General features: G+C 41.4%; 1 protein-coding gene across 1 annotated transcript; it reads left to right on the top strand.

Moving 5' to 3' along the window:
• The first annotated feature begins 17,860 nt into the window (after positions 1-17,860).
• asns (asparagine synthetase) lies at positions 17,861-55,963 on the top strand. The gene is made up of 12 exons (XM_084080594.1): positions 17,861-17,980; positions 30,038-30,288; positions 32,856-33,093; positions 34,281-34,466; positions 35,302-35,403; positions 37,541-37,668; positions 41,128-41,254; positions 43,624-43,730; positions 44,631-44,731; positions 47,492-47,573; positions 50,502-50,657; positions 55,566-55,963. The coding sequence occupies exons 2-12, from the start codon at positions 30,040-30,042 to the stop codon at positions 55,776-55,778; spliced, it is 1,689 nt and encodes a 562-aa protein (XP_083936720.1). The 5' UTR covers positions 17,861-17,980; positions 30,038-30,039; the 3' UTR covers positions 55,779-55,963.
• The last annotated feature ends 13,897 nt before the right edge of the window (positions 55,964-69,860 follow it).

The raw sequence follows: 69,860 nt of genomic DNA on the forward strand, positions 1-69,860 counted from the left end.
ACACAATGAATAACTACAGGTGTAAGTCGTCAATACATCCAGTGTTCAATGGATTCATACTAAATAGTCATATTAAAAACAAGATGACGGAATATCATGGCTCTAGTTTCTACAATATAATGCATTGACCCCCCTCCCCTTTTTTTTTTTTTTTTTTTAATCTCTAGGACCCTAATCTACATTTTAAAATCCTGAACTCTGAAACAGTATAGGCCTACTCTCCATTTGGTTCCATTTTACACTAATGTAATATAATTATCCTCATTAATATTGTATTAAAATAAACAAGCATTAATCGGTCTGTAATATTAAAGGTGGTGTAAGCATATATATTTTATTTTGAGGTGGGTTGCCAAGTTCATAACCATTTATCAGCTTAGAGCTTAGATTGTATTAGTGTTCCATCCAGTTCAAATGTTTTCTGCTCATTTCTTTCATCACTTCCAATCTCATTCACACATCCTGTGTCCTGCAGGGTTCCCACACCTTTTTAACAATGAATTTTCAAAACTTTTCCAAAGTATTTTGCCTCATTTCCAGGACTATATAAATCATAGTTTAATAATGAGACTCTTAAACCAGTGTGCCATCAATGCCCCGAGACAGACACGAGCGAAGGTGTCACGTGACAAAAAGAACAGATCTACAAGCTAGTCCTGGAAATGAGGTAACATACTTTGGGAAAGTTATGGAAAAGTTTTGAAAATTCATTGTTAAAAATGTGTGGGAAGTAACCTGCAGGACACAGGATGTGTAAATGAGATTGGAAGTGATGAAAGAAATGAGTAGAAAACATTTGAACTGGAACACTAATACAAAAGCTAAGCTGATAAATGGTTATGAACTTGGCAACCCACCTCAAAATAAAATATATATGCTTACACCACCTTTAATATTATAGACCGATTAATGCTTGTTTATTTTAATACAATATTAATGAGGATAATTATATTACATTAGTGTCAAATGGAACCAAATGGAGAGTAGGCCTATACTGTTTCAGAGTTCAGGATTTTAAAATGTAGATTAGGGTCCTAGAGATTAAAAATGCATTATATTGTAGAAACTAGAGCCATCATATTGCGTCATCTCGTTTTTAATATTGTATGAACTGAGTGAACACAGTATTCATTGACGACTTACACCTGTAGTTATTCATTGTGTCCACACGAGGGCGACACAGCCTAGTTGAATACAAACAGATCAACAGTCAGGTCTTTGCAAAGTGTTGTAAACATGAACATCATTTATTTATCTCACCATTAGTTCAATGAATGGATTCAGATCAATGTTGTGTTTTTGCTCCATGTTGTTAGTGAGTTACTTACTTACTTTTGCACACAACACTCTCTAGCATTGGTTCTCAACCCCCCAAAAGAATCATATCTGAACTGAGGACCCCCCAAAATAATCATATCTGAACTGGGGACCCCCCAAAATAATCATATCTGAACTGGGGACCCCCCACCCTGACAAGCACTTGGAAATGTAGGAGGTGAGGCATTACATTTAGTTTGACTCTGTTCCACAGATAAATATTGTGAAAATAGCAGATCTACAAGCTTGTAGAACCGGCTATTTTCATAATTTTTGTCTCTTTCTTATATTATTTGACAATTTGGCCAATATTTGACCAGTTATTTTTTCTTGGTATTAAAAAGGTCTAAAAGTCCTTAAATTGTCACTTTACTGTCATCTGGGGACCCCTGACCCACAGGTTGAGAACCTAGTGTAGCTGATGATGATGCAACCATCAGTGTGGTTGTGTGATCTAGAGGCTCCATCCGCAGAGAGGCCACCTGGTCTGTGTCATCACATCAGATCTGGATCCCATAGCCCGGGATGCAACCGCTATCATTGGCTGCCTGTCATTGGTTGGTTGGTTGTCAGGCAACCGCTGACCGTGTTACGCCCAGCCAGGCAGGTCTATTCATAAGAAGAATGTAGAATTTAAATGATGAACATGATTGTAAACAATATGGAAGAAGAACACTTTGATCTTATCAACTATGTGTTAATATAATATATTTAGAGATGGTAGCATTAATTTGTCCCAATTAGTAATGGACAGTCAGCAACTATAACCATTTTGTTTAGTCAAGTGATGTTTATTTATAAAGCACGTTTAAAAACAACAGCAGTTGAACCAAAGTGCTTTCCAAAAAGTCATATAGAGCACAGTAGACCAGGGGGTCCCAACCTGTTTAGGCCGTGACCCCCCAAATAATCATATTTGAACTGAGGACCCCCCCAAATTATCATATTTGAACTGAGGACCCCCCAAATAATCATATTTGAACTGAGGACCCCCCCAAATTATCATATTTGAACTGAGGACCCCCCAAATTATCATATTTGAACTGAGGACCCCCCCAAATTATCATATTTGAACTGTGGATCCCCCACCCTGACAAGCACTTGGAATTGTAGGCATCACATTTTGTTCGACTCGGTTCCACAGATGAATATTGTGAAAATAGCCGATCTACAAGCTTGTAGATCGTCTATTTATTTATTTTTTTGCCTCTTTCTTATGTAATATTTGACAATTTGGCCAATGTTTGACAATTCTTATAGTATAGTTGGTTACTTTTACATAGTAATGGTGTTATTATTCGTTTATTTATTCTTTTCATTTTAGAGGTATAGAAAATTCCTTACATTGTCACTTTATAAATGCGCAGATACCCTGTATACACTTACTGTATACTGTATGTTGGTTTGTTTACTGTTGAGTGAACAATGTTGCACATTAAGCTAAATATCTGGGGACACCCTGGGTCCCGACCCCCAGTTTGGGAACCACTGCAGTAGAATGTAGTCTGGCAAAAAAAAGGAAATAATAAAGCATATAACGTAAACAGAAAAACTCAGAAAACAACAACAGGCTACAACTCCTGACCCTAAGAAACTGCTGTATAAAAAACACATTTCTTTTTTTCAATTCAATTTTCTTGTCAAAGGGATAACATTGTTATCTAATCAAAATAGAAAGTGTCCCCCCTCCAATATAATCCATATAGTCAGCAGGTCTGCCTAAAGTTTCATCCCTGTCCAAATGTGTTCCCCCTCAATACAATGCATGATAGATAGATAGATAGATAGATAGATAGATAGATAGATAGATAGATAATCAGTAAAAAACACAACAGTGCTTTTGAATAATGTGTTTATTGACAGAATGCATATAGGAGCATTATGCGACCCAATAAACACTCATCTCTTTAATGTAATGTACCAGTAGCAGTGTTACATATAGAAGAATGTAATGGCACCAGTGTTACATAGCATAATGTAATGGTACTAGTAGCAGTGTTACATATAGCAGACTGTAATGGTACCAGTAGCAGTGTTTACATAGGATAAAGCAGAAAACCACTGAACACGTTCTGGTTGTTTGAGTTATCCCAGAGCACGTGCCCACTAGGTAAACGCATGTAAACTACGTCTCCCACCTCCAGCTCTACCATCATTCCATTAGATAAGTATTCCCGACCCGCACTATTGTATGCATTGTTATGAAGGACTTGCTGTTCATTTTTAAACATCTTGATTTGCACAGCCGCTGATGATGTAATGTGAGATGCAGTAAATCTGAAGTGATAGACCCCTTTCGCCGGTGCTGTGAAGATACCTGCGAGAGCACACACACACGCACACGCACACGCACACGCACGCGCACACAACTGTGTGAGAAAAAACATACTACCATATCATAGAAAAGACAGTCAACCAAAATGTCACGTTTCGATCATAGCACTTTTTAAATGTTAATTAAAACCATGACATTAGCCACTATAGACCTGAGTTGGCTCTGTACTTGGACCTATGTTATCCGTCTACAACACCAAATATCTTTGCTGTTATAGATCTGTTATTTTGGGATAATGTTCCCCCCAGAATATGGATGCTTGGGTTAGTGGTTAAAGTTCATCCCATCCTGCCTATACTGATTTAAAGACGGGGTGCCGTGATTTTCAGTGATCCCCCCGCCCCCCCCCCCAAAACATAACTATCAGGTATTATGGTTATACTAGGAGGAAGATTTTTTTCAAATAACTGTACAGAAATTGTTAAAATTATGTTTTTATGTGGACACGCCTCCAGTTCATTAAGTATACCTGGTTCTCACCTTAGCACCTCCTCCACCACCTTAGCACCACCCACCTGTCCTAGTCCCTCCTCCTCCTCATGCCCACACCTGTTGTGTTATGCTAATGAGGGGGAGGGTATGTTTTTACTATGTCACTAAAGCACTGTTTCTCTATTGGCACATTTGACCCTCAAGGTTTCAGCCTCTAGGTAGAAACTCAAAATAGTCAGAGAAGACATAAAACACCATAAAACACCACCAGGGGTCTTAATGAAGTTCTATCAACCTCATAGACACATGAAAAACAGAAAAAGTGCAAAACCATGGCACCACCTCTTTAAATGGGAACCACAGTTGAAGATGTATTTAGATGTATTTCAAATTCTGATATCCTGTAGATTATGTAATTGATTCTATAAAGTCGCTGACATGCAACTTAATCACCACCTACCTGTGATTGGATTGTATGTGTTGCCGATGTTGGTGAGGACTCTCTTGTAAACCAGAGTGGTGTCAACATTAAATGGTCCGACATCCTGACTTGAGTCACTCAAACCAGCAGAGAAGGCCACCTTCGGTTTGTCTGTCAACACAGCAGCATTTAGATGACCCATTCTTTCCGGGAACGCATCTGTGTCATTTTAAGATTTCTTTGGCTATTCAAGAATAGCAGATCTACAAGCTTGTAGATCTGCTATTTTTGAAAAATCGTGAAAATGTGTGCAAATCTTTGAATATATAGCCTACAAAATACATTCAAATCTTTGCTTCTAGGGGTCCCTGGAACAACATATTTTGAGATGAGGGGGTCTGTGGACCATTTGGGGGTCCTTGACATTTCTCAACAGTTTGAGAACCACTGATATTATAGCAACATACGTTTTTTTCTTATTATTTTTAGGTTAGGATTTAGAAGACTAGAAGCAAAGATTTGAGTTAAAAATGTTCGCTTAAAAAAAACCTACATTCAAAGATTAAATTTTTTTTATGATATATAAAAAAATATCTAGATCTAAAAGCTTGTACGAGTGTGCAGATCTGTTATTTTTGAATAGCCCAAGTATAAGGTAATGGTTAAAGTGGTTAAAATCTAAAATGAGAGATGCTTTCGCGGTCTTAATGGGTTAAAGGGATAGTGCACCCAAAATATTACTTATTTTCAATCAATTACACACCCCATGAAGCATTGAATTCATGGAGATTTTTTTTGTTTTTATCGCATTCCTAAACCAATAATTCGATGACCGGCGGTCTCTCCAGTAGGTGACTCAATGAGTCTCCTTGTGTCTCCTACCGGATACATTAGCATCTTTATTATTATTATCATCAAATTATTGGCTTAGGAATGCAACAAAAACAAAAGAAATCTCCATGAATTCAATGCTTCATGGGGTGTGTAATTGATAGGAGACTAGAAAAAGTGCTCCTCGGAGCACAGGTCTCCGCCAGGTCAGGTACGTTATTGTAGCCTCCTGGTGGCGCTATAATAAGTCAATGTGTAAAGGGTGCCATTTATTCTTTGGTCTTTCACGGCAATCAGACACTGCATTCATGATTTGAGGCATTTTGTTCCAAAAATGTGTTTTGCTAAATTAGACCTGCTGGTGGCGCTATAACATGTTGGATAATGTTTGGATAAAATCTGTAGGAGTAATGTCAATTTGTCAATTTTGCACAAATGGGCCTCCCGGTGGCGCTATAACAGGCCCATGTGAAACATTTGGGGCAGAGGTTCTGAATTGGCATCCTGGGAGTGTGTGTGCACAGTTTCGCAGCGACCGGGCCAACGGTGCCGGAGATTAGCTGCTAAGTAACGGACAGATGGTCACACACACGGACGGACGGACAGGGGGTAAAACATACTCTCTCGCCATGCCTTTCGGCCTGGCGGAGACAATACGTTTTTTGGGGGTGAACTACTCTTAAAATGAGCCATTTTTCAACACTGTCTTCTCCTCCTCAAATTACCTTCACTTTCTTGCACCTTGTTCTCAACGACACCCAGTCTGGTCTGAAGGACCTCCGTCTTGCTTTCAATGCCGTTCAATTTGGCTGCCATTTCTGAAAGATATCACAGAGAAACGTATTATGTTAAACTATGACACATTGAAACAACTACCTACAACTTCAAGCTCCATTTTTAGATCTCGTTTGATGCTCAAAAAGCATGGAGACGCTTGACCAGTGGTGTAAAGTACATGTACTTAAGTACAATTTTGAGGTATTTTTTACTTAACTGGAGCATTTCCAATTTTCAGTACTTTTATTTTTACTCCACTACATCTCATAGGCAAATATTGTACTTTTACTCCACTACAATTATTTGAAAACTTACTAACTAGTTACTTTGTAGGTTTTGATTATTATTACAAAACATGCATCAAACACTTCAGCCCTATGTACATGTCGGCCATTTGAAAATAGCCGATCTACAAGCTCATCGCGACGCATTGTGAGCTTGTAGATCTGCTATTTTCACATGATTTCTATTTGAAAACTTGTGAAATGGGACATTCTGCATAATGAGTACTTTCTACATTTGATACTTTAAGTACATCTTGATACCAACACTTTTGTACTTTTACTCAAGTAAACTTTGAATTCCTGACTTATACAGTACTTGTAACAGACTACTTCTACATTGCAGTATTGATACTTTTACTTAAGTAAAACATGCAAGTACTTTTTTCCCCCCACCACCGGAGAGACGCGTGATCCATCCTAACCTGCATTTTCTTTTGCCATTCCCTCCACGGCACTCTTGGTGGCACTCAGCTCGGCCTGAAGGTGGGTCACGGTGGCCTCCAGGAGAAGCACCTTGTCTCTCTGCTCCTTGGCCTCCCCCTCGCTGGCTGTCACCCTGGATTCCATGCAGCTCATCTTCTCTCTGGTCTCCGCTCTCATCTCTACCATCGTGTCCCTCAGAGTGTTCAGCTCAACGTAGATGTCAGGTCGTAAGAGAGCACCTGGAGAGTGGTGGAAAACATTTTTTTTTAAATCTAAGTAAAAGTATCAATACCACAATATAAAAGTTCTCTGTTACAAGTAAAAGGCCTGTGTTCAAAATGTTACTTGAGTAAAAGTACCAAAGTATTGGCATCAAAATATAATTAAAGTACCAAAAGTAAAAGTTCAAAAAATGTTTGAAAATAGCAGATCTACAAGCTCACGACGCGTTGTGAGCTTGTAGATCGGCTATTTTCAAATAGCCTATGTATAGAATAGGGCTAAAGTGTTTAATGTATGTTTTATAATATAATGGATATAATGATTTATCTGCAAAGTAACTAGTAACTAAAGTTTTCAAATAGTTGTAGTGGAGTAAAAGTACAATATTTGCCTCTGAGATGTAGTGGAGATGTAGTAGAATACAAGTATTGAAAATGGGAAATACTCCAATAAATAAAGTCAAAATTCCTCAAAAGTGTACTTAAGTACAGTACTTGAGTAAATGTACTTAGTTACTTTAGCCTACCTGGTTCCAGACGGCTCTCTCTCTCCTCGACCCGACCATCACTCTCCCCGGCCTGAGCCTCAGACAGGCAGAACAGCAGAACCAGCACAGCCCAGCCCCAGCAGCCCTTCATTCTGAAACAGAGTGACTGTGAGATATTGTGCAAATTCACGTCCTTTATGTACTCACAAACCTGACTAAACAAACGGCGGACACGTCATTGTGCCCAGTGGAAAGTTAATGTGCAAGCTGGACACTAAATAAAGTCTGAGAGTTCCAACACGTGGTGGTGTGATAAGATATTGGTTCTGAAAACAGTATATTTCATGTAATATCAGCTGCTTTTTTTTTTGGTGTGGTGTTTGGTGGTGGGCCAAAACGTCCGTCATATGAGCTGCTGCTGATGATGAAAGACTATAATAAACAAGATCCTAAATCAGTGGTTCTCAGCCAGTGGTCCTTGAGGAGGTTCCAGGGGGTCCCCAGCCAAATTAATAGTTTGTAACTAAATTGACCCTTATGTGTCTGTAACTCTGAGAGTGTACAAATGGGTCCATTTGGTTCCATTTGTACACTCTCAGAGTTAAATTAACACTGTGATTATGATACTACAGTGTAGATTAGGACGCCCAAGAAATCTAAATGTTTGAATCCCTGGCATATCTTTTCAAATGGGGGTCCGTGGGCTAATATGTGTCAATTTGGGGGTCCTTTGACGCGAAAAGGGTTGAAAACCACTGTCCAAAATGGATGAAAGTGAGTGCTGGTATTCCTTTCTAAGAAACTTTTTCTGCCTGAACCGTGCACCTGATACACACGTACTGTGAACTACTCGTCTGGTGAGTACTTGCCTCTCTCTGTCACAGTCTCAGACTGTGCCTGTCTAGGTGTTGTATTTCTATGCTGTGTTCTAGTTGCTCTGGTTCTATGTTGTCTTCTCCAGCTGTATCTCATGTGTAATCAGCCCTCGTGTGTATATTAGTCTTGTTCCCCAGACGGTGCTTGTTGGCTCATTGTTTGTGTCACCTGTATGTTTGACTGTAATAAAATCCCAATCTTGGGTTTCTGCATTTGGGTCCTCACCACACCACCAGACCGTGACACTCTCTCTTTCAAGCATAATTAAGAGAACAATAGCAATTAAATAGCGACAGATATAGAAACATATTATCCCTTGTGCATAATATGTGACACTAGTCAACTAGATAGGCCAAATTGTCAAATCATATAAGAAAGAGGCAAAAAATTGTGGAAATATCTGATCTACAAGCTCACAACGCCTCACAACGCGAGACGTTGTGAGCTTGTAGATCGGCTAGTTTCACAATATTTATCTGTTAGTCCATGGGCCCAGGCCAGAATTTTCACTAATCAGGGACACTCAAGGTGGCAAATTCTAGTTTGGTATTTTGAAAAGGTCTATATCCCTAGATAACATTTCAACATGATAGCCCTTCCCAAGTAGTAGCTTAGTCCCAGTTATCAGCCTTCAATGACACCAACCATAGATACAAAGAATGAAAAAATCGTCTAACCTATTTTGAATAGAACATGTCATACAGAGGGGGAAAAAACATCATTCAATCTCTTTCTTTCACTTATTTAACCACATGAACCCTAGCATGCCTATTCTGGAGAAAATGTTGTGTATCGGGCCACGTGCTATAGAATATGGACTAAAATTACTTTATTAATCCATTATAAACCCTGTTAAAGTGTTTCATGACATCAGGAGACCAAAATACACTAAAAAAAGTTGCTATTTGGGGGATTTCAGCTGTGGTTGTCTGTTTTATCCGATCTTTGTGAATAAAATGATAGAGACAGCTTTGGTAACATTTCTAAGTATCCTGTCTATTGTTATAGGTGTGAATCTAAAACACCACACCGGCCGAGCTCTTTGTTCCCACAGAATATTATGCAAGAGTGCCTGTTGACATTAAGACAGCTGCTCTCTCAACCAGCAGACTGACAAGAATTAAGTTAATACATACAGGATTCATTATAAAATGTTTACTAGTCTTTTCTAAATTCACAGATAGATATAAGCTTTAGTAAAATATAGTTGAAGACCTTTAGTGGGATAATAGGATCATTCTGTGTTTAAGTCCGTGATTAATGGCAATATTATTGAGAAAAGGGTTTCTGACGTTCCCTCCAGAGGGGAGGGAGGGGCTGAGTTCTCCAAGACAGGGGAACGGTGGGGGAACCCAGGAGGAGAGTGCGTTTCTTTTAAATAACCTTAATCATGTAGATCATTCATACAACGTCGGACATGTTAATGTTCAGCCTTATGATAGTCTTTCCCAAGTGGTAGCTTAGTCACAGTTATCAGTGAAGAAAGCTTGCCACTTTTTTTGAACAGAACAGGTTCTTGGGAGCTCAGTTCCCCTAGGCCGGAGCGTAACACTGGCGGAGACAATAACCTTTTCAATGCAAACCGATCCATGTGAATCCAACAATAGAAAAGGAAATGTTATCCGATCTTTGTGAATAAAATGATAGAGACAGCTTTGGTAACATTGTGGGAATAATATGTTGACCTAATAAGTTTTACAAGCTGACATTGTTCTTCCTCTTGTTTATGACCAAAGCTTTCTGGGACACAGCCTATTCTAGTTTCGTATTTTGAATAGGTCTATGTGACGAGGTCGAAACGGAGGGTTTCTTAATTTTTCCAATTTCTTTTATTGATGCTTAATGTATGAATATTTCCCACTTAACCCCCATCATCTTAACTATTTTCTGTACAATGTTTTGCACTGCATGTTATATGTTCAATGATTGTCTTGTGTTTTGACCTGAATCACATCCCACTGCCCCTGATGAATGAACAATTGCAGCCGCGTAATGACCGAGCCCGAAGAGCAACCAGTGAGAGCGGAGCTGGGCGGAGCCTCCGTGCTATAAGAGTGAGCGCGGGCTCATTTGGGGAGAGACAGGGGAAGAGAGAACACACACAGAGGAGGTGTGCAGGGGCCAGGTGTGAATGAACCACCGGAGCCAGTCGTGTATGAGCCAGTCAGGTGAAGGAAGGAGCCACCGGAGCTAGAGTGTGTATACTGTAGGAACAGCAGAAGGCTTGTGCGAGCCAATTGTGACGGATCCACTGGAGCAGCACAGCTGAGAGACGCCCCTACCCCCCCCCCTCTCTCCTTCTCCTTTTGTACATATTTCTCACTCTTCATACCAGTAACCTGTAAACTGATTGTATGACATTCTATAGTAGTTGTGTATATCTGTCTGTCTCTTATGTCATCATGATTTGTGTGCATGGGGAACTCATTTGAAACAAGCTCAGTGCTTTTATGAGTCTTCCAGTTTAGTAGACCTTGTATTGTGAATTTGTACTTCCATGTACTGTTGTTCTCATGTCTTACTAAATAAAGTACATCAATCAATCAATCAGAGCCCAAGAGAGAGCAGAGTGACACTAGGGAGAAGGACAGCAGCAGGAGAGGTTGGGTACAGAGACACGGAGCAGAGTGAATGAATACGTGAGCGTAGACACACCAGCCACCTGGGAGTTTGGAAGTCGAGGTGTGCCTACCTACGAGGAAAAGGAGTGAGGAAGCAATCGGACCGAAGGGGAGAAAGAGAGCGAGACTAGACCATAAAAGAGATGACCATATGAGACGAGTGAGACCAGACCATAAAAGGAGCGCTGAGACGGAAAAGTGGCGATAAACGTTGCAGGCGCAACTAACTCAGCGCCAGGTGTCAAAACCTGGCTGGCGAGTGAGTATTCGAACAACGCAACGTTTTTATCCTTGTACAACCACTGACTGAAAGCGATGCTGTATGGTGTAAATGCACAGTAAACTGGTCCAAGTTTCCATTACTTTCAGGCGGAGAGAAGAAGAAGAAAAGAAGACAAAGACGACTGGCCTAAAATCCTCTTCCCTTACCCCCATATATGGACATGCAGAGTTTCCCCTGAACCAAACCCGTGTTGAGTATCCAAAAGCACTTTATTGGCACCGCACTTTACTTTTGAAGTAGTTGTTGCATAGAACCCCTGGTGACCCAGCCTGCACATTTTGCACAACTTTATAATTCATTTTATAGTTGTTGTGTAGATTGTTGTTTTGTGTTTAGATAGGTTTTATTAGTATAGTTGTTTATTTTTGATTGTTTTTATGGCGCAGATGCCACCTGTTTAGGGCTAATAAATGATTTACTTACCTTTGATCCATTGTATCCGTGTCCAGTTCCTCAAGGGATTTCTAAGTGTGTATTCTCAAAAACCAAAGTATTGAACTTACCAGTAACTCGAACCTGTGAAGCCTGTGAAAGAAGTAAAGTGTATTCAAAAAGGGGACTTTCCCTCTATAACAAAAGTGGCGTAGTCGACAAACAACCAAATTCAGATTGGACTCACAATAATTACGCACCCAGCACTTGATTGTGTATTTATATTTTATTGTTGTGAGTTTGATTCGAATTATTTATTAAAGAGAAGAGTGCAATAGCGCAAGCTTGCAATAGCGCAAGCTAATTGCAAGTCAAATGTGATACAATTACGGCCTTGTTCACATCTATATCCCTAGATGATATTTGATCATGATAGTCTTTCCCAAGTGGTAGCTTAGTCACAGTTATCAGTGAAGAAAGCTTGCCACTTTTTTTGAACAGAACAGGTTCTTGGGAGCTGGGAAGGGCGGTCTTCCACACCATTATGTTGCGTCTCAGTTCCCCTAGGCCGGAGCGTAACACTGGCGGAGACAATAACCTTTTCAATGCAAACCGATCCATGTGAATCCAACAATAGAAAAGGAAATGTTATCCGATCTTTGTGAATAAAATGATAGAGACAGCTTTGGTAACGTTGTGGGAATAACATGTTGACCTAATAAGTTTTACAAGCTGACATTGTTCTTCCTCTTGTTTATGACCAAAGCTTTCTGGGACACAGCCTGTTATTGGTATCTTAAGTATATTGTGAGATTTTCTTTAATCGTTTTATTTAGCAGGGCTTGTTGTTAGTTTAATGGAAGGGAAGAGCTGTCTTATCAGTGTCTGCGAGAGAAATAAGCAACCAGCTCTATGAAAACTATTCCTAAAGAAGCGACTATTATTATAGGCCAAAGGAGCACTTTAAACCCATACACATAGGCTTTTGAAAATAGCAGATCTTCAAGCTCACAACAATGCGTTGTGAGCTTGAAGATCTCTTATTTTAAAACACATATATATATATATATATATATATATTGAAAAAAGTGACAAATGTTTAAGATTTTTTAAACATTTTGAACAACACAAATCTAATACATATTAATTTCCTTAACATGAACATCTTTGAGAACCACTGATTATTTTTTTCTTTATAGGAAGCAAGAACAAATAAGCAACTACACTTTAGAAACAAGCCCAAAAATATGCAATCCACAACTATCAATGTTTACGTGTGTGTGTGTGTGTGTGTGTGTGTGTGTGTGTGTGTGTGTGTGTGTGTGTGTGTGTGTGTGTGTGTGTGTGTGTGTGTGTGTGTGTGTGTGTGTGCGCGTGCGTGCGTGCGTGTGTGTGTGGATGTTTAACTAGCATGGGGTCAACCATGCTGAAGTCGAGGAGATGATGAGGTCGACATGTCTCTATGGTCTGAGGACAGAGAAGTAGGGAGAGTTCAGCTTCAGCCCAGCATTTAGTCCATGGCCAGAATTTTCACTAATCAGGGACACTCAAGGTTGCAAATTCTAGTTTGGTATTTTGAAAAGGTCTATATCCCTAGATAATATTTCAACATGATAGCCCCAAGTAGTAGCTTAGTCCCAGTTATCAGCCTTAAAAAATCGTCTAACCTTTTTTGAATAGAACATGTCATACAGAGGGGAAAAAAACATTATTCAATCTCTTTCTTTCACTTATGAACCTTAACCATTCATTTTCTCTCTTTCATTCACTTCAATAATAATAATAATAATAGCTTGAATTTATATAGCGCCTTTCATAAACCCAAGGACGCTTCATCAAAAACAATGAACAACTAACAGACAAGCAAACAAAACAACACACAACTATAAGCCATAAGCCTGAGAGAAGTGTCTTTTCAAGGCAGCCTTTAAAGAGTCCATGCAGTGTTGGAGCATGGCGAATTCCTATTGGGAGAGAGTTCCACAGGGTGGGGGCTGCCACACTGAAGGCTCTGTCCCCGAAGGTTCACTTGTTTGCCTTGGGGACAGAGAGGAGGTCCAAGTCTGTGGACCGCAGGGTCTGTGACAGAGTCGGGTCTATAGGCCAGGCACAGGACTACTGTGCAGATAATGTGGGGAGATAATGGCAAAAAAATGAATGTCCTAAAAAAGTATTAAAGCTACTCATTTGAAAAGGCTATCATGTTTCTTATATGGACCCTACAAACAAAATGGTGCCAAAGAGATTTTGCCACCTTACGTGTCCCTGACTTCTGGTCTGGCCCATGGACTATGTGGAACAAACTAAATGTAAAGCCTCAACGCCTACATTCCAAGTGCTGTGTCAGGGTGGTATAGTGTCAATAGCAATCTAAAACAAATACATGAAAATAATACGCTTTTAGGTTTAATATACTGGAGAAGCAAACTTACTTAGTGAAAATGTATTGAAACTAATGGAGAATGGCTCCTCAAGCAAATGTTTTCACCTGGTGTATGACTAATGATAGTTTTGTTTATTTATATGGAATATATTAAATTAGATTGGAGCCCATCACATGTGTACTGAATATAATATAATCCCGTAAACAATAGTGTAGGGCAGGCAGGCCCTAGGGAGAGAGAGAGAGAGAGTGATTATGGGGGGGGGGGGGTGATTATAACAGTGGTTGGGGGCAATTGTAACACTGTAAAAAATAAGTTAAATTAACACACTATATCTCAAATAAAAGCACATCACTAAGTAATATGTATTTTTTATAATTTAATATTTTTACTTAAGAATTTTTTATATCAATAATTACAATACTTTTTTATTTGTATTCGAATTATTTTATTTTTCAAATGGAGCCTGTCTATTTTTTATTCAAATGTATTTTTACTTTGAAACATAAAAGTATGTAATCCCAGACAACAAATCTGCTTGCATTGAAAACACACTGTTCCAATTGACCCAGTCACTGTGTTACAATAATTGTAACACATTTAATCAATTATTGATTAAATCAACCATGATTAAATCACATATTCTAGCTAGAAACACCTATTCTACTCGCATATATAGGCTGCTGTCTGACGTTCATTTGTGAGCAATAAACATAGAGATACAATTCATCTAAGTTTAAATCAGCTGACATCTTATCTTTAGACTGCAGAAGGAAAATACTGTACATTAAAAAATGTAGGTTTACACCTCAAAATCTGTTTTTGTTGAAAACTTCTGCTGAGATGAAATGATCATTCTATCCTTCCATAGGCAGAGAGAGGACCCTGAGCATGTGCACAAGAAGTCTCACCCCTCTAGCTTATTTCCAATTAGAATGATTGAGTGTGTTACGTTTGTCCTGTTACTTTAGACCTCAGTCTCCCCTAACTTGATTATTTCTTGCTATAGCGTTACTGACTGCATAGTGTGGTGGCCTAAAAGTCATTAAAATGGGTGTGAGTGGTATTTCTTTGACAAAATAGGATGATTACTATCAGAATATAGAGTGTTTGTTCAGTAACAGGCCTCTCCCTGTCTCTCCTGCTCTTCAGTAAACAGAAAATGCATTTTCAGTCGAGGATACCAATCTTATCCAATCAGGAGAGAGAAGCCATACAGGATAAGTAAGTGAAATAGGAAGAGCATGAAATTGACGACCCCACTCCACCTTAAAATAAAACATATCATCATACCACCTTTAATACTACACAGACTCATTAGTGCTCGTTTATTTTTATACTATACTAATGACGATGACAATTTCTCAATATGGAACCAAATGGACCCGTAGGTCCATTTGGTTCTAATTCTACTGTCTCAGAGTACAGTTTCGGAGTTAAGTATTTTTACAATGTAGATTGGAGTCCCAGAAACACAAAAAAAATGGGTCTCTATGGATTAACGCATTATATTGTAGAAACTAGAGCCCTATAGTGCGTCATCTCGTTTTTAATATTGTATTAACTGAGTGAACACTGGATTTATTCATTTTGTCCACACGAGGGCGACAAAGGCCGTTGAATACAAACAGATCAATGGAGATTTTTTTTGTTAAAAGGTTAAAGCACTATATTCTGATAGTAATCATTACTACAGAGTGTTTGTTCGGTCACAGAGGTCTCTCCAGCTCTTTAGTAAACACAACATAAATACATTTTCATGTATAGGTGACACAATTTAAGCCAATCAGGAGAGAGCACTGAAAAATAAAGAACTGGAGAGACACAGAGACTCCTTTTACTGAACAAACACTCTATAGCAATGATTATGTAGTATATTTCCATATCACAATATAGAGCTATATATTTAACACTTATTTTAACCAAAGTAAATCACTTCAGCCAGAAGAACAACAACATTCCACCAACTCAAGATTCACACTGCAGAATGTGAACTTGTGAAGCCAGTTGCCTAACAGTCTGGTATCTGGGCCTTGTCTGTGGACAACCAGAGCTGAGATATTGGCACTTATAGATATTACATGATATGTTACTTACAGATTCACATACTTAATAAGGACAGTAAGAGTTTTAAAACGTGATGTAAAGTGTCATGAATGAAGGACTGACTGATTGATTGAATTGATTGAATATTTTATTAGACAGAAATGTAAAAACAGCACAGAGTACAGTCAAACACTTTGTCTAAAAGGATAACACCAAACAAGTCCTTGCGGTCTTGTTTCCATTGGGGTCCTGCTGTAGGTATTCAATTCATCAACATGTAAGAAATAGCACCAAACATTCAATATCATCATCACAAATATAAAACACTATATGTACAGAGTAGGGAAAAAGGGGGGGGGGGGGGGGGGTAAAGAAAGGGGGGGGGGGGTCACCAGGGATCATCGCCATGTTGGCTTGTGGTGGACATTTTTGACAGAATGTTTTTTTTTGCCATGGACATACAGATGAGCTGACAATAATATTACCACAAACACATAAAGAACTATAGCCTTAAATTACCTTTACAGGTCTGTAACTCTGAGAGTGTACAAATGGAACCAAATGGACCTTTACAGGTCTGTAACTCTGAGAGTGTACAAATGGAACCAAATGGACCTTTACAGGTCTGTAACTCTCAGAGTTATGGGGTCGTTGAAAATAAAAAGTTAGAGAACCAGTGTCATACGTATTCTGAAGAAAACCCAGAGACTGACGCTCACTAATTGGGTCTTATGATCAAAATAAGAACATTATAGTGTTATGTAAAAAACAAAAAACTTGCCACGGACAAGACTGGTCTCCTCTCTGTAAAGGAGAAGTGATAACTACCCCTCCCCCCCCCCCGGCCTCATGAAAGGTGAATTTTCAGGACTGTCATGTTCAAAGTGCTGTTCCATTCCTCTCATACCATGTGGAGCTCTTTACAGCCTCTCACCCTCATGTCACTTTACATAAATCAGTGAGGGTGCAGCCTCAGGGTTCCAGGGCTTCAGGAAGCAGTGGTGGGAAAAAGTACTCACATGATGTTACTGCAATATACTAGATAGAAAATACTCTGTTACGAGTAAAAGTCCGGAATTCAAAATTTACTTGAGTAAAAGTACAAAAGTATTGGTATCAAAATATACTTAAAATACCAGAAGTATAAGTACTAAAATGTTTGAAAATAGCAGATCTACAAGCTCACAACGCGTCGCGATGCGACACGTTGTGAGCTTGTAGATCTGCTATTTCAAATAGCATAGGTAAGGTACAGTATACAATAGGGATAAAGTGGTTAATGTATGTTTTATAATGTGAAAAAGGGGGTCCCTGCTTCATCTCTATCTATCAGCTAAGGGGGTCCCTGCTTCATCTCTATCTATCAGCTAAGGGGGTCCCTGCTTCATCTCTATCTATCAGCTAAGGGGGTCCCTGCTTCATCTCTGTCTATCAGCTATGGGGGTCCCTGCTTCATCTCTGTCTATCAGCTAAGGGGGTCCCTGCTTCATCTCTGTCTATCAGCTAAGGGGGTCCCTGCTTCATCTCTCTCAGCTAAGGGGGTCCCTGCTTCATCTCTGTCTATCAGCTAAGGGGGTCTCTGCTTCATCTCTCTCAGCTAAGGGGGTCCCTGCTTCATCTCTGTCTCAGCTAAGGGGGTCCCTGGTAAAACATTGAAGACCCCTCTCTGCCCCTTATATGTAATATATAGGAGTGTGAATGACGCTCACACTGCAGCCAATCACAGCGGAGCAGTCCTTCCGGGCTATGGGATCAGAGCCATCCTGGGGGCATCATCATCATCATCAGTGTGTGTGAGCTGCCGGTTAGAAGTGTAACAAACCTTCATTAAACTCCTCTTCTCTGCTGGGAAACCCTCTGATTAACAAGGTATGAGTTCATTACATCACATCTGTGTCTAATCAGTGTGCTATCCCTCCATAGACATGTAGTAATGTGCTTTAACGCAGTGTGTAGATCATAATGTAGAGGAAGCGTGTGTCAGTCCATATGTTGAGAAACGTTAAAGCCTTCATGATGTACAGAACAGCACGTATGACGGTGTCGCTCGCCCCCCAAAAAGAGCAGATCTACAAGCTCACAGCGCGTCATGTAGTGACGCGCTGTGAGCGTGTAGATCGCGTCATACGGATATGATGCCGGTAATGTGTCAGTAGTGTGGTAGTGGCTACAATGTTTCCTCTAGTTGTGAACAGCATGTTACTACAGTACAGTGTAGGAGCACGTGGTCAGCCTATAGCCATACAGTAACATATGGACAGCAGATACATTGTAACCATGATGTTGCCACATGGCACATGGGAACATATTATATTATACCATGCTCACTGCATTATGAAGGAATGGATACACACTGATTGATTGATTGATTGATTGATTGATTGATTGATTGATTGATTGATTGATTGATTGAACTTTATTAACAAGTTGCAAAGATTACAGCAAGTACAGCAAGCAATGGCTATGTATAGGCAATAGGGTGTGTGTGTGTGTGTGTGTGTGTGTGTGTGTGTGTGTGTGTGTGTGTGTGTGTGCGCGTGCGTGCGTGCGTGCGTGCGCGCGCGTGCGTGTTGGAAGAGAAAGTCATCAATCCTACAATTATACTGTTACCATTATAATTGTGGTTAAAAAAAAGTTTCATTAGTCTAAAACGCTGACATAAAAAGTAATAATGGCTTCCATAAACTAAGTGTCTGATTGCTGTTGTTCTCTTAAAACTGTGTGTAAATCACAACTGTTGTAATATGTAATATGTAATAGTCCCATGAAAGAAACAGAAGGGTCAAAAGCTCTCACTGGCTCCCTCCTGTGGAGATGGAGAGACTGCCACATGCGCACAGCTACCATAATAGTCAAGTAAAGTAAAGCTACACACAGCAGTGTACTTAAGTACAATACTTGAATACATCATGTACTTACTTAGTTACTTTCCAGCTCTGCTAAGAAGTAAGTACTGTGATCTGATGTTAAGTGTAGGTTTGGGATCCGGAACCGGAGTTAACCGGATCCAACATCGAGAACCAGAATGGGTTCTATCATCACATTTGGAACGTTTTTTATCAATACCAGTGGTTCTCAAAACCTTTTAATTTTAAGGACCATCATAACTCTGAGAGTGTACAAATGTGTACAGGTCCATTTGGTTCCATTTTTACACTCTCAGAGTTACAGACCTGTAAGGGTCCATTTGGTTCCATGTGTACACTCTCAGAGTCACAGAGCTGTAAGGGTCCATTTGGTTCAATTTGTACACTCTCAGAGTTACAGACCTGTAAGGGTCCATTTGGTTCTATCGTTTAAATCCTAAAGGATTCCAGGTATGTACCTCAGCAATCCATCTCCCTGGGGTGCCTTGTAAAGAGGACAGAATGATACTGAAAATAAGACACTCCGACCTACTTCCTTACTTCTCATAATGCGTGCGGTCACTCCGGTCAGTACAGTAGACTCTATTGAATGAACTGAAGGGTCAGTAGATTCTATTGAATGGACTGAACGGTCAGTAGACTCTATTGAATGAACTGGACGGTCAGTAGACTCTATTGAATGAACTGAACGGTCAGTAGACTCTATTGAATGGACTGGACGGTCAGTAGACTCTATTGAATGAACTGAACGGTCAGTAGACTGTATTGAATGAACTGAACGGTCAGTAGACTCTATTGAATGAACTGAACGGTCAGTAGATTCTATTGAATGGACTGAACGGTCAGTAGACTCTATTGAATGGACTGAACGGTCAGTAGACTCTATTGAATGAACTGAACGGTCAGTAGATTCTATTGAATGGACTGAACGGTCAGTAGACTCTATTGAATGAACTGAACGGTCAGTAGACTCTATTGAATGAACTGAACGGTCAGTAGACTCTATTGAATGGACTGAACGGTCAGTAGACTCTATTGAATGGACTGAACGGTCAGTAGACTCTATTGAATGGACTGAACGGTCAGTAGACTCTATTGAATGAACTGAACGGTCAGTAGACTCTATTGAATGAACTGGACGGTCAGTAGACTCTATTGAATGAACTGGACGGTCAGTAGACTCTATTGAATGGACTGAACGGTCAGTAGACTCTATTGAATGAACTGGACGGTCAGTAGACTCTATTGAATGAACTGGACGGTCAGTAGACTCTATTGAATGGACTGAACGGTCAGTAGACTCTATTGAATGAACTGAACGGTCAGTAGACTCTATTGAATGAACTGGACGGTCAGTAGAGTCTATTGAATGAACTGAACGGTCAGTAGACTGTATTGAATGAACTGAACGGTCAGTAGACTCTATTGAATGAACTGAACGGTCAGTAGACTCTATTGAATGAACTGAACGGTCAGTAGACTCTATTGAATGAACTGTCTCTCTCTTTCCTTTATTTATTCAGGGGAGCCCACTGAGAGCAAGCTCTCTTTTTCAGGGACGCCCTGATAACAGCATAAAAATACATACAGAATGAAAAACAACAACAAACATTTGAAACATATTACAATCATCACAGATGCAAATAAACAGTGTTACATGAAACAGGTGCAGTTACTATGCAATGTGTCCTCGAGAAGTACCCTAAATGTCTCTATTGAGACCAATCGCTCCAGTTTCAGAGAGTCCTGAAGTTTGTTCCATTTGTGTGGAGCATAATACACAAAGGCAGTCTTTCCTTGTTCACTTTTCTTACGTGGACTGGTATATCTAATGTGGTTTTGTGAACGTGTTGAGTGTCCAGAAACCTTTGGTTCTAAGAGTGAAGATAGGTATAGAGGAAGCTTGCCACATAAGGCCTTATAAATAAAAAGAATACAATGTTGTTCTCTGCGTACTGCGAGAGATGACCAACCCACTTTATCATACAAAATACAGTGATGGGTGTGATAGTCATCACCAGTGATAAAACGTAGGGCACTGTGGTAGACTGCTTCAAGAGGCTTAAGTGTAGAGATTGAAGCATGCATGTATAGCACATCACCATAGTCAAACATAGACATTATGACAGATTGAATAACAGTTTTTCTGCTGGAAAGAGAAAAACAGGATCTGTTTCTGTAGAGGAACCCAATTTGCCCTCTTAGTTTTTTCGTTAGGTTCTCCACATGAATCTTAAAAGAGAGCTTAGTATCTATCCAAATGCCCAAGTATTTATAAGATGAGACCAGTTCAATTTGCTCACCTTTAAGAGTGTAAACACCAGTAGAGGGATTTGTGTTTGGAGATCTGGTAAATACCATGCATTTTGTTTTGTTAGCATTCAGGACAAGCTTAAGTTGAATTAGAGCTCTTTGAAACCTGTTAAAAGCAGTCTGCAAATTTGCAGTGGCCATTTCAAGTGTTGGGCCAATGCTGTATAAAATTGTGTCGTCCGCATACAAATGGACATCCCATTGCGGGGAGGGGAGTGTAATATTATTGATATAGAGGGTGAACAACAGGGGCCCCAAAATTGAACCCTGAGGGACACCTTTACCAACAGATAGAGGACTCGATTTAAAACCATCAGCTACCACAGCTTGTGTTCTATCCGTCAGATAATTAGAAAACCATCTGACAGATAGATCATCCAATCCAATGGAGGATAGTTTATGTAATAAAATAGTATGATCCACGGTGTCAAATGCTTTGGAGAGATCTATAAAAATGGCTGCACAGTGTTGGTGATTATCCAGACCGGTTATTATATTGTTTGTGACAAGAGTTGCAGCTGTCATAGTGCTGTGACCTGGTCTAAAGCCTGACTGTTGAGATTGGAGTATGTTATGTGTGTTTAGGAATGCACGTAGCTGTGAACTGACTAGTGACTCTAGGATCTTGGCTAGACAGCATAATTTTGATATTGGCCGGTAGTTATTTAAGTCTGATTGATCACCACCCTTGTGTAGTGGTATGACCTGTGCATCTTTCCAAATTGCGGGAATTAAGCCTGATGTAAGTGTTAAATTAAAAATATGTGCAAGTGGTGCAGTAATTAAACGTGCACTAAGGTGCAGCAGATATGGGCTCAGATCATCTGCACCCTTTGATTTTTTAGTGCATATTTGTCTAAGTGCAATTAAAACCTCAGAATGAGTTATTGGTCTAAAAGTAAAACATGGGGGGGACGGGTCGAGTGAGTTATCAGTGAGTGATTCACCACCATGATCTGGCAACGCAGTATTGACAGACTGTCTGTCAAATAAATGACCAGCTAAAATAAAATGATTGTTAAAAGCATCACAAATGTCTGGTTTATTTAAAACAACCCCATTTTCGCTATTAATTTGTGACGGGAGAGAGGAGGCTGGCCTAGCTTTTAAGGACTTCACGACCTTCCAAAAACTGGCCGCGTTACCTTGTGTCATAGCAAAACTGGATAAATAGAAATCTGCTTTTGCCTTTCTAACCATAATGATGGCTTTGTTTCTCAGTGTCTTAAATAATGACCAGTCTGCTGGTGTGCCAGAACTTCTGGCCTTTGACCAGGCCACATCTCTGTGGCGGAGGGCCATTTTGAGCTCTGCTGTAAACCATGGACTGGAGCGATTTTTTACTCTGAAGTTCTTATAAGGTGCATGTTGCTCAGTAATGAGATTAAAAATATTAAGAAATTGACTAAAAGCTAGCTCTGGGTCTTGAATTAAGTTGATCTTGTACAGGTCAGAATAAAATAAATCATATAAAAAACCCTGTTCCGAAAAAACTTTAAAATTACGCTTTTTAATCACCTGCCCCTTTGTTTTATTAGCTTTAGCCACTCTGACACAGACTATCGGACAGTGGTCACTTACACCTTGGGCAAACACCCCACTATACGGGTACTTGGCTGGTCTATTTGTTAAAATTAGATCAATCAAAGTAGATCTAAGGGGGTTGTTTATATTTGGTCTGGTGGTATGCTGGATGAGTTGGGATAAATTTAAGTCCATGCAAAGCTGTTTTAGCCGAGCAGAATTGCTAGAGAGCCAGTTCAGATTAAAATCTCCCAAAATCAAAACCTCCGAGGACACGTATTTGGACAAAATCTTCCCAAAATCCTCCAAGGCCACAACTGGCGTTGAAGGGGGCCGATAGGTACCTATAACTGTACAGTGGATATCCCCACCCAGACAAATGTCTAAAACAATATATTCAAATCGTTTTGGGATAGATGACGTCTCGAGTACATGTGCATTTAAATGTTCACTGACAAAAATTACAAGCCCACCAGCTCTAGAATTCCTATCTATTCTGAAAAGATTGTAGCCATTTATAGCAATATCAGATTCTAATGTGAGCTCGGTCAGCCATGTCTCTGACAGGACAAACACATCGGGGGAGCTCCCCTTAATCAGAATATTAATAAAATCAAGCTTTGGTGCCATACTCCTAATATTTAAATGTATGAATTTCACACCATCACAATCTTGTAGCTCTTGTGCAGTCTTCAAATCCACACAATTTACATTATTAATGAGAGCAGAGTGTGTCATATTAGGAGCAGTATTTATATAGACAAGGTTACTCACTGTGACCCCCTGTGGCCTTGAGATATGACGATGCAGCCGTATAATGGAAGGGGTTGTAATGACAAAGTCACATTTGTCATCAATTACTGAGGGTGAGACATGAGCAGTTAGACCACCTGGCCACAAGGGGGCAGGTGCTGTGTGGGGAGTGTGAACCATGGCGGAACAGAGTGTGGGATGACCAGTGAGGACCATGTTTGACTCGGACCTATTTGAATGTGGGACCAGTCAGTTTGCAGCATGAGCGTCCAGTATGCGTTGTAAGTGAAACGAAAGTGATTTGTTTCCTAAGATACTCGGATGCAGCCCATCTCGAGCATAAAAGGTTGGACGAGCCCAAAACAGATGAAAGTTATGAATGTAATTTACATTGCAAGAGGAACAGACAGACTGGAGCCAATAGTGCACGTCCAGTAGACGGGCAAAACGCGCCTCCCCTTTGCGCAGCAATGGAATGGGTCCAGAAATAAAGATACGTTTACCACAGCTAATGAGGAGATCAAGGATGTTTTTAAAGTTTGCCTTAGTTTCAACGGAGGGTCTGTCATTTACACCAACGTGAAGGACAATGTTATTGATTGTGGATGGGAGGGAAACCAAAATAGTGGGGAGTCTATCCAGGATAAACTTTGTATTTGCACCTGGGTAGCAGTATGTTAGTGCGTTGGAAATGTGAATGTTTCTGACCATAGAGTCCCCAATTATTACCACAGTGGGAGGTGAGGGGGATGGAATGTACCGAGGACGGGACTGTGTGGGGGGGCCGTGGCTCTTGTTGATCGGCGGTGGCGGAGCTGTGGATGACGGCTGTAGACTGATATCCGTAGCGGAGATCACTGGTGTGGGCACCGCTGAGATCAGGTGGGAGACGCCCGGCCGTGGCCGTGGTTTGGATACCACAGCAGACCGAGGCAGCGTGCGTAAAACACTGGATGATGGCCAGGAGGCGCGGTGGACAGCAGGAGCAGCGCGCGCTTCAGGGCGCACGCAGTGGCCAGAGACTACCACCTCGCGATGACTGGGCGAGGGGTCGACATCTCCAGCTCGGGTGCCCAGGTGGGAGCTGCGGTCGGAGACTACCGCCTCGCGATGACGGGGCGAGGGGTCAACATCTCCAGCTCGAATGCCCAGGCTGGAGCGGGAGCTACGGTTAGGGACTACCACCTCGCGATGAAGAAGCGAGGGGTCAACATCCCCAGGTGAGGCAGGTGATGGAGGCATGGAACTGCCCCAGCTTTTCGCTCTCTTAGCCCTGGGGGAGGACTGATGCTCCTCCAGGAGTGCTCCCAATAGCTCAAAGCTGTTTCCCAGCGGGATAGGAGGAGAGGTCGCTCGCAGCGTATTCCTACTGCGTTTCCTCCTGTCTCGGCGCACTGGAATCCAAGTAGCGGCCGTGCTGGAAACGGACCGTTTGGGTTTGGCACCTAGTACGGGCCATACCTCCTCGTTGAGGACACCATCGAACAATGGATCCATGATCAGAGGCTCCTCCAGCGGGACCGGTTGACAGCCAGCCACGGAGTCCTCCAGGACACCGGAGACACAGCCTGTAGCTGTATCAGCCAGGGAGTCCAGATACTCCTCGTCCTCCCGGATCGTATGCAGGAGCAGGATACGAACCTCCAACTCCTTAATCCTTTTTTCCTGTCGGATACAACTTTCACAGTCCGGAGCAGAGGTGAGTGGTAGCATGATAGCCACAAAGCCCAGTTTGGGCCCCGCTGTTTTCCACCAGGCTATGTGACAGCAGCGGTGGTAGCAGCGACCGGCTTTTTGTGATTACGAGCGCTCTGAGCGTCCGATGATTCAAATGTGCAACTGTATGTGAAGTGGACACATCAATCTATCACAATCTGATTAAATGTAGCTTAAAAACTGGTTTAAAAGTGTTAAAATGTTAAGATCTTTAGCGAGAGGCGAGAGCTCTACCGGCGTAGGTGTAGACGCTCACGCATGCGCGCATGTTTTTGACTGAACGGTCAGTAGACTCTATTGAATGAACTGAACGGTCAGTAGACTCTATTGAATGAACTGGACGGTCAGTAGACTCTATTGAATGAACTGAACGGTCAGTAGACTCTATTGAATGAACTGGACGGTCAGTAGACTCTATTGAATGAACTGAACGGTCAGTAGACTCTATTGAATGAACTGAACGGTCAGTAGAGTCTATTGAATGAACTGAACGGTCAGTAGACTCTATTGAATGAACTGAACGGTCAGTAGACTGTATTGAATGAACTGAACGGTCAGTAGACTCTATTGAATGAACTGAACGGTCAGTAGACTCTATTGAATGAACTGAAGGGTCAGTAGACTCTATTGAATGAACTGAACGGTCAGTAGACTCTATTGAATGAACTGAACGGTCAGTAGACTGTATTGAATGAACTGAACGGTCAGTAGACTCTATTGAATGAACTGAACGGTCAGTAGACTCTATTGAATGAACTGAACGGTCAGTAGACTGTATTGAATGAACTGAACGGTCAGTAGACTCTATTGAATGAACTGAACGGTCAGTAGACTCTATTGAATGAACTGAACGGTCAGTAGACTCTATTGAATGAACTGAACGGTCAGTAGACTCTATTGAATGAACTGAACGGTCAGTAGACTCTATTGAATGAACTGAACGGTCAGTAGACTCTATTGAATGAACTGAAGGGTCAGTAGACTGTATTGAATGAACTGAACGGTCAGTAGACTCTATTGAATGAACTGGACGGTCAGTAGACTCTATTGAATGAACTGGACGGTCAGTAGACTCTATTGAATGAACTGAACGGTCAGTAGACTCTATTGAATGAACTGGACGGTCAGTAGACTCTATTGAATGAACTGGACGGTCAGTAGACTCTATTGAATGAACTGAACGGTCAGTAGACTCTATTGAATGAACTGAACGGTCAGTAGACTCTATTGAATGAACTGAACGGTCAGTAGACTCTATTGAATGAACTGAACGGTCAGTAGACTCTATTGAATGAACTGAAGGGTCAGTAGACTCTATTGAATGAACTGGACGGTCAGTAGACTCTATTGAATGAACTGGACGGTCAGTAGACTGTATTGAATGAACTGAAGGGTCAGTAGACTCTATTGAATGAACTGGACGGTCAGTAGACTCTATTGAATGGACTGAACGGTCAGTAGACTCTATTGAATGAACTGGACGGTCAGTAGACTCTATTGAATGAACTGAACGGTCAGTAGACTCTATTGAATGAACTGGACGGTCAGTAGACTCTATTGAATGAACTGAACGGTCAGTAGACTCTATTGAATGAACTGAAGGGTCAGTAGACTGTATTGAATGAACTGAACGGTCAGTAGAGTCTATTGAATGAACTGAACGGTCAGTAGACTCTATTGAATGAACTGGACGGTCAGTAGACTCTATTGAATGAACTGGACGGTCAGTAGACTCTATTGAATGAACTGAACGGTCAGTAGACTCTATTGAATGAACTGAACGGTCAGTAGACTCTATTGAATGAACTGGACGGTCAGTAGACTCTATTGAATGAACTGGACGGTCAGTAGACTCTATTGAATGAACTGGACGGTCAGTAGACTCTATTGAATGAACTGAACGGTCAGTAGACTCTATTGAATGAACTGAACGGTCAGTAGACTCTATTGAATGAACTGGACGGTCAGTAGACTCTATTGAATGAACTGGACGGTCAGTAGACTCTATTGAATAAACTGAACGGTCAGTAGACTCTATTGAATGAACTGAACGGTCAGTAGACTCTATTGAATGAACTGAACGGTCAGTAGACTCTATTGAATGAACTGAACGGTCAGTAGACTCTATTGAATGAACTGGACGGTCAGTAGACTCTATTGAATGAACTGGACGGTCAGTAGACTCTATTGAATGAACTGGACGGTCAGTAGACTATTATTGAATACAGGCTCCATTGCAGAGGCAGAGATTCATGTTGTTACCACGTCATCCAAGAGGTAACACAATCTGCTCCAGACTCTGAACCCTCTGTTCATTCAATAGAGTTCAGTCAGTCCATGGACACATTTTATTACTTCAATGTCTTTACTTGAATATATTTTTTATCCTGTGTTTAACTGTGTTTTTTCACAACTACCAGTACCTACTGTACAGTACCTACCCATCCATCTATCCTGCTAACAAATAAGTTAAGGAAAATAACTCTCTTTCTATCCCCCTCTGTCCCTCTGTCTATCTCTCTATCTCTCTTGCCCCTATCACACTGTCTGTCTGTCTGTCTGTCTGTCTGTCTGTCTGTCTGTCTGTCTGTCTGTCTGTCTGTCTGTCTGTCTAGTAAGTGACTATGTAAGTAAGTAAGTACATTTTATTTGTAGAGCATTAGACTCTTAACCCATTGAGACCTGAGGCCGATTCTAAAAACGCCTTCTAAAACCTAACCTAAGATTTCTGAAAATGTTCAAATTCTTTCTAAAAAAAATTATACAACATGATGTTGCTATATGTATAGCAACAACCAATGAGACACAGAGGTCTCTCCCGGATTCAAAGGTATAACAACGTATAGGTGGCAGCAGGTCTAAATGGGTTAAGTTACTTCAAAAGTTGAAAAGCAGAAGAAGATGCCAATAATAATAAAATCAAAAGACAGAATTATAAAACAGTCGCCAGTGAACCAATCATCCACTGAGACAAGACAATCACAGTACAGTACAGCATTGGTTCTCAAAGTGGGGTCTGGGGACCCCCAGGGGTACTTGAGGGGGTTCCAGGGGGTCCCCAGCTAAATGATGGATAGGAACCAAATGGACCCTTATGGGTCTGTAACTCTGAGGGCCCTATTCTGGGCGCCGCCTTACCCATTATCCCTAAACTTCTTTGCCATTTTTTACTATTTTGAAAAACATTTTCAAATAGTTCAACTAGCAGATCTACATCGACACATTGTGAGCTTGTAGATTGGCTTTTTGAACTATTTGAAAATGTTTTTCAAAATAGTAAAAAAAGGCAAAGAAGTTTAGGGATAATGGGTAAGGCGGCGCCCAGAATAGGGCCCTCAGAGTGTACAAAATACAAAATATATAATAAATTAACATTGCTTTTACAATATAAATTGGAGTCCCAGGGATAGAAATGCCATTAAATGGGCGTCCGTAGCCTAGTGCATGTCAAACTGGGGGTCCTTGAAATTAAAATGGTTGAGAATCACTGCTAGAGAGCTGTAAAAATCTTCTCTTATGGGGGTCCCTGGCTTATCTTTTCAAATGGGGGTCCGCGGGCTAATAAGTGTCAATTTGGGGGTCCTTGACATGAAAAAGTTTGAGAACCACTGCAGTACAGTACATGTCACAGCACACATAAGTAGGCTATTTTTTTATTGCTATTAGTTTTTTTCTTCTCCTTTGTACCTTTTGTACTCTTATTTGTGCCTTTTGTGATGTTGTTTGTTTTTCTGTATGGAGACTATATATTACGGATGGAACTGAGCATTCTTGCTGTCCCATCCAAATAAGCAAAAAAGAAAAAAAACCTGTATTCTAAAACAGTGGTTCTCAAACCTTTTTGTCTCAGGTCACCCCTGTAAATAACTTTTTCATCCCCGGCACCCCTGAATTACATTGTTACTTACTTACTTACTTATAGGACCCTCCATTTATGTCATATTACGGTACTTAAAAATGTAAATATTTCCGCCTAAGATACAGTATGTCAGGTTGAAAATAATTCTATACTTTTACGTTTAAAGGACAACTTTAGTTTTTTACAACCAAGGTTTATGTTTTAGATTGTAATTAAAGTAAATAAAATATGAGTGTTAAAATGTTTTAAATGTACTGCTTTCTATAGTTTTAGCAATTTCCGCGATCTTTTTTTACAGTGGGCGGGGGCATTCCGGTGGCTAAATATGTTTTTTTTTACACAATAACCCGGTGTTTTCTTTATTATTATTTACAGTAGCTCTTCTAGCCCCCAATAACTCACATCTGGCCATCAAAGACCACAGGACCTTTTTTATTGTGTAAAAAAGGCATATTTAGCCACCGGACAGAATGCCCCCGCCCACTGTAAAAAATATCGCAAAAATTGCCAAAACTATAGAAAGCAGTAAATGAAAAGAAAATAACACTCATCTTTTATTTACTTTAATTACAATCTAAAACATAAACCTTGGTTGTAAAAAACTAAAGTTGTCCTTTAACCACTCTGGGTTGGAACAGTCGTCAAAAATAGCCGATCTACAAGCTCACAACGCATCGCAACGCGATGCGTTGTGAGCTTGTAGATCGGCTATTTTTGACAAAGAGATTTGGTGTAGGTCCAAAAGTGATATAATGGATCAATTCCAAATATTATCAAAACATTCTGAGGCACCCCTGGGACTGGTGTCACGGCAGCACCCCAGGGTGCCACGGCACCCACTTTGAGAAACCCTGCTCTAAAAATTCTGTCCGTCTGTCCGTCTCCTCTCCTCAGAGATGTGTGGTATCTGGGCGTTGTTCGGCAGTGACGAGTGCCTGGCGGCGCAGTGCACCAGCGCCATGAAGATCGCCCACCGCGGCCCCGACGCCTTCCGCTTCGAGAACGTCAACGGCTTCACCAACTGCTGCTTCGGCTTCCACCGGCTGGCCATCGTGGACCAGCTTTACGGCATGCAGCCCATGCGCATCAAGAAGTTCCCCTACCTCTGGCTGGTCTACAACGGGGAGATCTACAACCACCTCACGGTGAGGCATTTATGTCTGTTTATTATTCAATTCAATTCAAAACTTTATTCCAGACACACAGGGGGTCCATATTGTACATAAAGCATATCACAAAATAAACAACAATACATTACAAAAAAACAACATAAAATCATATATAGAGACTGACTCTCCAGTGTTTATGCAGCCTGGACGAGTACCGGAGACAGCTCCTCACAGGATTGATTATTATCTAACTATATAAATGGCGAGCGACTTCCGCACCCTCGGTGCGACACCCCACAGCTCTGTTATCGAATAAACAACGCACCGCCAGACCACATGTCGCCAACTGACTCGCCACGGCGGCCGCGCTGAATTTACGCGTCGCGTAGGGGACATCTCATTGCTCACTACACCTTTTCCACCGCGCAACATAATTAATTCTACTCACCAAATGTCGGACAAAACGGAAGGGGAGGCAGCTTCGTACCGTTTACCGTGCACACCACCGACACCGCACGGCGACGGGTTTCGCCGAAACAACACGAGCGGCCGCCATTGCACTCTGCCCATGTCCTCCACAACACCACACACACAGCTCCTTTGCTTCAACCCCCCCCCCCTTCTTACGTACCTCCTTTGTTCCACCCAGGCCGTTACTTTCACTTCACTCATGTCTCGATCACAATATGTCCGTCCTTCACGTGCCATGTTCATCCCAAACACAAAAACAAACAGCCACGGCCAGTCGGCCACAGCACAGCACGCTGCCCAGGGTCATCTGGTAAACAAACCTGCCTAGGTTCATGACACCACAGGACTCGACAGTGATGTCATCATTATGCAACCCGGAAGTACAAATACCAAGGATAGGTCAGTGATGTCAGTCGGGTTGCCAAGTTTGCTGCCAGGTTTTAAAAAACAAGCGACAGAAACAAGCAAACCGTGCATGAAAAAAAAAAAAAATGCCGAAGGGGTCCGCCATGTTCCAGGGGGGTCCCCGGGGGTCCCAACACTCACAGGGGTTGGCGGACCACCAGGGGGTCCGCGGACCACCAAAGTAACAATCACTATTCACATTTTTTCCAATTTTTTTTTTTTTTTTTTTTTTTTTTTTTTCCTTTTGGACACTTTTACTCCGGCGATTTGGGTACCCCAATATACACGCACCCACGCTGGGCCCCGTGCGCGGCTGGGGTTGAGGGGGGCGTAGCCCCCCGAAACTCTAGTCCTCAATAATTCTGTTCCGGGACTCATCCAGTCGAGACATGAATCCATACATAGTGCCTTAAGAGAGCCTCACATGTAGGGATTCCACATGTTACAAACAAGTGACTGGCACTATGCCATCTAGGGACCTTTTAAGTAGTATCCTCAGGGCATCATTGTAGGCCACCTTAAGCCTCCGCATGCTACCCTTCTTGTATGTGCACCAAAGGAAGGCAAGGCTGTATACATGGGAGAATTATTATTATTATATATATTTTTGTCCCCAATTTAGTCGTTATGCCAATGAATTCCTCCCCACACACATTCTGTGTGTTGTCACTGCTGTCGTATCCTACTGACTCACCTGCCAGTGGTGTAAAGTAACTTAAGTACATTTACTTACAGTACAGGTTGTGGCTTCAAACCCACAACCTCCACGGTGGTGGTGGGGGGGCAGGCACATTACCACTGCGCCACCTCAGTGCCCCAGGCATTCCATGTCAAACAGCTAAAATGCTCACTATTTTTGCTACTTTTGAAGATTTTCAACAATTTCTGAAGGTATAGAATTAGGCGTAAGTGATGAAAAGCATAAACATTTATTGCCACATCACGATATTCTGAAATGTAAAATCCCAGAATTCCATTTCTAGTCTCATTATCAAACTATTGTGTCTATTGTATCTATGTATTGCTCAGGCCTACTATATCTATGACATTTTTTATAATTGACTAAATCAATTAGTCTGATTAACCAGGATGTAGGCTACACCACTTAAAGGTAGGGTAAGTGATTTACTTTTTTTAAAATGAGTGTTAAATAGCTCTATATTGTGATAGTAATAATTGCTATAGAGTGTTTGTTCAGTAAAAGGAGTCTCCATGTCTCTCCAGCTCTTTATTAAACAGAAAATGCATTTTCAGTACTCTCTCCTGATTGGCTTAAATGTTGTCACCTACCTGAAAATGTACTATATTGTGTTTACCACTCTCTGTAGCAATGATTACTATCAGAATATAGTACTTTAACCTTTACCAAAAAATATCACTTACCCTACCTTTAAGTCCTATTCTATACTTCATTGTACAGCAGTGCCTCACAAAAATAATGGAAATAGCTGATCTACAAGCTCACAACGCATCGTGATGCATTGTGAGCTTGTAGCAGCTAAAAAAAATAATGTGTTGAAAGAAATTTCTTGTAAATGTTTTTTCCCCAACTTTTTCACCCTTCAATATTTTTTTATTGAAACCAATTTTCGATTATTTTTCATTATCGATTAAATCGATCAGTTCAATTAACCGTTGCACCCCTAACAGGTAACGTGTGAATCACTGTGACACTATTGTAATTTCTCCAATGTTTTCCCCTCCTCCTCCTCCTCCTCCTCCTCCAGCTAAAGAAACAGTTTGAGTTTGACCACCAGACCAAGGTGGACGGGGAGGTGCTGCTCCACCTCTACGACCGCTTTGGCGTGCAGAAGATGGCGGCCATGCTGGACGGCGTGTTCGCCTTCGTGCTGCTGGACACGGCCAACAGGAAGGTGTTCCTGGGACGAGACACCTACGGCGTGCGGCCGCTCTTCAAGCTGCTCACCGACGACGGCTTCCTGGCCGTCTCCTCTGAAGCCAAAGGTTTTACACTAATGGCTTCTTATATCACCCGAAACAATGGCTTCTTTTATGATCCCCTGCCAAGTGACATACAGGGTCTAATTTCAGTCCTGTTTTTATGTCCTTCACATTCAAGCTGTGGTGGGAGAAAGTACTCAGAGTACCACCGTGTGAAAATTACTTTGTTGCAATTACTTATTATTTGTTTAAAAAAATAAAGAAAAAGGGGGGCCTCCTCACACATTAGGACAATATCGGTCACCAGAAGCAGGTTAAAATGGAGTTTGAAGTTCAATGGGTTTATATAGGGCGGGGGGGGGGGGGGGGGGGTCTCTGATCAAATATTGAATCAAGCAACTTGTCTGGGCTGCACACATACGCCAGAGTAGACATGAAAATGTCCCCATAAGTATTTTAAAGTGAAATACACCTTTAATTACATTACTTCTAAGACATAAGGTGCTCAGACTGCTCACGCACTTTATGTTTAACCTCAGGTACTTATACCGCACTGGATAGATATATACTATGTGTAAATATGTAAATACTGTTGTTTTTATTGATCTCTCTCTCTCTTCCCCTTGCTCCCCTGCCCCTCTCTCTCTTTATGTAAATACCTAAAACCATGGAGCTTGATTCACAAAAACTGAATTTCACCCACTGTTTTACACCTGTAAACCTGTGATGTGAGATTGATTGACTGACTGACTGACTGATTGATTGATTGATTGACTGACGTTTGATTGATTGAATTCTGTATTTATAAATTTCAAAGAGTACAGCAGTACAATTACACAAGTAATGATAAAGGGATATTTTCACAATTACTTTTTTCATTAATCTTTTATAAAAAAAAATATGTTTATTTTATTTGAAATGTCCCTTTAACCCATTAAGACCAGGAACGCAGCACGTGTGTCATTTTTAGATTTCTCTGGCTATTCAAAAATAGCAGATCTACAAGCTCATAGCGCGGCACTCGGTGCCGTGCTATGAGCTTGTAGATCTGCTATTTTTGAATAGCCAAAGAAATCTAAAATGACAGAGATGCGTTCCCGGATTTAATGGGTTAAAATGATGACACAAAAAGCCCTGAGGGCTTGTTTCCATTGTGGTCCTATGATAATAAAGTTGATTCTGATACTTTCCACCACACTGAACAGTCCAGTATCTTAACGTGGGGTCGTTGTGTTCCCATGATGCAACAGGTCTGACTGAGATCACCCACTCTATGTCCAGCCCCGCCCCCATCCTGCCCTTCATGCCCGGACACGTGGAGACTTTTAATCTGAAGTCCACCGGGAAGGTGGAGCCTCTTCAGATGGACGAGTTCCACTGCTGCACCCAGGAGCCCAGCCACGCCCTCTACGACACCGTGGACAACCTGTCCTCAGGTACGCCTTATGTCCCTTATGTCCCTGCCACTATGATACCGTGGACAACCTGTCCCCAGATACACTAAGTAGTCCCTTATGTCAGTGGTTCAGAACCCTGGAGGTTAAAGTAGCCTAACAGCACGTCGCGGGTTCGAGTTCCGATCCCGTCGGCCTTTTGCTGCATGTCACTCCCCATCAATAAAGGCATAAAAGCCAAAAAAAAAATATTTAAATGTAACATTGGTAGCGCTGCCGCCTCACAGCTAGAAGGTCCTGGGTTCGATTCCCGCCGGGGACGCTGTATGTCTTCTCCTCCGCGTCACCATATCCTAGGTGGGGTTGGTGAAAGGGCCTACTCTGTGTGGAGTTTGCATGTTCTCCCCGTGTCTCCTAGGGTAGTTAATAGCCTCACAAAAACATGCAGTAATCCTGGTCGCTATACCGCCTCCCCCATGACAGTCGGGGCGCCTGATGGAGGGGAAAGGAACTGGTTGGAATAACGTGTTCCTTCCACGTGCTACGTCCTACCGGGGAAACTCCCCCCTGTCAGGTGATAAGAAGGTCAGTTGGCTCTCATGCATTGAAGGAGGCATGAGCTTGGCTCTGGGCTCCCTAGGCTGGCGGGGGTAGTGTAGCGCCCAGGATCACTTAGATAATTGGCAGCGGGTGAAAAAGGGTTACAAAATCGTGGGATAAAAAAAGAAAACAGTAACACAAACATCAGAACAAATGAGCAGGGTAAGTGTGCATGGTGGAGGTCATAAGTAGGTCAGGTGCTACAGACTGAGGTGGAGACTGTTTGCTTCAGACAGTGGGAGCACAATAACTGACACCTGATATCTGATCCCTCCAGGTTTCGATGAAGAAAAGGTGAAAAGGAACATCAGGTTGCTGTTTGAAAACGCTGTACGGAAACGCCTCATGGCTCACAGGAGAATCGGCTGTCTGCTCTCAGGTAACTCTTTCAACCTGGTATCTCTATTCTGAGATGAGGGGGGGGGGCGGGGCGTCTGATCAAATGAATACCAAACTTGTAAATATTGAATCAAGTCTGGTGTGCTCACTGTAGTGGAACAAATATATTGGTATATTCATTCAAGATGTATTTATTCTCGACAGTACACTGAGTAATTAAACTCATTTGCAGTGTCGTCGAGTAATACAATGCAGTGCAAATTCAACAACATCACAGTTTAAAAATACATTACATCTGGGAATTGGAAAAGAAAAAGGCATACAGTACATGTGAGATATAAAAGTTACAAAAAAAAATCAAGACAGCATTTTTCAGAGTTCTAAAAACAATTACACATTGTGGTGACCTGTTTGGTCACCAGAGTTCTAAAACGACTGAAGGGTACTAGAGTGGTTAATTTCAATGTAGTCTGCAGGTCATTCCATGTGGTAGGACCACAGAAGCTAAAAGCAGATCTACCAAATTCAGAATTGACCTTGGGCACCTTAAATGTGAGAAAACCACTTGAACGGGTGTGATAGGCTCCAGCGGGGGCCCATTCCAAAAATGATGAGATGTAGCTAGGACAATCTCCAAGTATGGCTTTATATAAGAACAGATGCCAATGCAGTTCTCGTCTCTCTGCCAAGGAGAGCCATCCAACCTTGTTATATAAAATACAATGGTGAGTACCATAACTATCACCTGTGATGAATCTGATTGATGAGTGGTAGACAGAGTCTACGGATTTAAGAGTGGATGCTGCTGCATGTCTATAGATTATGTCTCCATAATCCAAGACAGACAGGAACACTGCCTCGACAACTCTCTTCCTGCTGATGATAGGAAAGCTGGCTCTGTTTCGGTATAAGAAACCAATTTTCTGTTGCAACTTGCCAGCAAGAACCTCATGGTGCTTAAAAGTAAGTCTCTCTATATAAGATGAATAGATGTTTATTAAAGAAGATCATCAAACAAGCAGACTATATCTTTTCCTAGCAAGACCTCAGCCTTCCTTGTCTCTCCGTCCACCATTCTCTCCATAAAGCCCCTACATGTTACACTTTTATACAGGAAGAAGGGTGTTGCCATAAAGCCAGGAGTTCACACAGAAGTGTCCAAATCTTTGATCTCCTTAACAAAAGAACCAACACCTTTGTCCTGACAAAAGGAGTAAATTCCGTAGCCCAGCCTTGGGCTCAAACACAGAGCATCACATAAAACAAGAAGTTACATCAGATGAAATAGAATGATGAAATATACAGTAATATCACCCCTACAATCATATAGCCTGAGTAGAAGTTGAAATTAACACAGAAACCCATTAAAAACGGGAAAGCATCTGTGTCATTTTAGATTTTAGTGTTGGCTATTAAAAAATAGCAGATATACAAGCTCACAGCTCGTCACTTTAAAAAAAAAAATCACACCCTGTGTGAAGTGAGTGGTGCCTTTGATGAGCCCCGTATTGATGTTGTCATCAATGTTTGTGGACAGACATACATACATACATACATACATACGGACACACGGACAAAGCCAGATATAGGAGTGGTTGCCTTCGGCACCACTCAAAAATATCTTGAAAGTGTTAGAACTACTGATTTAGAAGGCATTTGTAGAATCGGCCTCAGGTCTTAATGGGTTAAAATGTCCACAGAACTGTTTTAAAGTGAAATACCACTTTAAGTGTGTAAGCGTTTGTAGTGTGTATGTGTGATATCTATGTGTGTTGTTAACTGTCCAGGTGGTCTGGACTATGTGATATATTGATACAGACATGTGGAGAGCAAGTTCTGTCAGGGAACTTAGTGCAGTTGCTGCTGTGCTGGCCAACCGACCATTGGTCGGTCTCAGCTCCATGCTTCTATTCTCAACCAATCACATACTCACTTCATAATAGAGCACCCTATTTAAAACCAGCTGCTCACCCTCCACCACCCCAGCTACCACCTTTCGTTTTAGATCTATTTTTATGTACTGGGGCTGTAGTGAGCTTTCTCAGAGTACCTAAAAGCAGATCCAATTCATTACCAAACCATAATAAATATATTGATCATTTTATATTCAAATAAAACATTTGTATCCATTCATGAGTTGTCCTGACAGAGCTGTGTGTGTGTTAACTGTCCTCCAGGTGGTCTGGACTCCAGTCTGGTTGCCGCTACGCTGGTCAAACTGGCCAAGGAGGACAAGCTGCCGTACCCCGTCCAGACCTTCGCCATTGGCTCAGAGGACAGCCCTGACATCCTGGCCGCTCGCAAGGTAAACAAACCCTTGAAGGCCGTGTGTCTTTCCACCAAAGCAGATGTTATTTCCCCCAGGCTGAAAACAGCGTCGCTCTTCCAGAACGCTTCATCCAAAATGCCCAGAGTTGAAAATATTTAAACTCGCGGTCTGCGTTGTGTTACGCTATCCAATAATTCAGCCAAGTCTCCAGTACCAAGTCTGGCAGTAGCCAGGGCAGGAATTTCACGGCGGCCACGACGGCCATGGCCGTCGTTGCCCCTCTCATTGGCCGTGTGCCCCTCGAATAATGACATGCCTTGACGGCCACAGTGGCCGTGGTGCCCCAGCTGCGCCCAGCAACTGATTTCACAGTTTTTCCTCTGCGCGATTTTCCTGTCAATACGTTTTTTTTTTAGACACCAGTCCCTTTGGTTGAGCTGCGCAGCTACAACATACACAGTGGTAGGTAGGTTTGATTTTGAGCCTCCTATGAACCTTCGGAATCCCGCAACACAGTGTAATAGACACAAAAGCATTACCGGGCCAAACCGGAGATAAATCTAACGCACCCTTAACTAATCATGGGTAGGTTTGATTTCTAGCCTGAGAGAGAGAGAGAGAGAGAGAGAGAGAGAGAGAGGATTCCGTAGTAGCCTAGTCCTACAGACCGATGTGCCCCGATGTTTTTTTCAACAGCAAAATATAGATGAATACATCTAATAAAATACAGCAAAATCCCCAAATTATGAGTCTTAATATAAAGCAAGCAACAGAATAACTGCAAACAAATTAAAAGTTTAGGCTATCAATATCATACAAAAGAGTGACCTCACCGCTCTGATGGACAAGAAATAAATTATCCTTTTGCAAACCACATCCATTATATCTGTTCGTTTGTCAACAATGTTCTAATTGGGAAGTTTATTTCAGCATCTAATGTGACAGTTTCGTTTTTGGTGCGCAACACAGCCCTCGTTAGTGAAATTCATATGCAGGCATAGTAGCCAATTAGAATGAAATCTGCAAAAACAGACTAATACACTGATACAGAACCATATATTGGCTATATATTATGGCTGTTGGGTGGAAATCTTGTATGTTCCTTTTTTATCATTATTTAAAAACAACTTAAAATCGTGAAAATAGCCAATCTACAAGCTGTAATCATTAATAATTAAGAAATACTATATTTTAAAGAGAGAGAAAATCAACTAAAGTCATTATTAGTGCAAGTTCAATCACATTTCATTTTTGAAAATAACTTGTGGGGAAAATACATAAAATCTCTCAGAGGTCTTCAACAGGGGGTCCGCGACCCCTAGGGGGTCCGCGAAGGTACTGCAGGGGTCCGCAAAGGTACTGCAGGGGGTCCGCGAAATTGTTGTTTGATTAAAAACTTTTTTTCTTTTTTTTTTCAAAAATGTAAATTTGTCTTTAAACATAACATGACATATTTTAATAGCTTAGTAATGAATGCACAATAACATGGTATGTTTATACATATTTTGTAGAGAAAGATCAGTGGTGTCAGTTCAGCAAAAGCTATGGCAAGGTTAGGGTTGCCAACTCCCAGAGATTAAAATAAGGGACATCTATCCATTTTTTAGGGGGTCAACCCCCCCAAAACCCCTGAAATGCATAGAAACTATATGCATTATACCTATAACACAATGGTCTTACACCTGCATTAGGCTACTATTCATGATTTTTTTTCTCTTTTTTTTCTGGAGCCAAGGTATGGCACCTGCCATGCCTTGCCATACCCAATTGACGACGCCCCTGAGAAAGGTCCTTTTGCACACCTACTGGGTCAACCTGTGCGTAGGAGCAGGCAATTTTTTCATGTTTATTTATATAAAACAAAATTTTATACACAAATATATGATATATATAGTAGCCTACCCCCTACCCTACGAGGTAGGGGGGTCCCTGCTCCATCACCCCATCAGTTTGGGGGTCCCTGGCCTGAAAAGGTTGAAGACCCCTAATTATTCTGTGAATCTAATGTGATTAATGTGACCCCTACTTCAGTCAGTGAAGTCCAGGGCTGAATGTGACATATTGAGACCTATATAACTAAATATTGGTCATTTGCCAACACATTATTTTGTGAAATAAATGGGTTATATTTCACAGATAGTTATACAGTTCTTATAATATATTAAAATACAATCATCCTTAACCTTCAAGTTAAATGCATTATTTCCGGGGACTTAAAAATCATTTTTCTTTTTTTTTTTTTGGATGGCCTTCCTGCCCTGGCATTTGGCCTTTGTGCCCTCCAAAAAATTACAACACCAAAGGCCAAGTGGCCTTGCCCCTAAAATGACGAAATTCCAGGCCTGGCAGTAGCCGTTTATTCTGAGAGAAAAGAGAACGCCCGCAACACTCCAGATGAAATAAAAGTCTCAAAGTGCACGGCCCAACAATATCATGAAAAGAAGAAAACAGCCAGCACTCAATAAATGTCCTGTCACATAGGTCTTCCTCAGCCAACGCTGCTCTGTCTGGGTGACGCAAATAAACCTGTGAAAGGACATTTATTGAGTTATTTTCAAGACACCGTTTATTCACCTTGGTGTTATGGTGATAATGTGAACACAATGAGGACACAATAAGGACCTGGACAGCTTCACCCTTCGTGGTTTGAATGAAGGAAACAGGGTTTCCTCCCCAAGTCCACAAGACTAGAGTACCATATAGTACAGGCTTGTGGAATCACATTATTCCTGGTACATTGCGCTAGGAGTCTAGGACAGAAACATGGTAAAAACTAGAAAATGTGCTCCTCGGAGCACAGGTCTCCACCAGTACTGTTCCTGATTAATCCTGTCTTAAGTGTTACTTGATTAATCCTGTCTTAAGTGTTACTTGATTAATCCTGTCTTAAGTGTTACTTGATTAATCCTGTCTTAAGTGTTACTCCGCCATTTCTCAGCCATTTCGTGATTATTCCTGTCTTACCTCACTTTGAAAGAGACCAAGACTCTTTCAAAGTGACACATCTATTTGTAGGCCGCTATACGTCATGCGTCTCACTAGCCAATCAGAGCACACTCTTTCAACGTATTGGCACGTGTCACGTGAGGCTTGACCAATGTTAGCTTGGCCGAGGGGGGGGACGGAAAGTGAAAACATAGTCTCCTGGCGGAGACAAAAAAAAGGTAAATGGTGCATTTATATAGCGCTTTTATCCAAAGTTCTTTACATAGATTGTGCATTACGTTCACACATTCACACACACATTCATACACTGATGGCGGAGGAAACCATGCAAGGCACCAACCTGCTCATCAGGAGCAATTAGGGGTTCAGTGTCTTGCTCAAGGACACTTCAACACTAACTCAGGGGGAATCCGGGATCGAACTGGGAACCGCTCTACCGGCCACTCTACCCCTGAGCCACTGCCGCTCAAACATACAGTATATCACTTTATATGATTCACCTCACAAACTCAAAGCTGATGCCTGTGTTGCTTGTTGTGTGTTCCTCAGGTGGCCGCTCACATCGGCAGTGAACACCATGAGGTGAACTTCACGGCCGAGGAGGGGATCCGCGCAGTCGATGAGGTCATCTTCCACCTGGAGAGCTATGACATCACCACCATACGAGCCTCTGTGGGTGAGTTAGAGCTATGACATCACTATGACATCACTAGTTAGAGCATACATGGGCAACTGGCGGCCCAGGGGCCACATGCGGCCCCCACCTTCACTTAATGCGGCGGCCCTTAGGTTGATATGGGAACACTGATATATTATTGATTTCAGCTGTTACAATTCCAAACATGCAAACATGACCCGCTTTAATTGCTTCAGTCTATATTAGTAGCTTGGTGACTAGTATAACAATTCTATTGTCTTTTTTATGTCCAATGGATTTGTAAAGTTCATGAAGTTAACATAAGTATAACTAAATGCATTTGAAATTAAATAAAAATGTTACTTTTCAGGATTCCAATTCAAAACGCGTCGCGCTGTGACGCGTTTTGAGCTTCACAGCTCGACAGACGGTATTGTGCAATGTGTCCCTCTGGAGTGAGTGTGGAAATATAGTGGCCCTCTCCATCATCAAAGTTGCATCACCCCTGAGTTAGAGCTATGACATCACTAGTTAGAGCCAACACATCACTAGTTAGAGCTATGACGTCACAACCAGACCCGTAAGGGTCCATTTGGTTCCATTCATACACTCTCAGAGTTACAGACCCGTATAAGGGTCCATATGGACTAGGGGTGGGACGATATGGGTACCTCACGATACGATATATATCACGATATTAGGCCCGCGATAACAATATATATCACGATATTCGACAATATTCGATATATTGCGATATCACAATATTCGTTATATATTGCAAGAAATTTCACCAACGATATCACGATAGTCCTTGTATTCAATTCATGAACACATAAAATAGCACCAAACAGTTAAAAATCATCATTACACAAATACAGAGTTGGAAAAACAACGTATCACAAACTTTTTTTCTTAATATCGATTTTTTTTTAAATTAATATTAATTATTTATCGCGGGATAAAGTATCGCGGGATAAAGTATCGCGATATATCGATATATCGTCCCACCCCTAATATGGACCCTTGGTGGTCCCCAGACCAGATGTTTGAGACCCAGTGGTGTGGATAAGTGTTTCGGCCAATCGATGGACCCCAGTGACCTGGTGACAGAAATGTGCTTGGACAGGCTGCATTCCTCTTCCACCTGATTGGTCCACTTGAATGATGCTGGAATCCTTCCAGATTAGCTGAATGGTTGAAAGCGTTCGCCTGTATGTTTTACAACAACGTTACCATGGCGACCGTTGACCTTTTGGCCTGTTCAGAAATTGGATTTCAAAGTTTAATTTAAGTTTATTTTTTATTTTATTTTGTATTATTATTACCCTTATTATTATAGTAATAATGATTCAGTACAAACCCACAAAAGACACTCCCACACACTATATGTCTACATGTACAAATGAAACATTCTATTAAAGAATCACATCTCAGCGTAGAGGTGGTTCTAAGAACTTTGTCAGGCAGACAAAGATTTCCTGTAACCCTATTGGCTGGTTTTGTAGGCAGTTTTTTTTCCTGGTTCAGGTTACAAAGTGCAGCAGAGGGTAAAAACATGACAGGCTGCATAAGGCTGACCTTATAGGACACAGCGATGGAAGCTACACAGCTGCAGATCAAATCATCAAATCAAATTAATAACGTGGTGTTGACTATTATTTAGGTTGACTACTGTATGCTTGCACATCAGCGCACCCATGGCTCTCTGGGCACACATAAATCTAACACACCCATTATTAACCCATTAAGACCTGGGACGCATCTGTGTCATTTTTAGATTTTAGCTAAAACGCATTATTTTACTCTTTGGCTATTCAAAAATAGCAGATATACAAGCTCTATACGAGCTTGTATATCTGCTATTTTTTAAAATGTACAATGAAAATGTGAGCAAATATTTGAATATATATATATTTTTTTAAAGCAAACATTTTTAACTCAAATCTTTGCTTCTGGGGGTCCCTGGAACAACATATTTTGAGATGGGGGTCCGCTGCCAAATACATATAATTTTGGGGGTCCTTGACATGAAAAAGATTGAGAATCACTGATATAGAAACATACGTTTTTCAGAATACTTAGGAGACATGTAGAATCGGCTTCAGGTCTTAACCCATTAAGACCTGGAACGCATCTGTGTCACTTTAGATTTCTTTGGCTATTCAAAAATAGCAGATATACAAGCTCATAGCGCGGCACCGAGTGCCGCGCTATGAGCTTGTAGATCTGCTATTTTGTTGTTTTGCAGCTGTGTTGTTTTCTAGCCTGCCATGTTTTCACCAGAGAGTGGTGACAATCATGTGGACATGATGATGAGTCAGCTCCTGGAAGTCCTCTGGTGGCCACATTAATGCGTTAATACAGAGACGCAGAACGTAATAGTAATGCATGTCTCCTTGGCCGTATAGGGATGTACCTGGTGGCTAAATACATCCAGGAGAAGACAGACAGCGTGGTGATCTTCTCTGGAGAGGGCTCAGATGAGCTGACCCAGGGATACATCTACTTTCACAAGGTCAGTTCCTCTAGTCTAGACCAGTGGATGGATGGCAACCATCGTCATGTCAACCATCCAACCATATGCACTGTGAGCTTGTAGGTTATGCTTAATGTGATGGTGAACCAGGCTTAATCCATCAAGATCGGGAACGCATCTGTGTCATTTTAAGATTTCTTTGGCTATTCAAAAATAGCAGATCTACAAGCTCATAGCGCGGCACCGAGTGCCGCGCTATGAGCTTGTATATCTGCAATTTCTTTTGAAATATCGTGAACATTTGTGCAAATCTTTGAATATATTTATTTATAAAAAACAGTTAAAAGCGATTTTTTTTACTCAAATCTTTGCTTCTGGGGGATTCTACAAATGTCTTCTAAATCCTAACAGTTTTTTTTGAAAAAAAACGTATGTTGCTATAATATCAGTGGTTCTCAAACCTTTTTTTTTTTTTCATATCAAGGACCCCCAAAATGATATGTATTTGGTTGCAGACCCCCATCTCAAACTATATTGTTCCAAGGACCCCCAGAAGCAAAGATTTGAGTTACAAATCTTCACGATTTTTCTTTAAAAAATAGCAGATCTGGCCTGGGCCGTAGCGTGACGGTCCAGACACCCTAGGCTGCAATGCCAGCCTGACAGCGTGTCGCGGGTTCGACTCCCGTTCCCGACGACCTTTGCTGCATGTCACCCCCCATCTCTATCCCCATTTCCTGTCAGCCTACTTTCCCTGTCCCTCTCTAAATAAAGGTATAAAAAAGCCCCCCAAAAAAAATCTTTAAAAAAAAGAAAAAGCAGATCTACAAGCTCATAGCGCGGCACTCGGTGCCGCGCTATGAGCTTGTAGATCTGCTATTTTTGAATAGCCAAAAGAAATCCAAAAATGACACGGATGCGTTCCCGGAATTGAACTAGGCTCCCAGTCCTAAGACGGCGGCGGAGGACAGCGTTCGTCTCCTGAAGGAACTCTACCTGTTTGACAACCTGCGGGCGGACCGCACCACTGCAGCACACGGGTAAAAGCAACACTCTCATCTATCAGGGATGCATTGGTCTTGGGGACGCGGTAACACACCGTGCAACCCCCTTTTTTTTTGAGCAGGAGCACACGCACACGCATCGATTTAAAACAACCCTTAATTCACGTCTCAACAAAGTTTACAAAGGCTGCAGACCGCCGGGTGTCACACCAGCATGAATTAACATAGGAATGAGCCTAGATGCATGTCAATGGTCCGTTGTGTGAGCTGTAGTGTAGGTGTTAGGCGACGTGCATGTGACCTCCTTTAAAATAGCGTCCCACCGCTAACAAAAGCACCACAACGCTGCTCATTAGTCACTCTACACGCACGCACGCACGCACGCACGCACGCACACACACACACACACACACACACACACACACACACACACACACACACACACACACACACACACACACACACACACACACACACACACACAAAACACTTAGCAACTGTTTATTACTGCTACCATTTCCTTCCACTAGATGTCACTCTAAACCAGAGGTGATGCAACTTTGATGATGGAGAGGGCCACTATATTTCCACACTCACTCCAGAGGGCCACAATGCATATACTGTCGGGCCATTCTATGTCTCACAAAAGTAGCAAAAATAGCCGATCTACAAGCTCAAAACGCGTCACAGTGCGATGTGTTTTGAGCTTCTAGATCTGCTATTTTTGCTACGTTTGAATTGGAATCCAGATTTCTTTTTGCTATTTTTGAATTGGAATTCTGAAAAGTAACATTTCTATTTAATTTCAAATGCATTTAGTTATACGTCTTATGTTAACTTTATGAACTTGAATACAAATACATTGGACATAAAAAAGACAATAGAATGTTAATACTAGTCATTAAGCTACTAATATAGACTGAAGTACTTAAAGCGGGTCATGTTTGCATGTTTGGAATTGTAAACAGCTGAAATCAATAATGTATCAGTATTCTGATATTAACCTGAGGGCCGCATTAAGTGAAGGTGGGGGCCGCATGTGGCCCCCGGACCGCCAGTTGCCCATGTATGATCTAAACCCTTCAGTGACTGAACCTCAAGCAGATTGTTTATAGGTGCTACAGTGGATTATGTAAATTATGTTAAATAATCCCTCATGTACAGGCAGTCATAACCCAGCTCACATCAAACCAAATGAATCACCTCTGCATTGTTCCTCACATTTCACTTTGGTTTTGTTTTGTTTTCTGTTTTAACCCATTAAGACCTGGAACGCATATGTGTCACTTTTTGATTTGAGCTAAAAAAGCATCATTTTACACTTTGGGCAATTTTTGAAAAATCGTGAAAATTTGTGCAAATCTTTGAATATATATTGTTTTAAAGCGAACATTTTTAACTCAAATCTTTCCTTCTGGGGGGTCCCTGGAACAACATATTTTGAGATGGGGGTCGGCGGCCAAATACATATCATTTTGGGGGTCCTTAACATGAAAAAGATTGAGAACCACTGATATAGAAACATATGTTTTTTCAGAATACTGTTGGGATTTAGAAGACATTTGTAGAATCGGCTTCATTAATGGGTTAATTCAATTCCTTCTTGTTTACAAGATTGCATATGCATCTTAACAATACACTGAGCCACAAAATCTGTGTGTGTGTGTGTGTGTGTGTGTGTGTGTGTGTGTGTGTGTGTGTGTGTGTGTGTGTGTGTGTGTGTGTGTGTGTGTGTGTGTGTGTGTGTGTGTGTGTGTGTGTGTGTGTGTGTGTGTGTGTGTGTGTGTGTGTGTGTGGGTGGCGTGTGCGCACATGTGTTGTTTACTGACGCACTGCATCCTGTCACATCATTGTCCTGTCTCTGTTATCAGACAATAAAGTCTTGATCATCGTATCATAGCTTCAGTGGAGAAGTAGATTGGATGAATATATTATCCAGCCCTCAAAAGAAACGACTTGATAGAATATGCTAAATATACTCTTTGTTCAATTACTTCCTGTATTGACAATCATACTGATGCAGCTCTCTGTGAATTAGTATGGAAATGGAAACCAGCCTGTTTAATCAATACCTTTGTATTTGTCTGGCTCCCTGTGTACAACTTATGAATATCATATGTGTGTGTGTGTGTGTGTGTGTGTGTGTGTGTGTGTGTGTGTGTGTGTGTGTGTGTGTGTGTGTGTGGTGTTCTGTGTTGTGTGCAATGGTGGAAAAAGTACTCAAATGTTTTAAATAACCCTTTAAGACCTGAGGCGATTCTTAAAAATGTTTTCTAAATCCTAACAGTTTTTTGAAAAAAAAATCCAAAACATTTTTTTTCAAGATTTTTCAAAAATAGCAGATCTACAAGCTCATAGCGCGGCAGGAACACAGATGCATTCCAGGTCTTAATGGGTTGTTAAGTAAAACAACGCGATGCAATGTGAGCTTGTAGATCGGCTATTTTTAAATAGCCTAGGTATAAAATAGGGCTAAAGTGGTTAATGTATCTTTTTATAACGTAATCATTTATATCTGCAAAGTAACTAAAGTTTTCAAATTATTGTAGTGGAGTAAAAACTACAATATTTGCCTCTGAAATGTAGTGGAGTAGAAGTAAAAGTATAGACGATTGGAAATACTCCAGTGAAGTAAAAAATACCTCACAATTGTAATTAAGTACAGTACTTGTGTAAATGTACTTAGTTACTTTACACCACTGTGTGTGTGCTTATATACAGTATACTATACTTGTGAAGGGCCACTATGTCCCCACAAGTATAGCGATACCATATGGTTTGTTTGTATGGTTTCAGGTTGGAGTTGAGGGTTCCCTTCCTGGACCACAGGTTCACAGCGTACTACCTGTCCCTGCCCGAGGAGATGAGGATACCCAGGGTCAGTACGCTGACCTCTGAGGTCATCATTATGTTTGCACTGAGTGTTTGGTGCTGTTTAGCATGAAGGGGTTTCAACTGTTCGTGTCCGTTCCTGGGTTTTCAGCACTGTTTACTTACAGTGTGTGCTCAACGTGACGTAGATACTGTTGGATGACGTAGATACTGGAGAAGAGATCCAGTGGAACTAAAAGACAAATCATTTTATGTTTGGTTGTGCTCGGGTGTTGCGCTCTCTAAATAGCAGATCTACAAGCTCACAACGCGTCGCAGAGCTTGTAGATCGGCTATTTTCAGCATGCAACCAAGTGTAGCTACCAAGAAAGTAGGAAGCTGATTTATTGCACTTTTACCTCAGCGCTAGGTATACTCTTAGTTGCTTGTTTTAGAAGAGAACTAGACCATACCCGGTCGGCGCATCCGTGGGGGGATATGCGCACATGATCTGGCAACCCGGGAGGCGACATTGTTTGACACATAAACGCTAATAAGAAGCTGAGATTTGATGAAATCGAAAAACGGGCTTCACAGTTGCGTTCAGATGGTAATGGTCAATGGCTGTGTGCAAAATCAGAACAATTGGTCCAGCCAGTGAGGAGAACCGGGTTGTGACACCACTACAAACAAACAAACAAACGGACACACGGACACACAGAGGTTACTAGAATTATAGTAGGATGCACTTCAGACTTCTGGTGATTAGTAGTTTCCTTGCATACCTATGTTGAATGCACTTATTATAAGTCGCTTTGGATAAAGAGTCTGCTAAATGACTGTAATGTAATGTGTAAAATCAGCCATTACGACGCCATCAAGGCACCGCCAAAATACATTTTAGTTGACTAAATCAACTGTAGATTTAGTCGACTATAATCTAAAAACTAAAACATTTCATATGTACTAAAATATGACTAAAACTAAATGGAATTTTATTCCAAAGACTATGACTAAAACTAAATAAAAATTTGCTGTCAAAATCAACACTAGTTCTAACTGTAGGTATGTACTTTATTATGGTATGCACTGTACATAATATTATTAAATAGTATGTACTGTACACTATAAACAGGGGTGCACATAACTTTTTAGGTCTGGTACGCAGAAGAGCACCTGGACATGTGACTTGGTGCGCATGGCGCCCGTCCCGTTTTGTCAACGGGGGGGGGGGGGGGGTCAGCCCGGACAAGTTTTGTCAACGGGGGGGAGGGGGGGGGGTTCAGTACGGTGCCCACCGGACAGTTTTGTCAACGGGGGGGGGGGGGGGGGGGGGGGCGAGAAAAAAAGGACGCTCTGCTTCTAAATTCCGCCGTTTTTCGCCGTTTTTTTTTCTCAGGCTGTTAGATAAAGCCCCCAAGGTTGGTGCCCTGTGCTGCTGCGCTGATTTTATCCGCCAGATTGGGACGTTCACGGCATATTTTGCACCATTACGGTGCGTTCATCATCGGTGACGAGTGCCTCTAACAGCCGCTGCTGGCTGCGTGCACGCAGCGAGGCAATGCGAGGCGATGCGAGGCGATGCGAGGCGACGCGAGTCATATCTCTATGTGCCTAATGGCTGTACATGGGGCCGACGGGTGCTTTAGAGTGATTGTGTGAGTGTGGCTTCAGGAAGTAAATTCCTAGCCTCGATCTCCAGGCTTTTATTTTTTAGTTTTGCTAAAAAATAAAAGCTTGGAAATTCCTGTCCCAGCTGTTGGTGCGCAAAAGCGCCTCGCGTCGCCTGATGTGGTGCGCATTTTTTATTTTGGGTGCGCATGCGCACCTGCGCACCAGTTATGTGCACCCCTGACTATAAAGCACATGGATGCACCTGGGACGTATCATCAGTGTTGTAGCCTGGGGTCATCGGGTGTTTCGGGTCTCGCAAAAACATACACCCTCGCCCAGGTGACCCAGCCGGTGTTGATCAAGCGCCGACTTACGTCCCCGTAGCTACAGTATCCACGGTCAGTCCTCTTAAAGAAAGACAGGGACACTCAGTCCGCTTCTCCAGAACTACTCTGCCGGGACCGGGGGAGGCTCTGGCACGTGGAGGGACTATAGGCTCTGTGGATGGCCTCCTGGCCGGGCTCCTCCTTCGTCTCACCAGGTCCAGGACCTGAGCGCTGCACCAGATCCGTTGCACCGCCCCGATCCAAACATTTCCTTCTTGCGTGATGGTGTCTTGGGCCGTGGTGGTACTGCAGGCTCCACTTGCGGCTTGCTTGAATGGCCCTCCTTCACCCATTAAGATGAGACCGATTCTACAAAATGTCTTCTAAATCCTAGCAGTTTAAAAAAAAAATGTGTTACTATGTCAGTGGTTCTCAAACATTTTCATGTGAAGGACCCCAAAATTATATGTATTTGGCCGCAGAGCCCCATCTCAAAATATTTTGTTCCAGGGACCCTCAGAAGCGAAGATTTGAGTTACAAATGTTCGCTTGAAAAAAAATATATTCAAAGATTTGCACACACTTTCACGATTTTTCAAAAATAGCAGATATACAAGCTCATAGCGCGGCACCGAGTGCCGCGCTATGAGCTTGTATATCTGCTATTTTTGAATAGCCAAAGTGTAAAATGATGCTTTTTAGCTCAAATCTAAAAATGACACAGATGCGTCCCAGGTATTGGGTTAAAGGCCTCACCGTGGATTTGTTGGGCTTCTTCCTCACGGAAGACACAGGCTGGGGGCGCTAACCCATACTGCTCCCGGGTCCGCGATGCCGTCTACATTCTGACTGTCAACAGTCTCTCCGGTGGTCACCAAACTATTCCTGGTTGTCACGTAGTCTAATTCCTATGAGCCACTATAAATAGGATCACTAACTATAAAGAAAACATCACATGGATGCACCTAGGACGTATCATCAGTGTTGTAGATATGCATTATTAAAAATTAGCACATATTATCATTAAATATTATGGTCTGTCCTGTTGTCTCCAGCATGGAGTGGAGAAGCACCTCCTGAGGGACTCCTTCAAGGGCCTGAACCTGATCCCTGAGGACATCCTGTGGAGGAGGAAGGAGGCCTTCAGTGACGGCATGATGTCTGTCAGGAAGTCCTGGTACACCGTGCTGCAGGAGCACCTAGAGGCTGAGGTACTGTCTGTCTGTCTGTCTGTCTGTCTGTCTGCCTGTCTGTCAGGAAGTCTGTCTGTCTGTCTGTCTGTCTGTGTGTCTGCCTGCCTGCCTGTCTGCCTGCCTGTCTGTCTGTCTGTCTGTCTGTCTGTCTGTCTGTCTGTCTGTCTGTCTGTCTGCCTGCCTGCCTGTCTGTCTGTCTGTCTGTCTGTCTGTCTGTCTGTCTGTCTGTCTGTCTGTCTGTCTGTCTGTCTGTCTGCCTGCCTGCCTGCCTGCCTGTCTGTCTGTCTGTCTGTCTGTCTGTCTGTCTGTCTGTCTGTCTGCCTGCCTGCCTGCCTGTCTGTCTGTCTGTCTGTCTGTCTGTCTGTCTGTCTGTCTGTCTGTCTGTCTGCCTGTCAGGAAGTCCTGGTACACCGTGCTACAGGAGCACCTAGAGGCTGAGGTACGTGTGTGTTTGGAGCCACTAGAGGTGAAATAGTCAGGGGTGCACATAACAGGTGCGCATGCGTCGCCAAAATAAATTCTGCGCGGCACATCAGACGACGTGAGGCGCTTTTGCGTACCAACAGCTGGGACAGGAATGTCCAAGCTTTTATTTTTTAGCAAAACTAAAAAATAAAAGCCTGGAGGTCGAGGCTAGGAATTTACTTCCTGAAGCCACACTCACACATGCACGGTGATGCACGCCCATACACAATACACACCCATGGGGAGGAGGCGGAGGTGGAGGGGACGCATGCTGCAGTGCACGTGATTGTGTGAGTGTGGCCTCGAATCCTGACACAGTCAGTCGCACGACTCGCACGCATCAAGCTGCTGGCTGTGTTGCAGGCACTCGTCACCGATGATGAACGCACCGTGATGGTGCAAAATATGCCGTGAACGTCCCAATCTGGCGGATAAAAGCAGCGCAGCACAGGGCACCAACCTTGGGGAGGGAATTTCCAAGCTTTTATTTTTTAGCAAAACTAAAAAATAAAAGCCTGGAGATCGAGGCTAGGAATTTACTTCCTGAAGCCACACTCACACATGCACGGTGATGCACGCCCATGCGTGCACCAGTTGTTAGAACATCTTATTGGGACAGAGAGCATAGAGTTAAAATAAGGGACAGAGCCCTCTATGTCTCGTCTGTCAGACAGACAGCAGATGGACTCTTCAGATATCTTCTCATACTCGCAAGAGTGTGTTACTGGGATAGAGAAAGGTTGATAACAAAGTAGATTTTCTCCTGATTTGTGTCTCTCTCTCTCTCTCTCTCTCTCTCTCTCTCTCTCTCTCTCTCTCTCTCTCTCTCTCTCTCTCTTAAATTCAAATGGGTTTTATTAGCATTAGAAAAACATAAGTTTGCATTGCCAAAGTGGAACAAAACAATCAAAGCAAAACAATGTATGTACAATTAAATGGGAATAAAAGTAATGAGTAAACACAGCTGTGTTACATTGTAACTTAGACTCTCTCTCTCTCTCTCTCTCTCTCTCTCTCTCTCTCTCTCTCTCTCTCTCTCTCTCTCTCTCTCTCTCTCTCTATTTTTAAACAGATGAATTTATTTCACACATACGAACGAGCGGAAACGATCGCGGCGATTAATGCAAAAAAATAAATAGCGATTATCTCAAATAATTGCCATCAGGTCGATTAATTCTATAATAACTGTGACAGGCCTATAGTCACACCTGGACCTGTTCTCACAGCATAGCAGGGTCCCTGGGGAGTGCTTTACAATCACACCATACTCTATCTGAAGAGCCTTTTAGATCGCTTTTTAAAACACCATTCTGTTTGCTGCTGTTATTATTTCCTCCCTTTCTGATCGCCTTTTAAAACACCTATATCTAATAATATTAGATATATTTGTATTCTACTTGTTTATTTAAAGGACCCCAATGGAAACAGGCCATAGTGCTATATACAACACTATGCAAATAAACCAGTAGAAATCAATAATAAAAAATATGTACAGTTAATTAAACTTCCATTCATAGGAGAATCATCCAGAAGAGAAAGGGGGGACATAATAACTGTTAAGAGCAGCAGCAAACAGAATGGTGTTTTAAAAGGCCATCTAAAATAACTAACTAATATGATGAAATATAATAATTGCGTTGTAATCGCTATAGATAGATAGCCAGCGGCAAACAGAATGGTGTTTTAACTCATTAAGACCTGAGACTGATTCTGCAAATGTCGTCTAAATCCCAACAGTTTTGTGAAAATACTAATGTTTCTATAATCAGTGGTGCTCAAACTTTTTCATGTCAAGGACCCCCAAAATGATATGTATTTGGCCCCGGACCCCCATCTCAAAATGTGTTGTTCCAGGGACCCCCCATAAGCAAAGAATAGAGTTAAAGATTTTCGCTTGAAACAATACATATATTCAAAGATTTGCACACATTTTCACGATTTTTCAAAAAATAGCAGATATACAAGCTCGTAGAGTGCCGCGCTACGAGCTTGTAGATCTGCTATTTTTGAATAGCCAAAAGTGTAAAATAATGCTTTCTAGTTCGAATGAAAAAGTGACACAGACGCGTTCCAGGTCTTAATGGTGTTTTAAAAGGCCATCTCAAAGGCACTGCGGATAGCGTGCGGTGTGATTCTAAAGCAACGCGTCCCTGGGGGGCACACCGTTTAGGAAGAGAGGATGGAGGATGGGAGAGACTCATCTGTGTGCAATTAACACCCCCCCCCCCCTCCTCCCCCCTCCCTCTACTGTATTTATAAGTCTTTTGTTTGTCCAGAATCTTTGATCAGCAGAGAGAGCTGCCTGTTAGCTTTGATTGATGGAGGATTGATTTCCACCAGGAAATTAAGCCATTCAATCCTTGGAACGCATATCCTGGTACGCAACGCAACGCAATCCTGGAACGCATCTGTGTGTCATTTTAGATTGGAGCTTTAACTATTGTTTTATAGTTTGGGCTATTCAAAAATAGCAGATCTACAAGCTCATAGCGCGGCACCGAGATCTGCTATTTTTTTTTTTAAAACATGAAAATGTGTGCAAATCTTTGAATATATATATTTTTTAGAGCGAACTGGGAATTCTTGGGGATTCTACAAATGTCTTCTAAATTCTAACAGTTAAAAAAAAAAAACTTATGTTGCTATAACTACAGTGGTTCTCAAACTTTTTTCATGTCAAGGACCCCCAAAATTATATGTATATTTGGCCGCGGACCCCCATCTCAAAATATGTTGTTCCAGGGACCCCCCAGAAGCAAAGTTTTGAGTTAAAATGTCGGCTTTAAAAATATATATATATTTAAAGATTTGCACAATTGTTCACAACTTTTTTTTAAATAGCAGAGCTACAAGCTCATAGCGCGCGGCACTCTATGAGCTTGTAGATCTGTTACGTTTGAATAGCCAAAGTATAAAATAACGTGGTTATACAGATGCGTTCCCGGTTTTAATGGGTTAAAGCTGTTTTGTTTGCTACCTGCCGGGGGGGGGTGTAGTGGGGCAGTGGTCTCAGAAAGCTGTTTAAAGCCGTTCCCACAGCTTGTTATTGCACACACTCTGCTACACGTGCATTTGTGCGTTCCCATGAGCTGTTCTGGTAAGTGCCTAGCTGGCTGTTTTGCATAACGATGGTCTTCCACTACGTTCTCACGCCATTCGTTAGTGGTGTCTGCTGTCAATCACTGATGAGGTGTCAATTTATTCTTACTTACAGCCGAAGCTCCAGTCTGCTTTGCTTAAAGGAGTAGTTCACCCAAAAAGTGACTTATTTTCTATCAATTACACACCCCGTAAAGCCTTGAATGAATTCCTGCATTCCTGAGCCAATAATTTGATGACCGGCTGAAACATGCTAATGTCTCCTACCAGAGACTCCGCCGTATGTATGTACAATTAAAAGGGAATAAAAATATAATGTGTAAATAGTGCTGTGTTACATTGCAACTTAGAGAAATCTATCTTAAAAAACGAATGTGTATTTTCTGTTGGAAATAGTTCTACAGTTTCCCCCGCTCGCCTCGCTACCTGTCAAGTGTCACGCACACACACACACACACACACACACACACACACACACACACACACACACACACACACACACACACACACACACACACACACACAGACATTTGTGTTAGTGAAGTTATCCCTAAATCTAGCTCTATTATAAATAAATAAATATATGAAATATTGCTATAGCCTCGCAATGGTTAAAAAAATATATTTTTGGTTTATTAAAAGCATGACTGTGTTAAGATAATTTTATTGTGTTCTGGCTTTTAACATTTGCTTTAGGATAAAAAATTTGAAACCAAATGGCAGCAATATTTCAATGTTTTGCATTTCCTTTGGTATAAACAGGGGTGCACATAACTTTTTAGGTCTAGTACTCAGAAGAGCACCTGGAGATGTGACTTGGTGCGCACAAAAAATAAATGGTCCCGTGCCGTTTTGTCGTTTCTTTTTTCTCACGCCGTTTGGTGAAGCCCCCAAGGTTGGTGCCCTGTGCTGCGGTGCTTTCATCCGCCAGGTTTGGACGTTCACGGCATATTTTGCACCAGTAGAATCATCGGTGACGAGTGCCTCTAACAGCCGCTGCACGCAGCGGGGCAATGCGAGGCGATGCGAGACACTCACACAATCACGTGCAGCATGTGTCCTCGTTCTCCAGGCTTTTATTTTTTAGTTTTGCTAAAAAATAAAAGCTTGGAAATTCCTGTCCCAGCTGTTGGTACGCAAAAGCGCCTCGCGTCGTCTGATGTGCCGCGCATTATTTATTTTGGGTGCGCATGCACACCTGCGCACCAGTTATGTGCACCCCTGGGTATAAAAGCTTTGGGACAATAGCAGCGGATTTTTCTCTCTCTCTCCAACCCACCAAAAGCAAACATGTTACTACTTCTACTATTACTGTACATCTGACTCACCTTTTCTCTGGTTAAACCCTGTCTGTCTCTCCAGGTGAATGACTCTCAGCTGGAGAAAGCTCATAAGACGTTCCCTCACCTCCCCCCCACCACCAAGGAGGCTTACTACTTCAGGCAGGTGTTCGAGAAGTGCTTCCCCGGCCGAGGCAAGTGGATCTCCCACTACTGGATGCCCCGCTGGATCGATGGAGCCACGGACCCCTCAGCCAGGACCCTGTCCATCTACACGCCCGACAAGGACCAGTAGATGATGACCCCCACGGCAGTGGTGGAAAAAAGTACTCAAGATTGTTTACTTAAGTAAAAGTATCAATATTGCAATGTAGAAATACTCTGTTACAAAGTTAAATGTACTTGAGTAAAAAGTACACAAGTATTGGCATCAAAATGTACCTAAATACCAAAAGTAAAAGTACTAGTTATGCAGAATTTCCCGTTCCCGTTACAAAAATGTGTAAAAGGCTTTTGAAAATAGCAGATCTACAAGCTCACAACGCGTCGCCATGCGACGCGTTGTGAGCTTGTAGATCGGCTATTTTCAAATAGCCTAAGTTTACACAGGGCTGAAGTGGTTATTGTGTGTTTTGTAATAATAATCTAAATCCACAAAGTAACTAGTAACTAAAGTTTTCAAATAATTGTGGTGGAGTAGAAGTAAAAGTATAGAAAAATGGAAATACTCCAGTAAAGTAAAAAATTCTCAAAATTGTACTCATGTACAGTACTCGACTTTCCACCACTGCTCAGTGGTATAAACCATGTTTATGTATGTTCTTCAGGGACTCAATTCTTGCCTTTAAGCATCATTCACAGAAGATTGTATGAAAATAAGGAGTGAAAATATCCTTGAAACCATAACTACATTTTACTCTAATGTAAACTATCACATTGCAATATCTCACCCTGAGTACTTGGTAGCTCTGGTCCTTAGCGTTAGAAGGACTTCTCCTTAACGCTGTCGCTATGGTACTTTACATCCTTTCTCCTCACACCCGCGGTAGAGCAGGCTGCGCAGCCTCTCGTCTTTAGTCAAAATAAAAAATACACTTTAGCTTCTCGCCAAAATAAAGACGGTTTCATGGAGTTTAAGGCCTACTCTACTAAGTGGCAACACTCTGAGCCCCTTACCTCACGTCTAAAATACACTTTTTGGACAGAAAAGAAAATATTTCACTGGAAGGAAAAAAAATGTTTTTGGTTGCTCCACTGCGCCCTCTACAGATCTGGTCAATGGAATTGTTCTATTGACCAGGTTTTTCCTTCCGATGAAATATTTTCTTTTCTGAATCACTTCTTCTTACTTTTAGACCGGTTGTTATCAAACATCATCACGTAAAGGACCCCCATATTGATGCGTATTTGTCCACGGACCCCCATCTGAACATATTCTATGCAAAGGACTCCCATAAGAGAAGATTAGTTCACATTTGTCAAGATTTGTCAAAACATTTTAGGCAAAAAAGCCGACCTACAAGCTCTTGAGTATTTGTGAGCTTAAATACACGTTTTGAGCTTGTAAAATAAGGCTTTACATGTTTAAACTGTTCCTCATTTTGCTGCGGACCCCCTGGAACCCCCTCAAGGACCCCCAGGCGTCCCACTTTGAGAACCTGTGTTTTACAGAGTAACTACTCTAGTAAGCTCACTATTAAGCTATCTATGCAAGACATTATTTCAGCTGGTTCCCTGCTATGTTTACAAGTCAGCTATACAATATATTTACCTTATCATCTACTAATATATAAGTTTATCATTTCCCTTCTGTTTGGACTGGACTCTGGTCAGTTGTCATTATGAAGTTAAAACTATAGCCTTACGCCGTAAGGCTAGCAATCATTAATCATCATTTATTGATGTATTGCAAATGAACTGTATGTAATTGTATAAACATGGACAAATGTTTAGCAGTGTCAGAAATAAAAAGAAATGTTCTTGATAAACATTGTACTCAATGTATTTACTATTTACCACTAAAAACCTGTGAAGATTCATTATTATAGTGTCTAAAATCCTTATAACAACATTAATTCCTTCTTTAAAAAAGAGGGGAAAGAAAGTTCTGGCACTTTGATTACCTTTTAGTTTTTATTGATTTTAGGAGGATTAACCATAAATCATATTTCTAGCTAGTTGCCAAGGGAACGGATAGATTAAAATGTAACATTTTACTGGGTGCACCAAGCCTAAAACTGTGCTCAATCATAATGATCATTATAGTCAAAATAAAGTCTGTTATTTAAATGAATCCAAGTCTGTAAAGTAAACTGTGGCACAACTGGCTTTTAGAGAGGACGCCCACACAAAGTTTTTCCACATTTACATAATTTTAAATAGTTATAAAGTGATGCCTGGTCGTTTGATTACAGACTAATTTATGTGTTGTTGTCGTACGACCTTTTAGATCAGCCTCATCTAGTGGTGGAAAAAGTACTCACATTTTTTACTAAAGTAAAAGTATCAATACTGCAATGTAAGAATAGGCTACAAGTTAATAGTAAGGTATTCAAAATGTACTTGAGTAAAAGTTCAAAAGTATTGCTATCAAAATTATACAACAATATTTTGTTCCTGTCGGGGTGGAAATATTGTATGTCCAAAATTTGTTCCTTTTTTATTACGATTTAAAAAAATATATATATTTATAAAATAGCTGATCTACAGGCTTGCGTTGTGAACTTGTAGATCTGTTATTTTAATTAGCTTTTGTGCGACACTTGTATGAAGAAGTTGAGCATTAATTTACGAAAACAAAACATAGAAAGTTGAAATATGACAGCAACGATTAGGAATGAGTCGTTTGAGCTGTTATCGAGGAGGCAAAACCATTTAAAATAGTGTTACGGTTTAATTTCATACATTTTGTGTTCAAATTGGTTGTGACTCCTGACTTAGTTTTAAAGAGCAAAACTATTACATTTCAGTGAAATGACTCTGATTTGGTGTGACTAGATAGAGGTTAGCATTTGGGTTGTGCTTAATTCACTCTCCGTCGTATCGTGCACCAGAAACTAGCCGATCTATAAGCTCACGGGATGCTTTGCAACGTCACAACTTCATCACAATTTGTGAGCTTGTAGATCAGCTATTTTCGGTGTACATCCAAGTTTAAAATCAGACTTAAAGGGAAACATTATAACTGTTTTCATGCTGACTGCTGCTAATGACATAAATCAAAGTGGTTTAATAGTTTGACACAATGAATCTAAAATGTATGTCTGTGATTTTGTTCATCTAGATTGTTTTTGTGGTGTAGTACCTCTCTCATCCACCAGAGTGCTCTCATTCCCCAGGTATGCTGGAACATTACTAGATCTCCTGGTAATAATTTGTATTAAAACACATAATCTGTAATGCATTGTAAACATAATTATAATGAATTATAATCTGTATAACATTGTGTAATTTTAAGCACGGATTAATATTTAACAATAATCATACTAATCATTATGAAATATGTTCTATAATAATTACTTATAAGGCCAAGTATCATAAAGTCATGACTGCTGGACAGCCATGGACTTTTTTTGGTTGCGGCCAAATACTTGGGTGCTTTTTCACTTAAAGGACGACTTCACCACTTTTCAACCTATCTTCATATAATAGGTCCTCACTAATGCTCATGATAAAATGATACAATTTTTTTCTACTTGGTCTCTGTCTCATAGGAGGGCTGTGGACAGTCCAGAAACCCGTCTACCAGTGACATCATCGTTAGGCAGGATTTTTTTTTCCAAAAAGATTACAATTTTTTTATTCAGATTTGTATTAAAGGGGCTACACCATGAATTTCATTTTTTTTTAGGTTTTTAGTATTTTTTGGGCTCCCCAGTGTCTCTTGTACCCAAAAAAATATTTTTTTTTAACATTCAGTCATTCATGCTCATTTCATGGATTTCCTGAATGGGCGTGTCTGAACAGGCCATTTCAGAATGGCAGGGCAAGTGATGTCACTTGCCCTGATTTTGCATTGATGATGGCCAGACAGAATTGCTCAGTAGCTCCCCCCTGCCCAATAGGACGTTTTGGTATTGCAGCTGAAAAAGCTTGGAATGACAGACAGTCAGATAGTGAGAAAAAATATCTGGATGTTTTTTAGGCTTACAACCTGTTAGGGGGCAATATTTATATATAATATATATTTTTTTAATTCATGGTGTAGCCCCTTTAAGGCGAGAACAATGGGATCTATTATTGCATTGCAACTTTCCAGGAATACAAAGCATGCAGTTTCTATTAGCTTGGATTCCCCATCGATGATGTCACTGGTAGACGGGTTTCTGAACTGTCTACAGCCCTCCTCTGAGACACAAACTGATTAGATTTTTTTTATCATGAGCATTAGTGAGGACCTATTATATGAAGACAGGTTGAAAAGTGGTGAAGTCGTCCTTTAAAGCACCCAAGTATATATAAATGCATTTATACTTGACCTGCATTTATATTTGACCTAATAAGTCATTATAAAATGGGTTTAAAAAATGAGTCAAATTGATTATTGTTATAAAGCAGGGGTCTTCAACCTTTTTAGGCCAAAGACCCCCTAGCTGAGAGAGACATGAAGCAGGGACCCCCTACTCTATATTGTATAGAATTGTGTTTCAGATTCAACTTTTTTTGTTTGGTCTGCTCTTTTTTTCCCTCTACACCAAACACCTCTTTGCCAAAAATAGCCGATCTACAAGCTCACAGCGCGAGGCGTTGTGAGCTTGTAGATCTGCTATGTTTGGCTAAAGTTCTCCTCAGAATAGGGATGCTAGGGTTCAAGAAAACATCATATCACACAAAGATTTGGCGGACCCCCTGTAGTAACTCTGAGGACCCCCTGTTGAAGACCCCTGTTATAAAGCATGACTATTTACGTGCTTTTAACTGTAATTATATTGTGTTATTATAACCACATTATACGTGTTTATAATGCATTATAGAAACTATGGCTTCATAGAAAGCGTCCTTTATATCATCAGCAATCCACAACACATGACATAATTGGTGGGAATAAGAAATGTGAATTCAACCGATAAGGAAAATAGTTTTAATATTATTGAGTGACATGGTGACAGCATCTCTAATAAAGTCACTTTGAAACAGGAATATGAGAACATGCCCTGAAACCAACAGACGGAAGGTCCATCATCTCTGAACGCATTATTTACACACACCATCGCTCAATGATTTATAACAAGTTATGAGGCACTATACAGTGACATTGGCAGTGCAACTTTTATCTATGTACACTGAGGATAGAATACACATTGCTGAGTCCACCATAACAGAAGATTCATAGAGAGATGGAGGTATGGTTGTAGTCAGTGGTTCGTAGAAGAATGGTTCAAGATCAGTGGTTCGTAGAGGAATGGTTCTAGATCAGTGGTTTGTAAAGGAATGGTTCTAGATCAGTGGTTCGTAGAGGAATGGTTCTATCAGTGGTTCGTAAAGGAATGGTTCTAGATCAGTGGTTCGCAAAGGAATGGTTCTAGATCAGTGGTTCTCAAACCTTTTAGCTCGAGACTCAAAAGAGAAATGTGATGTGTCCCTGCATGGGACCCAAACTAGTGAAAATAGCCAATCAACAAGCTCACAACACATCACGATGCATGCGTTGTGAGCTTAAAAAGAACAAAACAAAATTCTTCTGACATTTTTTTTAATGTGTTTTTAATTTATGAAAAATGTTGAATTTTTGGGGAGACATTTTAGAAAATTGGAAAATTAAGGGATATTTACTCGCGACCCATAAAAATGTGTCCGCTGCCCCACAAATGGGTCCCGATCCACTGTTTGGGAACCAGTGTTCTAGAATGACCACACATTAAATAACACATTTATGCCATTGTGGTTGGGTTGGGTTGAGGGGGTTGGGTGTGGTGTGGTGTGGTGTGTTTGGGTTGGGTGTAGAGGGGTTGGGTTGAGGGGGTTGTGGGGTTGGGTTGGGTGTAGAAGGGTTGGGTTGGGGTTGGGTTGAGGGGGTTGGGTTGAGGGGGTTGGGTCCTCCTCTGCTGTGACAAAGGGACACAATGACATTGGGCACACAGGTAAACAGCACTCACTGCTACATCACTACAATGTGAAGAAAAACACAAATCCCATCAGACTAACATCTCTACAGGTTTGGAGTAAAAAGTAAAAGCAGCATGGTGAGGGTCTGTGATGTGAGGGTCATTAGGATGAGATGCTCAGCGTTTCTTCTCCAGGTCCTGTATTGTGCTCCAGTCGTATAGATCTGTAGACACAACACAAGAAAAGAACGCTTCTTCAATCAAACGGTCAACCTTTCAAGTAGCCTCTAGTCCAGTGGTTCTCAAACTTTTTCACGTCAAGGACCCCCAAATTGACACTTATTAGCCCGCGCGGACCCCCATTTGAAAAGATATGCCAGGGACCCCCATAGGAGAAGATTTTTACGGCTCTAGCAGTGATTCACAGCCATTTAAATTTCAAGGACCCCCAGTTTGACATGCATTAGGCTACGGACCCCCATTTAATGGCATTTATATCTCTGGGACCACAATTTATATTGTGAAAATCAATGTTAATTTAACTCTGAGAGTGTACAAATGGAACCAAATGGACCCGTTAGGGTTTGTACGCTCTCAGAGTTACAGACCTATAAGGGTCCAATTGGTTCCTAACTATCCATCATTTATCTGGGGACCCCCTGGAACTCCCTCAAGGCCCCCTGGGGGTCCCTGGACCCCACTTTGAGAACCAATGCTCTAGTCTATACCATTGGTTCTCAGAGTGGTGTGACTAGGTTTCTGTCAATGTGAAGGAAAATAAATCGTGATAAAAATAATATGCGATCTAGCGCATGGACCGTCCAATCCGGTTTTTAGCTGCGGTGGACTCGGGGTGGAGTCATGATTTTTTCCTACAGTACCACTCGTCCTATAGGATATAATAACATCATATAAAAGTAAGAAAAAGGCTAGTCCGGAATACTCCTTTATAAGTCAGAAGTGTTACCTGGCTCCTCCTGACTTCTCTTCCCCATCAGACCAACAAAGGAGTTGATTTTATGCCCTGAAAAGAGAAGAAAAAGATCACAATTGTAAACGTGTTATTCAAGTAATGACAGCAACACCATTATAGATTCTACAGTTTACAGCTAATTACTGAATCAGTCATTTATCAGTTATTATTTTGTAATTAGTAAATTATTACTAATATTAGTAATAATTAGTAAATTATTACTAATATTAGTAATTATTATATTATAATCATTATGTCATTAGGGTTGCGATTCCAATCCCAGGGCAATTCCATGTTGTAACTCTGAGAGCGTACAAATGTAACCAAATGGACCCTTAAGGGTCCATTTGGTTACAGTTGTACGCACTCAGAGTTACAAATGGATACATTAACACCTGTGGATTTGACAGTAAATGACTAAAGAATGGTGATACTATATTAGTCACAGTCAACGCAGAATGACTTGTGCTTTTTACGGCGGTGGTTGTTTATATGACAGATGTTTCTCTCAAGGTCAGGATGCATGTGTGTGACGTCATCACATCCACCATAGCCCCCCCCCCCCCCCCCCCCCCACCTCTCTGTCAATCACAGTAATGGAAGGTAATCATATTGGTTATGGACGGAGGGGGCGGGGCGACTTATGAATCCACACTGGTCCCTAACAACACACACACACACACACACACACACACACACACACACACACACACACACACACACACACACACACACACACACACACACACACACACACACACACTCTCTAACTCCCCAAAATGCATATGGTGACTTCTTGGGTTTCAGCCAGAGGACCACAGACATACTGTAGACCCTTCTGTTTACATCAAGGTAATACAAGTGACCTGTTTGACACGTCCTTCATGCTTTTAAAGGGATAGTTCACTCGTAAAATGACTTCCCCCCCCCCCCCCATCATGGCCTTTTCTTTTTTGTTTTTTTCACATACCTAAGCCAATAATTTGATGTAATTTGAAAATCTATAAGGGTCCATTTGGTTTCATTTTACGCTCTCAAGAGTTAAAGATCTATAAGGATCCATTTGGTTACCAACTCTCCATCATTTAGCTGGGGACCACCTGGAACCCCCTCAAGGACCACTGCTGGTCCCCGGACCACTGGTGGAGAACCACTGCTTTATGGGTTTACTGAGTGGGATGAGAGACTCATTTATTCGGACCGAGCCGACTTGTTTATCTTTCTCTCTCAGTCTGCCACACAGGGGGGTGGACCCCCCCGGACCCCCCCGCCCGCTACAGATCAATTAGACCGGTCCAAATGGTCTTCAAAGCAGAAGCGGAAATAAATAATAAATAACAGCTTTACAATCCCTCATAAACACTGTGTGTGTGTGTGTGTGTGTGTGTGTGTGTGTGTGTGTGTGTGTGTGTGTGTGTGTGTGTGTGTGTGTGTGTGTGTGTGTGTGTGTGTGTGTGTGTGTGTGTGTGTGTGTGTGTGTGTGTGTGTGTGTGTGTGTGTGTGTGTGTGTGGGATGTGATTTAATTAAAACCCACTCCCCACTAGGCTACTTCTATAATCTGTCAAAACAGATTACTGAATGCTTTTGAACCCTGTCTTACTCTAAAGAACAGCCGATCTACAAGCTCACAAGCTGCCCCCTTCAACTCAGCACAGCAGTTCATTTAGATAATCATGAATTACTTTAGTTACATTTCCAGGCCAGTGTATCACCTGTGAGCCAACACATACTGTAGCAGTCGGACCCCCAATGGCATTTCTATGGCATTTTTAATGGCATTTCTATCTCTGGGACCCCAATTTATATTTACCCGTTAGAGTCCATTTGGTTCCATTTGTACACTCTCAGAGTTACAGACCCATAAGGGTCCATTTGGTTCCTATAGCTATCATTTAGCTGGGGACCCCCTGGAACTCCCTCAAGGACCCCTTGGGGTCCCCGGACCCCACTTTGAGAATCAATGTTCTGAGACTGGTTTTCAACCATTTCAGGGCGTGACCTGCCAAAATAATCATATTTGAACTGGGGACCCCCCAAAATAATCATATTTGAACTGGGGACCCCCCAAAATAATCATATTTGAACTGGGGACCCCCCAAAATAATTATATTTGAACTGGGGACCCCCCAAAATAATCATATTTGAACTGGTGACCCCCAAAATAATCATATATGAACTGGGGACCCCCAAAATAATCCTATTGACAAGCACCTGGAATTGTAGGAGTTGAGGCATTACATTTAGTCTGACTCGGTTCCATGTGAGCTTGTAGATCGGCTATTTTCACACTTTTTCCCTCTTTCTTATATTATTCCAGAATTTGGCACAACTGATGTTTGATCAGTTTAGAATAGTTTGTTTTTGATGCAGTAATGGTCTTTTTCATTTCTTTCTTTTTTTTAAGGTAGTGAAAACGTCTTAAGAGTCCTTACATTGTCACTTCACTGTCGTCATGGGGACCCACCCCACACTTTCAGAGTTACAGACATGTAAGTGTCAATTTGGTTACTACCATCAATCATTTATAGCTGGATGGGACACCCTGGAACACCCCTCAAGGACCCCTGGGGGTCCGCGGTCCCCACGTTGAAAACCACTGTTCTAAGAGACCATTTGCTGGACATAAAAAAAATAACTATTTACTTCCATACATATTTCCTTCTCTGCTCCTGATGCCAGTGAACATATTAATGAAGGAAAAAGACTAATTAACAATCAATCACTTACTTTTGCGGGTGATCTGTGCGTTTGCTGTGAGAAGAAGAGAGATAAGATAATAAAGTCTTTATTATAGATTATATATATACAGTGGTGTAAAGTAACTAAGTGCATTTACTCAAGTTCTCTCTCTCTCTCTCTCTCTCTCTCTCTCTCTCTCTCTCTCTCTCTCTCTCTCTCTCTCTCTCTCTCTCTCTCTCTACTTACCCGGGGTGCGCTTCCCCATCAATCCGACGAACTGATTGGGCCGAGGCTTCCTCGTCATTCTCCGCAGGATTTCTCTGAACGGGTCTGAGGAGGGCCACCCGTCCTGGAGAAGAAAACACATTCACGTATAACGTTACTTATTTTAAAACCCATTAAAAGACCTGAGGCCATTGTGTCTTCTAAATCAGTGGTTCTCAAACTTTTTCGTGTCAAGGACCCCCAAAATTATATGAATATTTGGGTCGCGGACCCCCATCTGAAAATGCTGTGTGGCAGGGACCCCCAGAAGAGAAGATTTGTTTTGAAAAATACAAAATGATTCAACATTTTTCAGACACTTTTCAGATGTTTCAAAAATAGCAGATGTACACGCTGTGCTGTGAACTTGTAGATTTAACGCTAAAACTTAAAATGACAGATTCTTTCCTGGTTTTATTGAGACTTCAATGGCTAAATGAAGCTACACAATAACATTCTCAGTATTCATTTAACTCTCTCTGTAAAGATGCAACCAAACAGAGCGTATAGGCCTATATAAAGGATCTGGTATTTGCATATAGAACAAACGGCGCATTTTCAGCACCAAGGACAGCGACGCCTTTATCAGAACCATGGACAGCGACGCCTTTATCAGAACCATGGACAGCGACGCGCTCTCACTAAACACACATCTAAACCAGTGGTTCTCAGACTTTTTCATGTCAAGGACCCCCAAATTGACACTTATTAGCCCACGGACCCCCATTTGAAAAGATATGCCTCAGGGACCCCCATAAGAAGATTTTTTACAGCTAGCAGTGATTCTCAACCATTTTAATTTCAAGGACCCCCAAGTTTAACATGCATTAGAGGCTACGGACCCCCATTTAATGGCATTTCTATCTCTGGGACCCCAATTTATATTGTTAAATCAATGCTAATGTAACTCTGAGAGTGTACAAATGGAACCAAATGGACCCGTTATAGGGTCCATTTGGTTCCATTTGTACACTCTCAGAGTTACAGACCTATAAGGGTCCATTTGGTTCCTAATCTATCATTTAGCTGGGGACCCCGTGGAACTCCCTCAAGGACCCCTGGGGGTCCCCGGACCCCACTTTGAGAACCAATGATCTAAACCAAGAGGCATTAATAGGCTGCTGTTGTTGCTATGTAGGCGTTTGGCTTTTTAATACTCTCTCTCTCTCTCTCTCTCTCTCTCTCTCTCTCTCTCTCTCTCTCTCTCTCTCTCTCTCTCTCTCTCTCTCTTGCATGCCAAAAAGCAAGACGTTTTTTAAAAATCGTAAAAAGTTGAATTGACTGATAATTAAAATGAACAAGGAATTTATACAAACATGTTCAGCAGATTGAAGATATTTTTTGGGACCGTTAAGGGTCAATGTGCCTATAATATAATACTCTCTCAGCACCCAGAGTTACAAATGGCCAAATTATAACCGGTGTGCGCCGCTTATAGCCTATTAGTCTGAAGAAGTATCATTCGATGTGTAATCTCCTGCAATAGGAAATCTTCCATCAACTATTTCTATTTTTATCTCAGTGTAGATATATCTCTGGAAGAATATCTCATTAATAAATTATATTACAAAGATGTAGAGACCCAGTGCTAATAATATCTGTGCGCATTAGAGTCCATCCATCCATCTATCCATGTCTTGGCTGATGGATGGGTAGCCTATCTAAGAAGCACTCATCTGTGCTGTTAGTACCTGGATCCTCTATGCTGGACGTCGCCTATAGTATAATAACCGTTCATCAACCCAGTGGTTATGCTGTCTCTTTATGGACAAAGTGCCTTGGCGCCATGCCAGTCCAAGCCCGCAATGTCAAATGCAGAACCAGAACGTGTGCTACATGTTAATTATAATCTGATAGATAGATAGATAGATCAGTGGTTCTCAAACTTTTTCATGTCAAGGAGCCCGACAAGGATATGTATTTAGCCGCGGACCCCCATCTCAAAATATTTTTGTTCCAGGGACCCCCCAGAAGCAAAGATTTGAGTTACAAATGTTTGCTTTAGAAAATAATATATATTCAAAGGTTTGCACACATTTTCACGATTTTTCAAAAATAGCAGATCTATTTTTATATCTGCTATTTTTGAATAGCCAAAGTATAAAAGCTTAATGTGGTTAAAATGCTATATAAACATTTTGCTGGGGACCCCCTGGAACCCGTCCCCAGACCCCACTTTGAGAACCAATGAGATAGATAGATTGATAGATATAGATAGATAGATAGATAGATAGATAGATAGATAGACGTTATTCTAATTGTTTGTCGTTTTGTAATTTCAGTAAACTTCATATCAAATTAGGATACAACAATTAAGATGATATTTTATTAATATAACGTCACCATTTTAAGTTGACACCTACAGTATAGAATTATTTAATTAGTGTACTAGGCTACTGAGGAAAAACACGAGTTATTGTTTTAGAGTGTAGGCTACAGACTACTATAAGTCCATTCAGCGGGACATACTTGACATTCTAATTGGCTAATTGAGTGTTTAACTTCTTAATCACTGAAACACTAAACTACAAAACCACAAACAAAAGTCATTATTTCCCATTTTGCCCAAAATGGTGCAGCCATGCAGGGCTCAAGTGTTTTTTTTTGTTTTTGTTTTTTACCTGTATTTGGTTATTGCTCCAGTAGTCCGGCTCCTCTTTGGAGCTGGTCTCCTGGCAGAGAGCCTGAAAGACGGAGACCAGGACGATCACTGCGAGGAGAAGCAGCTTCATGACGGTCTGGTGGTCTGTCTGGTGGTCTGATGGTCTGGAGGTCTGGAGGTCTAGTGTGGTGGTCTGCAGGCTGGTGGGTTATAGGGTTAGGCTGGGGCTCTGCGCGCAACTCTGTCCAAAAAAAACCCCTCCGCTGTAAGAAGCGCGTTCTAGATAATAGAAGCGCTCAGGTGCGAAAAGAAAAGTAAGAAACTTATCTCCTATAATATTCAGGCGTGTTTTCTTTGTCTTACAATGTTCTTTTCAAAAACCTTTTGTTCGCCGAAAGCGCTTTTTATATGAATATATAAACGCTCAACTGCAAAAAAAATAAGGTGGAAAAAAAAGTCCTAATATTCAGACGGAGGTTCGTGTCTCTGATGCGTTCATACAGACAGCTGTAGTGTGAACGCCATCCTCTCCTCTCTGTGCGTAAAAAGTGTTGTCCCTGCAGATCCTGACCTCTTCTCCAGTGAGTGACCTCTGTGCTGTCCAGTGTCCAGTCTGCTGTCCTCTCCTCTCAGACCAGATCCTCTCTCTGTGACTCTGTCCTCCTCTCAGACCAGATCCTCCTCTCTGTGACTCTAGTCCTGTTGGAGGCTTTGCTATATAAAGCCCGGCCAGGACCGGAGGAGGTGCCAGACGCTCTCTCTTAATCCATTCCGTCCGGGAACGCATGTCTGTCATTTTATAGATTTATTTTGGCTATTCAAAAAAATAGCAGATCTACAAGCTCACAGCATCATTTTACACTTTGGCTATTCAAAAATAGCAGATATACAAGCTCACAGCGCGGCACCGAGTGCCGCCCTGTGAGCTTGTAGATCTGCTATTTTTTTTGAAAAATCGTGAAAATGTGTGCAAATCTTTGATTATATATATATTTCAAAAGAAACATTTTTAGCTCAAATCTTTGCTTTATACGGGATTCTACAAATGTCTTCTAAATGCTATAACAGTTTTTCTGAAAAACGTATTTTTCTTTGACCCAGAAGATTTGAGTTACAAATGTTCCCTCTAAAAATATATTTATTCAAATATTTGCACAACGTGGTCGAGATTTTTTTAGCAGATCTACAAGCTCGTTGCGCAGCACTCAGTGCCACACTATGAGCTTGTAGATCTGCTATTTTTGAATAGCCAAAGTATAAAATATGGATGCGTTCTTGGTTTGAATGGCTTAATTGGGTTTCAATCAATCGCGCACATAAAAGCGCATTACGCACGACGCGCACGGCCTCCTCCTTTAAAGCCGTCAGCCGTGTATGACTAACAGTGGTGGGAAAAAAAGTACTCACATTTTTTACTTGAGTAAAAGTATCAATAGGCTACTGCAATGTAGACATACTCTGTTACAAGTAAAAGGACTGTGATCAAAACGTTACTTAAGTAAAAGTACAAAAGTATTGGCATCAATATACTTAAAGTATACCAAAAGTAAAGTATAGGCCTACTAAATGTTTGAAAATAGCAGATCTACAAGCTCACAAAGCGTCAAGATGTGACGCATTGTGAGCTTGTACTGTAGATCGGCTATTTTCAAATAGCCTTATGTATAAAATAGGGCTAAAGTGGTTAATGTATGTTTTATAATATAATAAATTATATCTAGTAACTCAAGTTTTCAGTGGAATAAAAGTACAATATTTGTCTCTGAGATGTTGTGGAGTAGAAGTAAAAGTATTGACATTTGGAAATACTTTAG

Source organism: Gymnoscopelus microlampas (genome assembly GCF_963454915.1).
Source record: "Gymnoscopelus microlampas genome assembly, chromosome: 15".
Lineage (NCBI taxonomy): Eukaryota > Metazoa > Chordata > Actinopteri > Myctophiformes > Myctophidae > Gymnoscopelus > Gymnoscopelus microlampas.

Bases quoted from the DNA above. Each gene is read 5' to 3' on its own strand.
- asns (XM_084080594.1), top strand. From the start codon at position 30,040: ATGTGTGGTATCTGGGCGTTGTTCGGCAGTGACGAGTGCCTGGCGGCG. The intron at 34,467-35,301 runs GTACGCCTTATG...TGATCCCTCCAG, and splicing joins CGTGGACAACCTGTCCTCAG to GTTTCGATGAAGAAAAGGTG. The intron at 50,658-55,565 runs GTACTGTCTGTC...CTGTCTCTCCAG, and splicing joins AGGAGCACCTAGAGGCTGAG to GTGAATGACTCTCAGCTGGA.